General features: G+C 36.3%; 1 protein-coding gene across 2 annotated transcripts; it reads right to left on the bottom strand.

Annotated features, from left to right (window-relative positions):
- Positions 1–43352: 43352 nt before the first annotated feature.
- Positions 43353–70606, bottom strand: vstm2a (V-set and transmembrane domain containing 2A). Of its 2 annotated transcripts, XM_053635738.1 has the most exons (5): positions 70151–70606; positions 69170–69357; positions 50079–50129; positions 49634–49967; positions 43353–44839 (listed from the first exon to the last, which is right to left on the bottom strand). In XM_053635738.1, the coding sequence occupies exons 1-5, from the start codon at positions 70254–70256 to the stop codon at positions 44763–44765; spliced, it is 756 nt and encodes a 251-aa protein (XP_053491713.1). In that variant the 5' UTR covers positions 70257–70606; the 3' UTR covers positions 43353–44762. The 2 variants fall into 2 exon arrangements, with proteins under 2 accessions (XP_053491713.1, XP_053491705.1); XM_053635730.1 differs by lacking the exon at positions 43353–44839 and having other exon boundaries at positions 48919–49967.
- Positions 70607–72089: the final 1483 nt, after the last annotated feature.

The following is a 72089-nucleotide window of genomic DNA, read 5'->3' as shown; positions in this document are numbered from 1 at the left end:
CCTCACCGAACAGGCTACACAACTACTAGTCCAGGCTTTTGTTATCTGAAAACTGGACTACTGCAACTCACTACTCTCGGGCCTCCCAGCCAGCTCCATCAAATCGCTTCAGATGATTCAGAATGCAGCAGCATGCCTCATCTTCAATCAACCCAAGAGAACCCATGTCCCACCCCTCTTCATCTCCCTCCACTGGCTTCCTGTAGCTGCCTGTATCAAATTCAAGGCCTTGATGCCCACCTACAAGACCTTGTCTGGAACAGCACCCTCCTACCTCAACTCTCTCCTGAAAGCTTATGTTCCCTCACACAATCTGCGATCAATCAACGACCGACGGTTAGTAGTACCTATTCAGCTTGGCTCAAGGTCCCTTTCAAGAACCTTCAAACTAAATGTTTCTCAGTGGTGGAATGAACTTCCAACCTCAATTTGGACCACAGAATCTGTCACCATCTTCAAGAAAACAGCTAAAGACCCACCTCTTCTGTGAACACCTAACCAACCCCTAAACAACAACAACAACAACAACAAAAAACTTACTCTGGCACTTACACCTCTACTCTGCACACTTTGCTTCTTATGGAACTCAATTAATGGATCTTGTATGGTAGCACTACTTTTTGTCTTGTTCTCTGCTTGATATATCGCTTTGCTTGTATTTTCACATTTGTAAGTCGCTTTGTAAAAAAGCGTCTGCTAAATGACTAAAAGTAAATGTAAATGTATGATCCCATCCATGAGTCATGTTTTCCAGGTACGCAAGAACTTGACAAGATACTGACTATTAGCTTTGGAAACAGCTAAGTACATTCCAAAAGCCATTCATGTTTTGTGATATAAGCCAGTGTGTGTAATGAAGGCAGGTAGGTTCCTAGTGTCTGGATGAAGTGACAAGTGTAAGTAGCCCTGCTTTATATCAAGATTGGAAAACACCTGATCCCTATGAAAATGGCCAGTGAGTTTCTCCATGGTCAGAAGTGGGTAGTGGTTGGGTAGCACTGCTTTGTTGCTCTTAGATCAATGCACCTCTGACCCCACTTAAAGCCCCAGATATTTATGTGCAATTATTAGATTAGACACCCAGGGAGATGCATTCCTTCTGGAGGTGTTGGAGCACAGCGATCACCTCTTTACGCAGGGCCAGTGGAATCAGTATCTGAATTGCTTGAAGTAACTTTGGGATCCAAAAGCAGATTATGTGAAAATACTGTACAAGACCCAAGTCCACTGAACAGAGCTGGCCATTGTTTATACTATAGTGAAGACAGATTTAAAATGGGAGTTATGTACTTGTCTTGCACAGAGAATCCCAGACTGTGGAAAATTTCCTACCCAATGTTGACCATTTTATATGATGTGGAATAGGAAAGAGGCTATAGATCTGCAGTGTGGTTGTTGGATGATGCAATGGTATAGACGTAAAGAATAACTGTACTTAGAATAAGTACTTACATCCAGTACCAAGCAGCAGGAGCACACAGCATTTGTGTGGGGCTCCACTGTATTAATACCAGTGTGTGGTGTAAGACTTGAAGTGGCACCATTTGGCAAAGTGAATTAGTTGTTGATGTCATCTGAATTATCGTCAGTCTGTAGCTGTCATGTCATGGCCAACTAGCAACTCCATTTCTCAGAATGCACTGCAAACTACAAACATGGCCGATGACTACAACTCCCAAACAATACTCAGACATTTTCACCTTCGCCTGCAGATTAATCACACACACCTGTTCCCAATTACACTTGCAATTACACTACACTATTTAAGAGACTCTCTCACACACACTGTCCTTCGTGAAGTTATATGTGCAGGTGATTTTTTTTCTCTGGTATGCACCAAGCCTTGTGCTAGTGTTTGTTAGCCTGGTCTTTGACTTTGTTTACTCCTTTGACCTAGATTCTTTGTGTTGCATGTTTGTACTGTTTTCCTGATCATGTGACAATTGCCTGTCTTTGTTTGTCTTTTGCCTTGCCCCCTGGATATTATACTTTTCATTAAAGCTCTTAACTGCAATTGCATTCATCCTAACCCTCATTACTTGACAGGAGCACTATGTGACATGCATGGTGGACTTACAATTCCCAAAATGTTATCACAGTATCTGTGGCTGTATGTCACCAACCTATTCTAACATCTCATCAGGGCAACATAGGTTGCTCTTTTTGGAAAAGAGTAGCTGGACATTGGGTTTTTGCTATCTTTCCTGTACATTCTCTGGCAGATTCAACTTGACCAGTGAATGTTAGTGCATCCTCTAGCAATAGAGTTCTGAGTTCCTGCCCTTTAGGGTTCTCTAAATAGTCTTATATATGTTCATATTGTATAGTGATGAAATTGTATGCTTATATTACAGCATTTAAGTCACTGATAAATTTAAGTCACTGTCTTTCTCTTCACTACGGCCAGTTTCTGAACTGAGGTTGTGGGAGCAAGTGTTTTTTTTTTTTTTTATTTTTTATTTTTACTTTTTTTGCAGGTTGTCAGATTTGAAGCTTGTGGAACAAAAATGGGGGCATAATGGTGGCTTGTGCAGTGCTGTGCCACATGTTAACAGCGTTTTTTGATCTTTAGTAACTGAATTATCCTGGTTATTAGTGTCACTGTGGCTTAAATTCAAAATTAGTTTATATTTTGGGAACATAATTTTCATTTGAAAATATAAAGGGGTACAAACAAAAAGAACAACTGCAGAAATTGGTAAACATGTCTGTTTGAGCAGGTGTAACTGGTCATTAGTGTCTGTAGGAGTGGGCAAGGTTTTTTTTAACCTTCTCCCCCCCCAAGCATTGTAGGAGGAGGATATATTTCTGTCTATATATTAAGTCTGACTACTAGCATGTATGTTTCAAACAAAGGTTGCAATAGTTCACATAGGATGACACACAGAATTGGTCTCTTCATTGTAGTACAAATGGCTCTGGAGGTGACATGAAAAAAGCTGAGGAAATAGCATCAACCATCCTCATGTTGCCTCTGTAAACTAAAAAGAGAACAAGACGGTAGTGGTTATGAAAGCTTGAATTTGTTTATTTGCTTCCCATTCCTCTGCCTTATTTTCCTTTTATTCTGCCCAAAACTGCAGTGGATCTTGTCTACCAAACTGTGACAGTAACATTTAACATAGATTGTCATATTGCATCAGTGCAGATGTAACATCAAGTCGGTTTGTAGCGTTTTTGCTTTTGTATAAGACAGCAGAAAGTTTACCTTACGGTATAGCTTTCTGCATGCTCTTTGAAATGCCTTTATGTCTGTATTTTTGGAAAAAAAATTCCTGGAAAAGACACAACAAGAAATAAAGGAGCCATGATGCAAGCTATTGGACTGCAGTATCATATCACTCTCTGTTTGCAAAATTATACCAGAAATCAGTACAGCAAACTTTAATATTTCCCAACAACTGGACTGAGGATAAGCACGAATATTTTAAGAGATTTGAGCAGTAGATCACAGGAGAAACAATGTCTGAGGGATTTCAAAAACTTCAATAACATGCTGCAATTATTAGGGAAATATTTTACATTTGAGCACACAATGAAAAAGTAATTTAAATTGAAATGTAAATGATTTAACAATATACTCTATGTTGATTTCTACAGCTATACCAAAACAAAGAAAACTAGGAGCTATTAGACCATTTAGCAAACTGACACTGCATGAATGAGAGATACTATGCAACTCATTAGACCCATTAGAGACCCACTGAACCATTAGAAATTACTGAACAATAAAAAGCTTATTTTCTGATATTGTATGCCATTAGTAGCATGAACCCCAGCAACATATAATTTTAAACCTGGCGAGTGTCATAAACATTATGTAAAACATGAGATGTGGGAGCTGGTTCATTGCTTTAAAGGATACGATCAGTGCTGCAATATTTCAAATGATTGTTCATTCAGTAGACTCATTTATTTTTGATTTTCATGCCATATCGATTTCATGCTTACATGGGCATCTTCACTGAATAACATTTGAACTCGTCCAAATTAATTATCCTGTTTGAGATTTGAATGATCGGTGACATTTTTGTTCATCTTAAACGCAAATATGGTAATTTTAAAAGCACTTGTAATCAAATTAAAAAGAGAAGCAAGCCATTTCAGTCACAAGCCATTTGACCCTTAAAAGGAGGCAAAGGACAACACACAGGTTTGTGCAATGTCTAATAATTATTTTTGACATACTATTACATAAGTGGTGTGGAACTAATTGCTAGTGACAGTATTTCATGCTGAAATTCAAAGACAAAAAGTACTAAAAGAAATACTGATGAAAAGTTCAGTAAAATGCCATTAGTGCATGCTCTGGATCAGTGTGCATACTGCAGCATCAAAGTTATTATACTGAGCTTTGTTTTTCCAGTTTTTTCATCTTGTCTAGAACCTGGAACTATGGCAGAACCTGGAACAATGGTTTTATTTTTTTTTTTCCATGATAGGTATAAATGAAACAGTGTCTTTCATTTTGACATGTGAGGAAAAGCATTTTCGAAGTACCTTTAATCAAACACTTGCATTTTCTTGACATTGCAGAGACCCTCCATTTGTTTGAATGTTAAGGTAATATACCATTTTTTGTCAAGTCTGAAAGTTGTGATCAAAACTAGTTATAAAAAACTTTAATGTGAGTATAGATAAGGGATTGTGGACAATATCATTAATATGTAGCATAATCCAGGTAAATCCTTCTGAAATTAATTAATTATTCTTTTTAACATCATGACACTTGTTGATACACTGGCAAGGCACAAGCCTTAGACCCATTACTCTGCTCAGCTATGCAGCTACAGGTTGGGCCAAGTATTAATTTCTCTTTGAAGTAGGGCAGCTTCCCCTATGGTTTTTCACAGGACATGTGTTGTCTGTCATTTTTCACCTGGCAGCAGATGGATGGCTACAGGGGTCCTTGCGAGGTCCACTTGTCTTCCTTAAGTGCCCTGCATTACCAGCAGGACAAATTATGATATTGCTGCCCTGAGGCAGAGACACGTTTATCCTGCCTGGGGTGTTATGTCAAGCTGCGATTTGCCCCTCTTTCATCTAACAGTTTTTGCTGTACTTGTTCCCACAACCCCATTAGCAATATCTGCTTTAAAGACTCAGGAAAAGCTGACTCGGGTAGTTTAACATTAGCTGAGGGGAATTTAATGTCAAATCTTTATAGTTTATTGAGCCTCACACATACCTGATAGGCTTGCTGTTACCATGATACCACGAGACTGGTAATTTGTATTAATTAAAAGTATTAATGTACAGAGTACTGGTTGTTGTAACATCATATATGTAGCATGAAAGTGTTGGGAAGTGCTTTTTTAATGTGTGGATAATTAAAGTGTTTAAATCTTAAATACACTGTAAAAACACTGGCTGCAAAAAGTTTGCCAGTAAATTCCATAAAGGTTCCATAAAAATTTACAGTAAACAACTGTAAAGCATATTTACACTAAAGTATCATTATATCTTAAATACTGTAAAATAACACAGTTGGCCGAAGCTTTAGAAAAAAAACAACGACAAAAAAACAAAACAGCAACTTACAATTGGTGCAGGATACAGCTGAGCTGAAGGTTAAGGGTCTTGCTTAAGGACCCAACCATGGCTGTGCAGGGACTTGAACCTGCTATTTTTAAACTGCAACTCAAAGCCTTAACCACTGAGCCACAACTAGTTTGGCTAGAATGCATTGATTCAACCACTTTTACCACTGAATTAACTTGCACTAAAAGATTACATTGAATCAATACAATGTAGTTGTACTAGTTGTGTTGCCTCAGTGGTTAAGGCTCTACAGAGTTACAGTGCAGAAACATATTCATGATTGTTCATATCCCAACCCCATGTTTGGGTCCTTGCACAAGATCCTTAACCTTCAGCTCAGTTGAATCCTGCATCAGTTGTAAGTCTCTGTCTTTTAAGGCATCAGCCAACTGAGGAAATATATTGTATTATGTGTTATTTTATACTATGTAACATATTGCAGTACTTTACTGTAAAGATGTTTTATAATTGTTTACTGTAAATTTTTACATAACCCTTTTGCCAGTGACTTACTATAAAATTGACAGTAACTTATTTTTTACAGTGTATGCAGGTGCTTATTTTATTATTATTTAAAAATTTAAATGTATTGATTATATAATAGTAAAATAAAAATAAATAAATAAAAGACTTTGAGTTACTGATTTCTGAGTAAGGTTTGATTGTTTGACTTTGGCTGTTTAATCACAAAATATGGGTGGTTGTTCATCTACATATTCTTAAATATTAACATGCTTGCAAGAGTTTGTTTGTACCATTATAATCAGGTACCACAAAAGTTATTCAGTTCTTGTTTCTCAGTGAGTTGAGTACAAACCATGGTTTGAGTGAATCTATTATCATATTGATGGACTGATGATGTATTCCATGCGCTGATGGCACTGATATAATTCACAGCATGGAAATACACCCTTAGATTAAAACTTCTTGCTCCTTGGAAAAAAAAGGAAATACACCCACGACTGTATTCGTGTGGGACAAATCTCTCTTGATAGCCCAGCATTTCTTTGATAAAATAATAAATTATGTAGAAATTTCATAGTTATATATGGAGGATCATGATAAAAATCAGTCCTCATTTCCTTAGATCTATAGCACTACTTTAAGATATATAACTTTTTGGAGGCATCAACTCAAGAGTGCCACTTCTTTTCAGAATGGGGAGGAGGGGAGATGATGAAAAGCCCACTTCAGAGCTTATCCTGAGCAGAAAAAGGATGACTTATCTTTTCAGTTAGATTTCAATTTTTGAAAGGCTTAACCTCACTTCCAGATACTGCTCGACTTTCATCAAGCCCCTGTTATATTTGCTTGGGTTTATCTATTGCCAGAAACGTGCAATGTGACAGAAATACATTTTACAACTGTAATGACAGCTGAAATAAATGAACCTCCAGTGACACTGAGTCACTAATGCTGTACTATAGATTTACACATTATGAATTTGGAGCTTAAAATAATGGCCTTTTGAAAAGCTGTTTAAAATTGACCTATTAAACCATTAGCCGCCATTTTAATGCCTAATCTCAAAGCTATTTAACATTTGCACCTTGTTTTAGAAGAGTGTCACAGTATTACAATTAAAAATCTTTGGGGAATTTAGACTTATAGTTTGTTGTCCTGAAATCATATTATTGCCTCCCAATGTACTGGGACAAATGTAGAATAAGTAAGGAATAATGCAAAATGTGGTATGCTATTATAAGAAAATAGTCAATAATTGGTGGTGTGATGCAGCTGGACATTATAGTTACTTCTGTGGAGCTGTTTATTTTTCTATAACAGCATGTCCCAAAGTGTTTCATTCCTGTTATGCCATAGCAATTACAGTTTTTAAACACAGCCTTCTCTGTCCTTAAGACTTTCTGGTACTGACTATTACAAAGTGATGAAAACCTTCCATAAATGTTAAATAAATGTCTCTTCACAGAAAGAGTTACGATATGTTTGTTTTTCTTTGTTAATTAACATTTAGTATCTGTCTATTATTAGCTCCACTCCCTGTGAATGAGTTGTTACTATAGAAACAATAGAATGAGCACATTCATATAAACTGGGATTTGAATGAAATCTCACTATTGTCAGAGATGTTGTTGTAGAAAAATAATCAATACCTTCTGATCAATCAGATTTAAGAATTAAACAGAGCTGTGCTACAAAAGGTATTACTTGTACACAACACTGTTAGTATATTACTTATCTTGCTGAATTCAATTGCTATAACTTCTATGATAAAAAGCAAATGTTCTAAAGAAAAGCAATCAGTTTAGAATTTTGAAATAATTCAGTCAGAACCATAGCCCAGATACTGTACTGTGCTGTGCTGTGCTGTGCTCTGATGAGTTCAGCCTATTAGAAATGAAAGAAATGTTTGCAGGGCACTTTAATGCATACATTTTATTCTGCCAGATATAAACATCTGATTATCAACAGCAGCAGCAAAATATGCTGAACATATAAGCCTGTGAAATCATATGATCAGATCAAAAGAAGATACATCTCTACTTGTGTTAAAATGTTAAAAATGGTAAAAGTGAGGGCAAAAAAACATCAGGCACGTGATTAAATTCAATACTGTATAAATGATATAGTATATTGCCTCACCTCATCTCTAAAATACAACAGAAGTGGTGTAATGGTTAGTCATGCATGACAGCAGGCTCAGTTATCAGTAACGATAAATCTAAATATAAAAGCCAGGCTAGACAAGGTCACATCAGGCACTTCTACAGAAATATCTCAGCTGTTATTTTTCCTTGTACCTCCACTACAAAAACAAAAATGATGCTGCTTGTGTGTGTGTATATATATATATATATATATATATATATATATATATATATATATATATATATATATATATATATATTATTATTATTATTATTATTATTATTATTATTATTATTATTATTATTATTATTAAATAAACACCTATTGAAAGAATTGTGTTAATATTTGGACATCTGGATTGATGACAAGCTTACTATATTACTAATGCTAGATATGGGAGGATAGGTCAACCTGATGGCTGGCTGATTAAGTAGTTATAAGCAGTTGGCTAGTAGAAGGCAATGGAACTGAAGCAAGTTATAAAGGCAAAAGAGGGTAGCACTTTTTGTGTGCAAAATGTACCTCGCTATTTTCATTTACTGTAAACGATATCGCCAAAAGTATGTGGACACCTGACGATTATACCCACATTTGGGCCTTCCTCAAACTGTTGCCACAAAGTTGGAAGCACACAACTGTATGAAATGCCTTTGTCCACTGTAGCATTACAATTTCCCTTGAGTGGAACTAAGGGGCCAAGGCCAAACATTGCAAAGAGAGAGTCCATGAAGGCATGGTTTGGGAAGGTTGGAGTGGAAGAACTTGAGAGCCCTGACCTCAAACCCACTGAACACATTTGGGATACTCTGGAACACTGACTGTGCGCCAGGTCTTCTAGCCTATTGCAGTGCCTGATCTCACTAATGCTCTTGTGGCTGAATGAGCAAATTGCCACAGCCATGTCTCAAAATATAGTGGAAAGCCTTCCCAGGAGAGTTAAGGGGGCTAAATCTGGAATGGGAACATTTGGTTGTGATGGTCAGGTGTCCACAAACATTTGGCCATATGGGTAGCTTCAGAGTCCTATGTTCAATCCTGACCTCAGTTACTCTTTATGTCTGTATGTGTTTTCTCCTGTGTCTCTGGGTTCCTCCTAAAATTTCCCAAAAGCATGCCAGTAGGTGGACTGACTACTCAAAAATGCCCCTAGATGTGAACGCAAGTGTGTCATGTTTTGCAATAGACCTCACATCAAGGTGTATTCCTGCCTCACTCCCAGCGTTATCAGGATCCACTGAAACCCTGACCAGGATAAAGCCTTTACTAAAGAAGAATAAATGAATTTTATATCATACATGACCAGGCTAATATAGATAATATATATTATCCTATGTTCTCTGTGTAATGATTTATGACAGTATTCATTATATTCTCTCAGCATGCCCAGAAATAACCAAGCATAAAATGTGACATTCTACATTTTCCATCTGACATTAATGTTTGATTAGGTTCCTAGTTCCACATTGTATCATTTCTACTATGATCACACAACATAGAATGTGTGCTTTCTCTCTTAGTAATCGGTAACATGGTGGTACATTATCACAACAGGTATGCATGAAGAGTCTATGACTATATTTTTATGCATCTACATTCTTTATATTGCTCTATTAATGTTTTATGTCAGCACGGCACATTCAACTTCATATACTTTGCAAGGTCAAGAGATGTCAGAACTGCTTCCTCACTGCTGAGTTTTAAGGAGCCAATTGTAGGAGTAAAAAAATATTTTTTAAAAAAGCAAAAAAAAAATTATGTGGAATAGAATAAAAGATGAAAGGTGGAGTAATTGAGAGTGGAGAGGCTCATAAACTCAGCAAAAAAAGGAACATCCTCTCACATTCGACTGCTTTTATTTCCAGCAAATTTCTTAACTTGTGTAAATATTTGTATTAACATAAAAAGATTCAACAACTGAGATATAAATTGAACAAGATTCACAGACATTTAATGAACCAAAATGGAACAATGAGTCCCTGAAAAAAGAAGGGGTCAATATCAAATGTAACAGTCAGTATCTGGTGGCCACCAGCTGCTTTAAGTACAACAGTACATCTCATCCTCATGGACTGCACCAGATTTGTCAGTCCTTGCTGTGAGCTGTTACTCCACTCTTCCACCAAGGCATTTGCAAGTTCTCGATCACATCTGGGGAGACACATGATTACACGTGGTTTGCTGCTGCATGGACTATCCGCTGTCCTTCCTGCATCCCTGTAGCACTGTCTTAGGTGTCTTACGTTACAGACATTGCAGTTTATTGCTCTGGCCACATCTGCAGTCCTCATGAAACCCTAGGCATCTTTCTTCTGGTGTTTTTCAGAGTCAGTAGAAATGTTTCTTTAGTGTCTTAAGTTATTATAACTGTGACCTTAATTGCCTACCGCCTATAAACTGTTCATGTCTTAAGGACTGTTCCACAGGTGCATGTGCAATAACTGTTTATGGCTCGTTGAACAAGTATGGAAAACACTGAAGATCTGTAAAGACTATTTGGATTTTACAAAATTATCCTTATAAAAGGACGTTTCTTTTTTTTTGGCTGAGTTTATGTACACGCACACACTTGGTATCTCTTGCTCCTTAGCTTCCTGCATTACATGTTCATTCTAATTTTACTTCTGCTGCAGAGACATGGTTTGTACTTCCTCATAAACTTAATGTCTTTCTCTTATACCTCATCTTCATGGTGTAATCTTTTCTTTAGCCCGCACAACTGCCCACGTGTCTACACTTAGTTCAGCAAAGTTCGGCCTCTGTGTGCATTCTCTGTGCCTGACCTTTCCAAAAAATCATTCATATGAAATGATATTTCTCCCCAGTACAAAGTATGTACTGACATTAGTGAGCTGATTTTAGTAATCTGTGTTTACATTTAAAAAATTACAAGTGTACATTTGTACACTATTTATTTATTAAATATACACTGTTTATTTATTTGCCAAAGATTTCTCCTTACAAAGAGGTTGAAAATACACCACAATATCTGATTATGATTGCACTCCTAGGCTTATCAATGGTTCCATATATTTTCAGATATGTTTGTGTGGATTAATTGTCATGATGAGCAACTGAATTGTTTCAATTGTCTCATAGCAATATCATACACAGAAAATAGCTTCATTGAGATCATACAATTTTCCCCCCAGAGCTTCAAAGAACGAGTTCACAGCAATGTTGGCTGAACTGAAACAAGTCTATGGATAAACTCATGCATGCATTGCCCTTAATGTCAACCAGTGTGCAAACAAAATAAGCATACAGTGAAAGTAAGAGTGATGTAAGCTGATGCTGAATTATGACCCTGCTTCTTTAAAAGCTAGGGTTTGTGAAGAAAGGAATTTTGTTATACATATTTGTTTCTTGTCCCAGGGATCATTATACTTAAATAATTTACAATTGTATTTCACATTGCATATAAAGTAAGTATAGAGTAGTTAATTCCATTCCATACTTGTGAGTGTGTGTATTCCCCATATACACCATTCTCCATTCTCCATTTAAACATCTGACAAGTAAAACATATAGAATGAATAGAAGGAAAGAAAAAAAAAGATTGCAGATTGCAGCTACACATACAAAACATAGAGAGGCAGACAGACAAGGAGAGAGGAAATGAGAGAGCAGACATTCAAAATGTGTGCTTATTAATCTTGTGTCATAAATATAATGTGTTTCTTATATATTTCTCCTTACATGGATATGTTAAAAGTTTTGAGTTTCCTGTTTGATGAGCATCAATTATAGATGTGTGTATAATTTTGATGTATGTGTCTATAGTTACAGTAACATAACTATTAAACCTGTACTTAATAGGCTTCACAAGAACCTCTTGCATGTTATTGATTAATTGCTATGGCAGCTCAAAATTGAGAGTTGTTTGAGTAGAGTTGCTTTTCTTCTTCTGCAGAATCATCATGCAGAATTTATCAGACTGTCAAACAGCACAGAGAAAATTAACTATTTCAGTGTGAGGTATTCTTGTATATAGACCGAAACAAGGTTGTGAGTGATATTAGTAATTAGAAGTTGTGTAATAAAATGATGAAAAAGCTTTTCATTTGTAGATATTTATTCGTTATAGATAATCATGGGGTCTGCATTTCATTTGTACATGGGATACAGAATAAATTACCTCTTTCTCATAGCTTAAAAAATACCAAGGCCTGATTTCCCAAAGGAATTGTAGCAATTGTAGCACAAATGTCATCATACAGTGGTTGAGCAAGGAGAAAATTAAGTGCTCTCTTGAAATGTCAAGATGATTTTACAGGGCTGACTCTATCTCCAAAGGAAAAAAAAACCTAATGCTTTAAGCCTGCATATGTGAACTAAACTGAATAAATTCTGCATGAAAAGATGATATTTAGGAGCACAGGGAATAATAATTCAATAATTTTGATATTAGCAGCAAAGCAACCTTGGGTGTTTTTACTCTTATTTATGATGAGTCCCACAGCACCAGCACCACAAATTCAGGGCCAATACAACTTGGTGTGACTGCAAAATGTGCTCGCAATGCATGTGAAATTAACTTTCAATTAACTAAGGCTGTAGCTCATCATGGACACGCTCTGCATGAGGTGCAAATTGCACTTTAAAAGCCAATGTGAAGTGGTGGAAATGATCAACTGTCAAAAAAGCTCTGGACTAAACAGGAAATGTAAATTTAGTAAAGAAGAAATGTGGTAATAAATGAAGTGCTTATTAAATAAACAGTCTCTTGTTGGAGCAAGTAAATGGTGCGGAGGGCATTAATATAGTTAATATGCCATTTGATAACTAAGTGGTTTTATTAGGAAAGGCTGTTTTATAGAGAACATGCTACAGTACTTCATATAAAAGTGTATTTCAAATATAAGCTGATATCTTTTTACATGCATTCAACTGTGGTGTTAAAATCATTCCAGTGGAAATTTGAATATAAATGCAAAAGTCAGAATTTGTTATCATTTTGAATTTGTATCATATTATCTGGAAATGAATTTTGTGGTTTGTAAAAGAGAAATCTAAAATCTGAAACTGAATTTCATGCTTAAGGGAGTATGATTGAACATTTGAAATTCAAAATAAATTACACATATAATCAATTTCTTAAACATTCATTCTCTCTATTAATTCACATTTTTAGGGCCACTTTCTAAAATAACATCTGGTTAATTTGCAGGCAAAAGCAGTCAAGTCGAACAGTCGATCCCTCTCTCCTCACACACAAACGGCAGGATATTGCAGGGATTACTTTGTTATCTTCTATATTAAAAGAGGGGATAAATGTTTTTCATACCATAAATCTTGGCTTAGAATATCCCATGTCCATGGACTCAATCGCATTTACTTCTAGCATTGCCACTGCCTACTGTGCTGTAATATTCTGCAGTCAGCAAAACATAAACGATATAAAATCTGAAAAATGTATGTATGGTTCTTTAAAATGCCTTTTAAAAGCATTCATCATAAATTGAGAGATATGACCTCAAGCTAACCTTAGCTATTGTAAAAACATCAAAATATTACCATAAATGGTGCTCAGTTGCAAATTTATTCACAAAACTAATCTTTCTAAACTGCACACACTACAAAATTATAAACATTAACTAAGAACCAATGTTGACTTAAAGAGAAACTAATCAAACAGTAATAAAATAGAAATGAGAATCATAATAATAATCCTAAGTTAATTAGTAGTAATAAGTATAATTATATACTATTAAATAATAATATTAAATACTTTAAAGAATAATAGTAAAAAACATACCTAGCCAACACCTATAACTGTGTCCTAATTCCAACATAAATTAAGTTGCTGGGAAACGTTTTGTAAACCAGTGTCACGTTTGGTAAAAAAAAATAAATAAAATAATAATAATAATAATGTTAATGTTCAATTGAGCGTAATGAAATGAACCTACAGTCATACCATTGATAGGTCTGTACTAGCTTAATAAGGCATATTCATTTTTCATATCTATGAGTAAAATAAATTCTCCATGCTGATATGAATACACCTACACACTAATGGGGATTAGTTGAACAGTTGAACTCCATGCTGAACAGTTAAAAAAGAGAAACATAAAAGAGTTGCTAACCACACAGCCAAATCTCTAGTGGTGAATGAACACCTACAATCTTAACAAAGGTTCATCTGTATACAAATGCACACTATAATGTTTAATTCAGAACTGGAGGATTTGTTTCGGAGCTTTTGGATAGAAAATCACTGAAAATATGGAAAGAATATAAACACTTTTAAAAACCTTGTTATACAACTCTAAATCAAACAAAGGTAACCATCCATGGGACACAACATTTTCCATATTTCTGATTTGATGTTTGGTTGGATGAGAAATGCACATATACCTTTTAAGATGTGAACCATGTCACATAAACACACTTCTTGAACTATTTCTGAATTGTGCTGCCAAAACAGCTCTGACTCCTTGAGGCATGGACTCCACAAGACCTCTCAAGGTATGCTGTGGTATCTGGCATCAACAGGTTAGCAGCAGGTCCTTTAAGTCCTGTAAGTTGCAAGGTGGGTTCAAGGTGGGTTCAAGGTGCCATTTTGGAGATCCAGTCATCTAGCCAACACAGTTTGGCCCTTGTCAAAGTCACTCAGATCCTAACGCTTGCCTATTTTTTCTGCTTCCAACAACTAACTTTGAGAACTGACTGTTCACATGCTGCCTAATATAGCCCACCCCTTGACAGGTGCCATTGTAGAGAGATAATCAATGTTATTCACTTCACCTGTCATTGGTTTTAATGTTATGGATGATCGGTGTATATTATACAAAGTCAGGTCCATAGGTTTTTGGACAGTTACACAATTTTTGTAATTTTGCCTCTGTACACCACCACAATGGATCCAAAATGAAGCAATCAAGATGTGACTGAAGTGTAGACTTTCAGCGATAATTCAAGGGGTTTAACAAAATTATTGCATTAACTGTTTAGGAATTATAGCCATTTTTACATAGTCCCTGCATTTTCACAGGCTCAAAAGTAATTGGATAACTGACTGATAAGCAGTTTTTTTTTTAACTATGTAAAAAATGGCTAAAATTCTTAAATGGTTAATGCAATATTTTTGTTAGAACCCCTTGAATTAAAGCTGAACGTCTACACATCAATCACATCTTGATTGCTTCAATTCAAATCCATCGTGGTGGTGTACAGTGGCAAAATTACGAGAATTGTTTCATTTTCCAAATACGTATAGGCCTGACTATATGTATTTGGTTACATCCCTGGTGTGTATATGTAAATGGCATGTGATAATATATGTACAATGATTGGAGATAATTTTTTAAAACACATTTTATTTTACCAACTCCCTGCCTTGTTGTTTAGAAGTGATCCATTATTTACTGACTAAATGTTGTCAACAGATGGCTAAAACCATTCAAGCACATTGTGTTGTTCTGTAGGGATGTGTGACTGCAGTATTCACTTCTCATTATAGCACTGAAGAAAGGAAGAGTCATATATTCTCAGCTATTTACCAATAAATGTCTAATCAAAAAGTTTGTTCAATGGTATAACTATTATTACAGTCATGACATATAATACTACATAAGTATTTTTCCCCAAAAAATATTATGTCAATTTTAAACAGCTTTCAGGTATTTCTGATTGTGAGATTCTAATAAGCCTTTACATGGCATTTAGTAATTGGACAGGCTGAAGAAGTATGAGATTGACTAGCTCCATGTCTGCTCTCACTGCAATTACCCAGCAGAAGAATTCCCAAGTTTTCTGCTCTCTCATAACATTAATATTGGTCAATATGGGAGGAGAAGGATATGAAGATCAAAGAAATCCACTGGGAAGAAAATCAAATAGCAGTCATGGTGTAGCACTTCTTCTCAGATATCTGTAAAACGAGGTCTCATCAGTGCAATACAACCTACAGTATTAAATGCATTACATTGTCAATATGAACCAACAGGGTGGCAGTTGGCACTAAGATCGTTATCCTTACGAAGCAGCTTAACTGACAGAACTAACTAACTAAGCATCGATCAGTAGATAGTCATGAAAGACAGAAAGTGGGGGGATCACCTGTCGTTATAGTCTTAAATTATAGCACTCAAGCAGGACATCAAAGCACCCATTTCCAAACAAAAAAAAAAAAGATCACCCTTACTGTGTTTACATTTAGCTTGTAGTTTATGTAATGAAGCTTATGCAACCCAGGATTTGCAATGTCTCTGTAAAGGTGAGGTCGCATTACATCATTTCCCCATCAGGCTTAGAAAATGATCAAGAGTGACATGCCTTGTGCCTGCCTGTATCTCTTCACACCTGTGGCCCCAGTGTTTCGGCCCAACAGCAATTTTCCTTTCTCCTTTGTTAGCATAGCTTTCTCCCTTACAATGATCTCTGCATTTCATGCCAGGACAGCTTTTGGAAATGTACAGATTATTCTAAACTTCTTTCTGCCTTCCTCAAAAAGAACAATTATTCAGTACTTGCTTCCTCCAGAATCCGGTTGCATCAGTCTGTCTCAAACATTGTCTACATTTTTGTCCAAAATCTTTGACATTGCAACAAGTTTTTCTACTGGGAAATAAATCTGAGAAAGTTACTATTGTTCATACTTACCCTTTCTGTTTCAGGTAAAAAATAAAAACAAAAATGGAAGTCTTAACAAAAGTGGAGTAGTATTAGATGATTAATTGATGAGTAAAGGACTTTTCAAGTATTAAACTCAATATGGTTGGGGGAATGGTGGCTGAATAGTTAGCACCTCTAGGGTTGGGGGCTTGATTCCTACCTCTGCCCTGTGTGTGTGGAGTTTGCATGTTCTCCCCATGCTTTTGAGGTTTCTTCTAGATACTCCAGTTTCCTCCCCCAGTCCAAAGACATGCTGTAAATTGTCCATAGTGTGTGAATGAGTGTGTCTGTGGTTGTGCTCTGCAATGGGTTGGCACCACATTCAGGGTGTCCCCCACCCTGTGCCTCAAGTCCCCTGGGAAAGGCTCCAGGCTTCCCGGGACCCTGTGTGGGATAAGCAGTACAGAAAATGGATGGAAAGATAGAGTGGACAGAGTGGTACATTAAAAAAATTAAACCAATGGGAGTTCTCACACATGGGATATCCCAATCAATACCTGTTTTTTATTGTGGTGGCACGGTGGCATAGTGGGTATCATTTCTGCCTCAATGCTCTGGAGTCCCTGGATCTTGAGCTCAAGTTATATACTGTCTGTGTAGAGCTACTGTGCATGTTTTCTTCCTGTTCAGATGGGTTCACGCCAAGGTTCCCTGGTGTCCGTTCACTGTTCAAAAACATGCAGCTAGACTGATTGGTGAGGCTAAATGTAAATGAGTGTGTGAACTGGCTTCCCATCCAGGGTGAATTCTCCCAGCTTGTTCCCAGTGTTATCTGGATTGGCTGCGGAGCCACCAAGTCCTCAACAGGATAAAATGGCACTGAAGATGAATGAATATGTAATGTGTATGATAAAATTGAAATTTGTATTGCTGTCAAAGCAGAATGGATGACATGGAACACTCTCAAAAAGGGTAAGATGTAAATACCTTAAGGGTTTGTCAGTTATCCCTCAGTTGTTGTTTTTTTTATTATTATTTAGAGCCATACAACAGAGTTTCCCTATCGAACGATTTAAAAGAAAATTCATAAGAAATCTAAGAAACATTAAATATATAAAGAACAATCAAAGAAATGCTTGAATAACCATTTATGATGAACAGAAAAGGTTAAACTTCCAGCTTACTTCCAGCCAGGTTGCTGTGCAAATAATTGATTTCAGCTACTAAAATATCATACAACCCCATTTCCAAAAAAGTTGGGACAGTACGGAAAATGCATTTTTGTAAAACTATTTCGTACTCTATTGAAAACATTATTAATTCATTATTTGATGTTTTACTTTGTGAATTTAATTTATTTTTGAAAATATACACTCACTTCAAATCTGATGACTGCAACACACTCCAAAAAAGTTGGGACAGCCGATTGTTTACCACTGTGTAACATAAACTTTTATTTTAATAACACTTATTAAGCATTGGGGCACTGTGTGAAGACATCTATTGATGAAGTTTAGCAAGTGGAATTTTCCCCCATTCCTTGGACCTTTGTTGCTTTATTTTGCACTTCATAATCCGCCACACATTCTCAATTGGAGAGAGGTCAGGACTGCAGGCAAGCCACGCTAGCACCCGCACTCTCTGCTTACGCAACCATGTGCTTGTAATCTGGGCAGAATGTGGTTTGGTGTTGTCCTGCTCTGGATGGCAGCATATGTTGCACCAAAATGTGTACATATCTTTTTGTGTTAATGGTGCCCTCACAGATGTGCAAGTTACCCACTCCACGGGCACTGACACAGCCCCATATCATAACAGATGTTGGGTTTTGGACCTGACACTGCTACCAGGTTGGATGATCCTTTTCCTTTTTGGCCTGGAGAACACAATGGCTGTTTTGTCCAAAAACTATTTGAAATGTTGACTCGTTGGACCACAAAACATGATTCCACTGTGCTCCTGTCCATCTCAGATGAGACCGAGCCCACAGAAGTCAGCGGTGCTTCTGGACAGTGTTGATGTATGGCTTCTGCTTTGCATAGTAAAGCATCTGTGGATGCAGCGGTGAATGGTGTTGACTGACAAAGGTTTACCAAAGTATTCCCGAGCCCATGTCAGGATCTCCATTACAGACTCGTGACAGTTTTTTACACAGTGATGTCTGAGGGATTGGAGATCACGCACATTCAGAAGTAGTTTTTGGCCTTGCCCTATACACACTGAGATTTGACCGGATTCCTTGAATCTTTTAATTATATTGTGTACTGTAGAAGGTGAAATGCCCAAAATCCCACCGATTTGTCTTCGGGGAATGTTGTTCTCAAAGTGTTGGATTATTCACTGACCCATCTGTTGGCAGATTGGCGAGCCTAGACCCATCCTTGCTCTTGAAGGACTAGGCCTTTTTTGGAGGTTCCATATATACTATGATTAGATGATTGGCTCACCTGTTTCACATCACCTTCTTATTTAAACTTGTCACATCGCTATTAGTCCTAAATTTTCCTTGTCCCAACTTTTTTGGAATGTGTTGCATGCATCAATTTCAAAATAAACGTTTATCGTCAAAAGACTATGCAGTTGATTAGGTAAAACATCAAATACCTTGTCTTTATGCATTTTTGTTGTTGTTGTTGTTGTTGTTTAAATACTAGTTAAAGTACATTTACAAATCACTCCTCTTTGTTTTTATTAGCATTTTCCATACTGTCCCAACATTTTCAGAATTGTGGTTGTACAAATGTATAATATATTGCATTAATATTGTAGTGCATTGTTACTGCATTATTATTCCCACCTCTCAAGAACATGTGAGTGTGTGTATAGTCCCATGCAATGGACTTGAATCCCATTCATTGTGTATTTCTGCCTTGTGCCCAGTGCTCCTGGATAGGTTTCAGATCCACAGTGCCCCTGACCAGGATAAAATGGTTACTAAGATAGGTCTTAGTTAAAGATCCTTAATCTTGAAGCTTAAGTCAAATTGTACATGCTTATGTATACCCTGTCTGAAGCTGAGTTGTAGATAAAAATCAGGACCATTTATCCAAGCTCTGGTACCACTGTATTGTGCTAGATTTACAGCAGTTATTACATGGTGCATTATAAAGGAGAGCCCCAAGGTATTTACGAAATAATATAACAACATAATATATCCAGCATTGAGGGGGAAAAAACTACCGCAGTTTCCTCAATCATGGAGGAAGAAAAAGAAGAAAAAAGCGTCAATGAATTAGTATTTCTATTATTTGTGTACAACCCCAATTCTGAAAACGTTGGGACAGAGGACTGGAGGCCTGGTCTCCGCAGCAAGCTGAGATCGCGTAGCTTCTCCAGCAAATCATCACGCAGGTTGGTTGTTGCATGATTTCTGTATATTAACAGTGTCTGGCAATGGTAAACACGAACACCGTTTTTTCTGATGTCCATGTGCTGTAAAAAAAAATGGGCTATGAGACAAAAATAGCACCACTTTGGATCTGGAGAGGCCGCTGCGTGCTACTGCCACACCGCCATCTTGGATCTGTGTTGCAGTCATCAGATTTGAAATGAGCGTATATTTTCAAAAATAAATTAAAATCACAAAGTAAAACATCAAATAATATGTTAATAATGTGTTTTCAATATAGTACAGGGTGAATTGAATTTTCAAATGACTTTTTTTCCCCTTCATTTTCCATACTGTCCCAACTTTTTTGGAATTTGGGTTGTAATATAAGATGCTTAATTTCCTTAATTTTCCTTAAAATTCCTTAAGGTTTCCTTAATTTGCTGTAACATTTCTTTTTCTTTTTTTTTTTTGTGTTCACACAAAATCTATGTACAGGAATATCACATAATACTATATTTAAGATGCATATATTATGTAAATATGAATGTGATTTCATGTGATTTGCTGGCTTTTTAACTAGTGCATATAAGTGATGTGTTTCCATTTGAAAAACATTAAACTTAGCAGCCAGTTTTCAGACAACATTAACCCTAACACTAGACTAAGGTTTTCATTACAGTATCCCCATTCTCAGTGTGATTTAGACATGTTGTGATCAAAGTATTTTAGTGAAGACTATCTCTATTACAGAAAGGGAGCAAAAAAAGGCGCTTTTAGGAAACTGAATACAGCTAGGCAACTCACAACATTAAACCATAATGACTGCAATCTCTCCAGGGGTGCAAACTCCTGGCATAAGTGATATTCATATTTGTATCTCTAAATGATACATTACAAAAACACATGGCGGATGAATATCTTATTATACTAGAGAACTTCCATCTGGTTTTTGAATAGGACGGATTAGTGCAAGTGCCGGAGGATTGAAATGCACATATGGGATTTTTAAAAAACGGTTGAATAAAAATAGCTCAGGGCTCATAAAACATATGTAGGGTTTATAGACAGATATTCTAGTTATAATGTATTCAAATTACTGATTAAAAATGAAAACCATTATATTAATTGAATTTATTTTGTAATAATTTTATTATAAAATAAAATTCATAAAAAATATTTAAAAGAAAATGTAAATATTATAATTCCAATAATTGACAAGAAAATTTTATACCGTTTTATTGATTTTAGATTTTTATATAAGTATCACTGACATACTGTATCACTGATGAATAATCACACCATGAAGTCCAATGATTCTTGCATATTCAGGTCTACTGAATTTTTTGTCATACTGTACATATAGTACATAATTCATGTGGTATAGTACACATTTCCTTTCATCCTTGTTTTCTCCAGATGCACATATTCACAAATCACTTCCTACAAGTGGTACAAGTGGTATTATTATTATACGATCAATAACAACAACAAAAACAACAACAACTATAATAATAATAACAATAATAATAATAATTATTATTATTATTAGTAGTAGTAGTAGTAGTAGTAGTATCACCTCCATAATAATAATAATAATAATAATTATTATTATTATTATTATTATTATTATTATTATTATTATTATTATTATTATTAAGGCTTCTTTCTGGCAATCAGTTTGGAGCTCTATTGAGTATAGACACTTTAATCATTAAAGCTGTAAATACATGTGGGTGCAAGAGATTTGGTGCAAGAACAGCAATTTATGTACCGATGTGGGCAATTATACATTTATGTATGCATGTTGTACATGTTGGTTGGTTGGTTGGTTGGTTATTTAGTCAGTCAGTTAGTTAGACACAGGGTAGACGGAAATGCGGAAATTGGAGGCAGGTTTGGGACAACTCAAGAAGGAGCACTTGGTTTTCCTTTTTCAGTGATTTAATTTCCCTATGCATATAGATATATACACACACGTGCACATACATGGCTCTGTGCTGCTCAGTATTCTCTTTCTTATGCCTCTCATCTCTCCCCTCTTTACCATTGCCACTGCTCACTGAAACACAGAAAACCCATTAGAAAAATACTGTATAGGTGTAGATCCTTACCACTCACTTTTCCCAGTTCTGCCCTCCATTCACAAACTGCCGTTCGATCACACTGCACCTCCACAGACAGATAGATGCATTTTTGCAGCAGTACAATAAATAAAAAATTACAAGGACACATACCATACACAGAGAACACAGATTACAAAGACAGTAAACTTATTAAATAAGAATAAAATAAGATGAAAATTAAATGCTAAGTGGCACCAAAATTAAGTAAAGTGGTAGCAGTGCAGGTGATCATAAAGTGACTACCATTAGAATGTGTGCATAGGAAAAATAATAAATAATAATAAACATGCAGAGGAATGTGAAAAAATGTCGCATTATCGCACAGTTAATGAGTTCTACAATCTCATAGCAGTGGGTATGAAGTACAATATGAAGTAAGTGGACACCTGACATTCACATCCATATGTGCTTGTTAAACATCCCAGATTTAGTTGCCGCTTTGCTGCTATAACAGCTTCCATTCTTCTGGGAAGGCTTTCCGCTAGATTTTGGAGCATGGCTGTGGGTGTTTGTGCTCATTCAGCCACAACAGCATTAGTAATTTTGGGCAGTGATGTCAGGCAAGGAGGCCTATTTCCTCAGTTGGCGTTCCAGTTCATCCCAGAAGTGTAATATAGGGTTGAGGTCAGGGTGGACTGTGTCTTCATGGATCTCGATTTGTGCACAGGGACACTGTCATGCTGGAACAGGTTTGGGCCTCTTAGTTCCAATGAAGGGAAATATTAATGCTACAACATACAAATATATTCTAGACAATTGTGTGTTTCCACCTTTGAAGCAACAGTTTGAGGAAGGCCCGCATGTTGGTGTGATTGTCAGGTGTCCACATATGTTTAGCCATATAGTGTATACAGTATACCATGTACTGTGAAACATAAATATGAATATACATTCATACACAAAAGGTAGATGTGTTTAGATTTCATAAGAAGGCCAGGTAATGCTTTATATAAAAAGCATTAAGGTCCATTATGCATTAGTTAACCTCAACAAACCCTAAACTTCATCACTAATACACAATAAATAACATTAAAACAGTAACCTACACTTGCATTAATTGAGGTTTTTAAGGTCTTTTGTAAAGGGCAAATACCACAATACAAGCAGAGAACCAACAACTTGCCAAAAAGAGGCAAACCAGAGAGCAAAAACCAAAAGGTGAGACTGAAAATAATACATGTGCAAGCAGACCAGAATGCAAAAATATAAAGTTATGTAAAAGTTATGCTTAGTAGCGGGAGATGATCTACCACAAACAAGATTTAGTAATTAACTATGGGAACTAAGGTGTATGTAAGGGGTGAATGAGGAACAGGTGAGGGCATTAGAATCCTGATGAACTTGAGTTATTATAGTTTGAGGACAGTGGTGATGTGGGTGAGGTTATGGACTGTGGATTCTGGGAATTGGAAATGTTGTTGTTCATTTTGCATTACCTCTTCCTTATCAAACCGAAAGAGGAATACTACAACAACCTGCAGGGATTCTGATCCATTTCAGAAAATGACTTTTGATGTCAGCATACTGAAAGTTACTTCATTTAGACTGCTAGTTTTTTTTTCTAAACATCTAAGAGAAAACAAACACACACACACATACACACACACACACACACACACACACACACACACACACCGAACTAGGGAGTAGACAAATCAGTGATCGGAAACTGCACTTTGGAGCCGCGCTCGAAAAACAGTGAGGTTAATCTGCTCGTGTCAGCCAACCTGCCTGATGCATCACCCCAGCCTAATGATCTTAAGTGTTCTAAGACACTATTTGCTGTGTCTATTCTCAAGAAGCAATTTACTGATCTCGCTAAAAGTGAAGATCCTCTGGTGTAAACCAGCTGTCAGGTATATTACCTCCAGAGAATAATAAGTAAACAACAGCGACTGGAGAACAGGTAGTTGAAACGCTGGTGCACTCCTAGGAATAATATCCAATGTGAGTTGCCAGTGGATCCCCTTTTTACATTGAAAGGCCTCCATAAAAGGTGTCTCAGATGTGGCTGTGCCTTTACAGTTTGTTCACTACCTGAATACAATATTCTCTGAGTATCTCTTTTCAAATATGTTATTTTGAAGAATCTTACATCTGACACTGTATATTTTATAAATTTGCAGTGTTTTGAATACAGTTTGGATTTGAATGAGAAAAGAATATATACTGCAATCTGCCCCGGTGAAATTAAATCTTACCTGTAAATGAATGGATTGAGAAATACTAGCAGCAAAAAGCAAATGACAATAGTAAAAAAATAGTAAGGTGCAACATATCCGTGTTATCTGATCTCATCTTATTTCCTCATCTTGTCTTTTCATTCCAAAGAGTGGATAGCTAAGGAAGAAAGAAAAAAATAAATAAATAAAGCAAGAGACAAAGAAAGCAAGATAGATAGATAGAAAGAAACAAACAAAGAAAGAAACTCAGTCCATCAGTCCCTCTGTCCGTCTATCCTTCCTACCATTTTAAACAGTGTCCAGTGACCTCCTTCAGTCATTTAACTGTATTCTTAAAAGGGAGATAGGTTGATCACAAAAATAAATTAAGTTATGTATGTTTAAATAATAATCCTTAATTGTGGCATCCAAGCAAAATGGTGTTAAAAAAAAAATCATAAAATTTTTCTGATTGATTCATTGTCATAGCCATAGTAATTATGAGTACTGAAATTGAGAAAGACAATTTAATGCATGTAGATCATTTAATGCTATTTTATTTTAATTGGTTAATTGATTATAAAAACAACAACAACAACTATTATTATTATTATTATTATTATTATTATTATTATTATTATTATTATTATTATTATTATAGTAGTAGTAGTAGTAGTAGCAAGAAGAAGAAGATACAGTTTTGTCATTTGAGATGGAATAGACAGTTCCCAAAGAAAGCACATTAAATCCTCTTAATTTAGTAGCTACTATAAATTGTTGATTAACTACTGTGTGTGTGTGTGTGTGTGTGTGTGTGTGTGTGTGTGTGTGTGTAAAATTGTGGACCCAGTGTCAGGTGCTGAAATTTTACAGAATTATACAATAATATAATATTCTGTATGTAACTTTGTGACAGCAGGCAGTAATGGGACAGGGTCATCTTAAATGATTCCCAGGATGACTTTCAGAAGGCCTTCTGTTGGGAATACACCACTTAATAACTTCTCATGCACTTTCTCCCCAAAGACTCAGAGCTTCACAACTTCTTTGTGCATGATAATTAATAAATGTATCTCTTCTAGAGATGCACAGATACTAAATTTCTTGGCCGATAACGATAACTGATACAGATAGTTCTGCCTTTTATGCCTTCTTATGAATTAATTATAATTACTTCCACAATTCTGAAAAAAATGCAAATAAAAACTTTATTCTCTCCATTTCAACAAGTTGTTTCACAGTCACTGGTCTCATAAACAGAAAACACATTACTCACATTAACATTAACACTTTAACTAAATTCTGAAGATTAAAGTAAGATTTCTTAACTTGTTGAATGTTATTAATTCATATTAACACTGACTGAATTCTAAAGTGTGTGAGTGTGTATGTGAGTATGCCCTACGATGGATTGGCACCCTGTACAGGGTGTACCCCGCCTTGTGCCCGATGCTCCCTGGGATAGGCTCCAGATTCCCCGTGACCCTGAAAAGGATAAGCGGTATAGAAGATGGATGGATGGATGGATGAATTCTAAAAAAAAAATCACACAAGCATTTCAACTTCAACACTGACATCAAACTGGTAATATATAACATAAACTTTTTTATATATATTAACATTAACTGGATATGAAATGCACTACTTTACAAATATATTTTTCTGTGCAATACATACTTTTTTCTCAACTCATCTTCATTTAAATCTTTCAATAGTGAACTGGCACTTTAATTCAGCGCGAGCAGCTCGAGCACCGTGGCAAAAAAATAAGAAATTAGACTCGACGCCGAAACTCCCGCTTCACTGCTGCTCACTTCCGATGTAAAATTTTAGTAGTGCGGCGCTTACAGAGCTTGCAAACTGCAGTTTTGTTGTCATTCCACACAAGAGACATCTTCTTTACACACAGCACGAAATCAATGTGTTTTCCCACCCTCTTTTGATTGACAGGATATAATCTGCCCTGATCATCTGATGTTTTTAAACTATCAGCCGATGGCCAATAGCGTGAAAGATAGCCTTTATTGGCTGATACATCTGTGCATCTTTAATCTCTTCATATTATTGCAGCTGCCCAGTTGTTTGTGTTTGCCCTTGATAGTACTCACTCAAATTATCTTAAGAACTAATTAAAGAAATTTAAGTTTGCATTTATATTTGACTGTATTATACATGATCTTTCAGATCTTAATGCTTCCATCTGGGGAATTCGTAATTATTCATTATACCACAGTGTTATGTAATTCTCAAATCTGATTGATGAGATGTTGATTAAGAGCAGCTATGACAGTAATACCGACTGCATGCCAGCTCACAAGTATACATTAAGGTGCTGCTATATGTTATCATTTGTAAAGTAACAGCAAATTCATAGGGAATTTTATGGCGACTAATTAAAAAAATAATTAAAAATGTATTTAACAAAGTAAAATGCATAATAATTTCAAGATAACTTGAAGTTATCTCTAAAGAGATGGCTATTTAACATGGAAGTTCTCCCGTGTGAATTTTTATTCTTCAGGACAAAGCACTTTAGTAACATGAAAAGCTGCATTTTTTAAATTTATTTTTATTTATTTTTTTTTTGTAACTTATTAACTTCAAGTGAGAAAAATTTTTTTTTCACTGATCTATATTTTTATACACTGATCTATACTGATCTATATTTTTGTGGACATTCCACACCATTAAATATAGTTATTAATGGATACAATCTACATTGTCTTGCTTTAATACATTTTATTATATAATTTCTGTAAAAAAAAAAATAAATTAACTTTTGGGGTGGTATCAGTAACTCTGCTTCCTGTCAGGCCATATGACCCCCCATTCTTGATTATTTTCCTATAAGAGAGCCCTGTAATATTTTATTTAATTGCTTAATTAAGGTTCTATTAATGTTGAAATTATTACCATTGATGAAATCGGATTAAAGGAATGCAGAAATAGAAAACAATTTCCAACTACATGCTTCACTGTAGCGGAAATTTCATCTATAAGCTTTGGCTCAATACAGGGCTTTCTTAATGCACTGAATCATGTCATTTATTTATGAAGATAGACTTTCCTGTAGACATTGTGCATAGATGATCTTCAGTGAGCTGGTTGAATGGATATTTTATTGAGCAAACGCTCTCATGGTTCCAGTAATTCTTGGCAGCATAACGATGGCTTAGATGCTCCACATGGTGTAGGAGACCCAGCAGTAGGCAGAAATAATTAGAGTGTTAAAGCAAACCTTCTTTATCAGACACATGGCAGTACAGACAGGGTTTGTGTGAAGGACAGTGAAGACAATATTCTACTGATGTCACTTTCACTGTAGACATACTGCTGCCATATGTACAAGTTCACAAGTTAAGTGACAGTTAAATAAGACAGTTACTACAGTGTTCAAATATTTTGTAATAGGAAAATTTAACGAGCTATAAATTGGCAGCATTTTCTAGAAATCCTCTATATGTAATGCATGTATAAGGTGCTATGTGACATGAACAATGTCTTATAACAGATAGCATAATGTATTATAAGTATTTATATTCATATACATATATATAACTATATCAGATCTTGTATCAGACCATCCAATATTTAGGTGAGCAAAAGTATAGGAACAAATAAGTCTTGACATAGACTAAATTAAATGGTTCTCTTCAGGAGTCACCCTTTTCAGGAGGTGAAATGTTGCTCAATTGGTTTAAGGTCTAGTAGTCGACTTGGCCAGTCTAAAATCTTTCACTTTCCCCCCTGATGAAGTCATTTGTTGTGTTGGCAGTGCTTTTTGGGTCATTGTCTTGCTGCATGATAAAGTTCTTCCCAATTAATTTGGATGCATTTCTCTGTAAATTGGAGAAATACATCCAAAATGTTCCTGTAAACTTCTGAATTCATTCTGCTGCCACCATATGCTGCTGTTACATCATCAATAAAGATTAGTGAGCTTGTTCCAGAAGCAGCCATGCAAGCCCAAGCCATGACAATACCTCCCCCATGTTTCACAGATGAGCTTCTACATTTTGGATCATGAACAGATCCTTTCTTTCTCAGCATTTTGTTTTTATGTTGTTTAACAGATATACATATACATACCAGGAAATAAAAGCTAAAATTCTTAACTCTCTTCCCAGATTTATCTTTGATCTCAACCCCAAATGTCTTCATTCTACAGCAAAAAAAAAATAATAATAATAAATTTGATCTTGCCGTTCCAATAGTTTTGGAGGTGATATACAAAGCTTCTCTCCTGTTGGTTTGTATGAATGTATACAAACAGTAAGAAGAGCTGAATACTGGTAATATAATTTGATGGTGAGATCTATTTAACTGTTCACTGTGATAAACCATGCTGACAGACAACCGTTAAGTAAACTGATGCACATAATTCACTTTAAATGTTCAGATGTTCCATCTATGACCCCCCCCCCCCCCCCCCTGCTGAATGTTTATACGGTTTTATGAAGTGGCAAATCCTCCTCCTCTCATTCTGCTTTTTTATGCATCCTGCTGTTTCATGGTGTTTGGTTTGCTTCATTTACATCAACCGTTAATTGGCCCAGATTATTGTGGTTATGATTTTCAAGCTGTAGCCTTAGAGATGAAGTAATTCCAAAGCATTCTTTCTTACTGGGGGAAAAAAAAAAAAAAAAAAAACACTTAAATTAAATCCCTTTAACATATTTGAACATATTTTTATTAAACTGGATAGTCAACTTCATTAATTATGATGGTTACTGTTGTTTGCTAATTATGATGTTTACTAACTGTGCTCAAAAGAACACTAAGACCTAACTAGCAAACCATTTTTGGGGCTTGCTAGCCACAGTATCAATAAAATAATATACAAATTGGACAATATTGTGGAAACAGTAATGGCAACCATGAAAGAAGTCATCTCTAGACTGAATCTTACATTTTATTTAACCCCTGATTATAATATATGATCTAAGCATTTAAGTGAATGTTCTTTGATGTGTATTGTTTTCACTTCTCTTATACTGAATAAGGGTATCTCTCAAATGCTTTAAATGTAAATCTAAAATGTAATCACAACTTTATTAGATAAGATCCTATTCAATATTATTGGCTTTTAAGCAAGTTCCATATTTTGTCACCCTTCAAGCAAATGCAATACACAAAATATAATGGTGATGTGAACTACTACCTGCCTGACAGTCCTCAAACTGGACTACTACCAAAGCCACTACCTTGCTCTGTCTCACTTTACCTGCTGCACTCAGCTGTTCCACACACCTTTATTACACTGTTTATTATGCACATAGATTGCACTTAAATGTTATCTGCTTCTGATAAAGGGTTTACAAACAAAGATGAACATTGCGGAAATGATTTCTATAAAGCCAATATACATAAATCATTATAACTATGCTTATAGTTCTTTGTGAATTGGTAATGACTCCTTGTAAGTATCTAATAATGTCTAATAATGCTTCATAAAGCCTTAATAATGTTCTATAAATTATCCATCATAACTTATAGTCATATACTCAAGCATCACAATTCATCACAACATTTACATATAAATAATAACCTGTGAATAATTATAGAGCAACTGTAATATCTATGAAATATGATTAAAAACATTAGAAACATTTAAAATGTCATCACTGGATAATTTTTTTTTTCATTATATTTTGTAACACACTATTAACTTTATTTTTGGAACATGATATGGTAACAATTAATTCTGGATTAAATACAAAAACCGACAAAGATATATACTTGCATCAAAAAATGGCAAGAACACAAACACACACAGGAGTTCGTCCGTCGATTTCGACGAAGACCGAAGTTTCCATTTATGCCTCCATTATAGAGAAGTTTGAAGTGGAGCGGCGCTTCTATGTACAACAAGCCCTATGCGGGCACGAAATGTGTGACCACAATGTGGGCAGACTGGTTGATTCCTGTGTTGTGGTATGGGCCTTTGGCTTCCGGCTTGTTTTCTGCCTTGGCGCTTCCTTCTTGCTTCGTCGATTCTTTTTTCTTCGTAGGCTGTATAGTTCCTTGTTTCACTTATCTAAGCCAGGCATTTCGATCTTGTGCAATAATTTCCCAGTTGTTATGATCAATGTTGAGGTCCTTCATGTTCATTTTCAGTGTATCCTTGAAGCATTTCTTCTGTCCACAGCGAGATCGTAATCCAGCTACAAGTTCGCAGTATAGGATACGTTTGGGAAGGCGCGCATCCGACATTCTGCTGATGTGACCGGCCCAGCGCAGTTGAATTTGTTTCAGCATTGTGAAAATGCTGGGTAGTTTTGTTTGCTCCAGAACTTCAGTATGGGATTCTGTCCTGCCATTTGATGCCGAGTATACATAGAAGGCAATTGAGGTGAAAGTGGTTCAATTTCCTGGCGTGCCATTGGTAAATGGTCCAGGTTTCCGAGCCATAGTTCATGGAGGACAGGACGATGGCCTTGTACATACAGAGCTTCACCGAGAGGTTAACTCCACGTTGATTCCAAACTGATGACCTTAGACTTCCGAAAGCGCAGCTGGCTTTTGAAATCCGGGAGATCACTTCATCATTAATTAGCACATGCCGAGAAACAGTGCTTCCGAGATAGGTGAACTTGTCAACGGTAGATAGAAGTCGATTGTTGACCCGCAACACAGGTTCTTTGTAGGGCGTGCCAGGAGCAGGTTGATGCATAACGACTGTTTTGTCGGTGCTGATGGTGAGTCCGAAGTTGTCGTAGGTTGCGGAGAACAAGTCCAGGCTCCTTTTCATGTCCATCGCGGTGGTGGCATTGAGGGCACAGTCGTCGCTCTTTGCGGAAACCGCATTGTGTTTCCGGCAGGAAAAAGTGTTTGCGGAAACAAACACTGCCGGAAACAAACACACACACACACACACACACACATATGCACACAGTGTCTACTTCACTGAAAACTTTCTTAGGTGCTACTTTTGTGTCTCCTTGTGATAAATGATATGTTATATGTTATCAAGGAATCATTTTCAGGAATCAGAGAATTATTAGAGCTTTTTTTTTTTTAAAAAAAAAAAGCTAATAAAAATTCTTGCAATGAATAATTATTAGTATACATTTACAATTCATAGAAAAAAGCACAGTTATAAAAATAATAATAATAATAAGAAGAAGAAGAAGAAGAAGAAGAAGAATATGGGCTTCATAGAAAGTGTTACTGTCATTCCTTATAGGAGTTGTTGCATTATACTGCATATTATATTGTCTAACAAATAGACGATGAAACATCATCCTAATTTGTACTGTACTGTTGTTCTGTTCTTGTTGTTGGCAGAGTTTACTGTATAGTGTAACAAATACCTTGATTTATTCCTGACACTTGAAATAAATGAATGTCGAATGAATGCATGCATTTATTGTATTTATTAAATTTTGTTGCTGTCTACTCTTCTCTGCTGCTGCCCTGTGTAAAATGTAGCTGCAGGTAACCTGTATTTCATTCCTGACTGTCTGTGATGAGAAGAAATGACAGAAAAGCTCGACTTGTCTTGAATATAACTGATGAGGCCCCATCGGATCAGTGAAAAAAATGCCTTTGAGATTCAAAAGTCCAGATGTCTACGCTTACTATATCAAGAAATAGAAAATTGCATGTCTTTTTGAATCAGCAGTTATATATGACAAGCTGACAATCAACCTAAAGAATGACAAGGGCATTTACAGCTCACATGAATGCTTTACCTGTAAAGCGCTTTTCACATTCAAATAACTTCACTTGATTTTGCTTTGACAGATTTCTTTACAAACCAAAAGAATAATTAATTATAATGCAGTATATGCCCACCTTCATACCACTACCAGTGCATTGAATGGTAAAAACAGAAAATGTATACAATATAAATGCATTTATAATGCATTATGTATACAAGATTAAAAGAAAATGTAATCAAATGAGGCCTAAACAGATGAAGGATAGAGGGAGGAATGTGGTAATGGGCCATTATCAAGCAATAAAGTGTTAATACTCAAAAATTATTTGCACAGTACAGCTTTCACATGTATGTTTTTTCTTTTTCTTTTTTTTTTTTTGCATCTAATGATTTTGAAATTGTTCTTTCATTACAGTTTGGTATATTACAGTAGTTAATTATATTAAACATTACTTACTGTCTTTTTATATTGAAGTTTTGAAACTGTCTAAACACTATATCTGATAGGAGGAATTGATCTGATTGTTTGCTCCAAAGTTGTGTATCTCCTTATTCTTACTTTTTGACATAGCAGAAACATGTTATATAAAAAAGTGACTTAAAACATATACAGTATGACTGTCAGTGATTCTTCCCATACTCACACTCACACATTGCATGGTCATGTATAAACCTAATTTGGATAAAATGATTTTACCAGTCACAGAAATATAATATAATATACAGAAAGTATGTGACTCTAATTAGCAGATTGTAGCTGCTGTTCTTCGTGAATGCTGAATAATTCATTTCTTCTTATTTTCCACCTCCTAATGTAATTCTCTCTGTTCACTGTGTTCTGTGCCACATTTGAAATCTGGCAATAAAAAAGAGCATGCTGCATTTGCAGACATTGTGTTCTTTCCAAGACCGTCTTTTTATGTTGACATATCCGGGCATCCTAAAATACCATGTGTTCTGCAGGTCCTTCTTTAACAAGTTCAGTAACAAGATGTTCTGGTCTTATCAATGGTGCTTCAAGTCACCCTCTCAGCTGGAGCTCAACAAAATCAGGTGTTAAATTAATACCTCTAGTGTACAGTGAAGCAATATTGGTTTCACAGGAACGCTTTAGGTGTTAATTTAACATTGGTACATTTGTTGTTGGAGGTGGTTGTTAATGGTGTTGGTGAAGTGTGCACAAGCCCACTCAAGTGCCTAATAACGTGCATCCACACCTTGTAATGAGCAGCTATGACTCCTTGAGATTTTAGCACTCAGAGGTACTTCACTTTGCATCTCTTGCATCAATAGCAATGATTTCCAATGAGTGACATTTATAGATTCCTCTAGAATGTTTGTAAAACTAATAATTGCACCAGCAACAATCATTTTCAGCAATCAACTACACTGAGGGGTCTCTACTTTGCTTAAGTTGCTTAAGTCAAAGATGTACATAAATAAAATAATTGCAATTATAAATAATAAATGCACATCGGTGTGCAATTGGACAGTAGTTCTGGTTGTAAAATGAATGATACGTTTATATTAATGCACTCAATCTAATGCATTATTGTTTCTATAGTAACAGATCATACAGGTCATACAGGTCAAAGGTCAGTGTTCATGACTCCACTATCAGAAAGACACTGGGCAGAAATGGTATCCATGGAAGAGTGGCGAGGCGAACACCACTGCTAACCCAGAAGAACATTAAGGCTCGTCTGAATTTTGTCAAAGCATACCTTGATGATAATCAAACCTTTTTGGAGAATGCTCTGTGAATTGATGAGTTGAAAGTGGAACTGTTTGGAAGTCAGGGATCCTGTTACATCTGGCATAAGCCAACCACAGAATTCCATAAAAATATCATCATATGTACAGTCAAGCATGGTGGTGGAAGTCTGATGGTGTGCGGATACTTTGCTGCTTCAGGACCTGGGCAACCTGCAATAATCCAGTTATTGGAAGTGTTTGGTTGCAGTTACTGCTGCTAAAGGTGGCACAACCAGATTTTAAGTTTAAGGGGGGCAATTAGTTTTTCATTTTGGTGATATTTGCTGGATATTTTTTTTGCTTCCTTTAAAAAAAATAAAGATTTAATCCCACTTATTCCTTTAACTTCCACTTTTGTAGGAAGGCTTTCCACTAGCTTTTGGCACATAGATGTGGGGATTTGTGTTCATTCAGCCATTGTGTTCATTCAGCCACAAGAGCATTAGTGAGGTCAGGCACTGTTGTTGGGTGAGGAGGCCTGGGGTGCAGTCGGCATTCCAGTTGATCCCAAAGGTGTTCAGTGGGGTTGAGGTCAGGGCTCAGTGCAGGACACTCGAGTTCTTCCACTCCAACCTTGGCAAACCATGTTTTCATGGACATTTATTTGTGCATAGGGCCTTCGTCATGCTGGAAAGATGATAAAGACATCCTATACAATTGTGTGCTTTCAACTTTTGTAGCAACAGTTTGGGAAAGAACCACATATAGGTCAAATTTTGGCCATATAGTGTACTTGTAGGGCTGATGCTCCACATAATCTAATACTAATAATGAATGGATTTACAACAATATGCTGCTGTTTAACAAAGAAAAATGTATAATTGTTTATGCAGTGAAGTTTTTTTTTTTGTTAGGCAATGGAATGGATGGATGGATTGGGTATGGCAGATACTCCACATAACTAAAGTGAATAATTATACAGATTAAAAATGTGTTGAAATTTAACAAAGCAAAAATTGTTTACATGATGATGAAGGAGTCACCAATGGCAGTGCTTGTAACAGAGGTACAGTTTTCTGGCACAGACATAAATTTGTAACCTGTTTTCATAAGCCTCTAAGACACTACAGGATATCTGTGTGCAAACCTCCATTAAATTTTGCCCTGTCTCGATGTTTCCTTAACTTACATTGTCCTGACAATTATGTTGCTTATTTTTGTGGACAGTAAGTACTTTGTTCTGTGTTGCATATGACATTGTTCTATGTAACCTTTATGTTTTTATAAATTAATACTATAAATAAAAACACTGGACTTTGTTTCCACTTTGTTTCTCTGTAACAAAATGCCCTTTTTTCTGCCTTATTAATTTAGGGATGTAGGGGGGTAACAGTTTATAGCTGCTATAACATAAATTATAATAGGAACTAATTTGTCTAGCAGATGTTCTACAACATCAAATGTAACTATATATGGATATGAAATGTGGTGTAGCATACTACTCTTTAATAAATTGAAAATTGTAGCCGAAGCATTGACCAATTGCAATAGTATAAGAGAAATAAACAATCTGGGACTATAATGGCATCACACCACCCTCTTTTTGATTGTCCTATAAAAGCACATCTTATTGTGTTTTATTTATTATGTGTGATACCTTTATAAAAGTATTTCAACCTAATCATTGCATATATAAACTATTTGTGCATATCTTTAGCTAGTTTCTGACATGAATTTTCTTACAGTCTTCCTTTAAAATGATCCAAGAATACACTGTAGATTTTAATTAATCCCCAACTGAAAATTGCATTGGCCTAAATTATGCAGCTTTTGACATAAAGTAGCCCACTCTGAGTCATTTTTCTGGTTGCCATGGTAAGTGGGCCATCTTGTAGATTAAGTAGAAAAAATTGTTCAAAATGGAGATGTTTTCTGTTTTTTTTTTTTTTTTGCACAGAGTCATCTGCAGTTGCACGTCTGTTTCTCTGTTTGGAAAATAAATTCCATATATCATAATGGTGTGGGTGATGACATTTATCTCTCTGTATGTTTTTTTCCCTCCTTCTTCCTCTTAATAATCACTTTGTAGGCCAGTTGATTAGGGCGAACACCGCATTAATTAATCTGTTTGAGTAGAGACTCGGAAAATGGCTGAGAGTTTTATTTTGTGAGCAATATTTTGTGTTAATTAAAATGTTAATCAGCCAGGATCCCTGAAGCCAGAGTCTGAGTCAGAGACCTTTTTTTTTTTAGGTCAAAATGAGCTTGTCTTCCTTGGACACTGCCAACACTAATAAACCGGCAGAATCAAAACTTTGAAAGTCATGGCATGCTAATTTCTTTTTCCTGAGGAAGTCTTAGACATTTACAATTATCAATATAAACAAATTCTAAAGGTTAATTAATAGTTAAAAACGACCTGCTCCATGCCATTTGTAACGCACATGATTTGTGCTACATTCCTAACAGTGGCATTAATGAATCTGTCAGCACAAGCAAACAAATATGTAATTCCCCAATTAAATTTATTATAATAGCACCAAATTAATAATTCAGAATAAAATGCTGCTAAAGAACATAATACCAGAAAGAATTTAGGAAAATCCAGGAAAATTTAGATTAATAGATTCAGCTACTTACTTTCTCAAGCATTATGCTTAACGACACCTGCTCATTTATCATTTTACTCTAGTAATATAGCCATTAATTATCTTCCACTTACAGAGTTATCACCATTAACTGACAATCACTGACAGTGCTCGCATCAATAAATATCAATGAAGTAATAGCCAGTCATTTCATTTTATTAATATGCACAACTTAGGTCTTTATGAGCAGTACTTTAATGCTTAACTCATCCTAAAAGTTAACTAAAAGGAAGGGCTTGCTCCAAATTGCTTCATAATGCCTCAGATAAGTCACTCTGCACTGAGACATGAATGAAGAGATGACAATATATTACATTCCTTCCTCATCCTTTCATCTTGAATGGCTGGGACCTCCTCTGCCTGGCTCGATGACTGACTCTTGACATCTATAATAAAGCTGTTGGCTGGAGTTGGAAGAATAAAAGGGAAAGTTCTTAACGTCAGCAGTGACTGCTTTTGAATGACTAGAGGAAAAGTAAAGAGAGATGGGCAGCAGTTCAGGGAATATATTTTATATACAAGATATCCCTGAGTAGTGCAGACAGCACATTTACAGAGCTGAGTTTAAATCCCAGTTGCATCATGTGCTATCCATAACCAGCATTCTCAAAACCTTTGTGAAGGTGTGATAACCCCAAAAATCCAATAAAACACTGCATTTGCAGCAAAAATGACACCAGGAATTTAGTTATTTTTACGATGTTAAGTGTTCATGAAGCTCTTTGTGTTTCCTATCATTGGCTGTGTTTGTGTGTGTTGTGTAGGAGGCATGTTTTTACATCTTAGTGGGGACCAAATATCCTCACAAGGATATAAATATCTGACATGTTTAACTCGTGTGGAGATTTGTCTGGTCCCCATAAGGAAAAGCTAAAAAAAATCCAGTGTGATGGAAGGTAGTGGAGCCATATTTGTAATATGTGGTGATGAGATGCCTTGCTCTTTAACACACACTACATGTTTAAAATTATTGACATCAGTAGTGCTTATTCATTTCATAAATAAATCCAATGTTGTTATATTTCATGATGACTCACTGACATTATAGTTCAGCTCTCTGCATGCATTTTCAAATGGTAGCTTTCACTGCACTGTCATTTCCATTGTAGTGTCAGTGCTAGCTTTAATGAGCAGAGGACCAGGCCTTTAATTCTCTATCAATCATGTGTCATGTTAATCCTCTCTACATTCACTGCCTCTCTTCTATTTTCCATCTAAAGGCACAAATATGTTTGGATGCATTATCCCTGCATTGTTGAGTGCTTCTCCCATTTCCCAAAGCCTCCATATATATCTCTTCATTCTTCTCTCTCTCTCTCTCTCTCTCTCTCTCTCACTCTGTCTCTCTCATAACTAACACCCACTCATGACTTGCAGCTGTTCCAATTCCCTATTCTCCCTGCCACTGCATCAGACTCACAGGGACAAAAACTGGCCTACTTGCTCTTGTGTGTTGCTCTTATTTAACACAGCAAGGTCATTACTTTATTGCTAAAACAATTTGAAAACACTGTATCATTCTTTATTAAGATGCCAAGGGAGAAATGAAAATAGCCGATTTTTGTCGGTTTTCATCCCCTTCACCTTACTTCGCTCCTTCTGGCTTTGTTTTATGGGGAAGAGAACCATTACATCAGTGGTGACAGATAGGGCCACAGTTCATTAATGTTAAAGGTTCTGAGGTGCCATTAAGGGACCTTACACCAATGTCAGTTGCAGTTGATTGCAATTACAGATAACAAATAAATAATTCAAGTCTTTTTTTGTATGTTTGTGAGAATGTAACCATGTAGGTAGTTGAGAGATATTTTATTTTGCATTGCACTTCATCAAGAGCACAGTTCACATCTCTAAACAGTCATTAAAATATTATCATAGAATGTTATTTAATGTAACATCAGTATGGCATGTTGAAAATATCATGTCAATGCACTGTCTATCCCTTATAGGGTTACTGTTTGTCCCTCTGGGGGAAGTTTTATGTTGAACCCTACAGCAGAACGGTTTTCAAGTAGAACCCTGTAATGAAGCTAAGAAGCTGTAACTATCCAAGGAACCCCTTAAAACCCCTTGCTAATTTGTTTTGGCATTTACCCTGTTTTTTCCCCACTGTCTCCCAAATTTGGTCACCTGCCAATTCCCACCTCCCAGCCAGTTCTCCCCATCATACGGCAGTTACCAGAGAGGGTGAAGGCTAATACATGCTTCCTCCAAGACACATGAGGTCAGACAACCACATCATTTAAAAACTGCTGCTCATGCTGCATTATAAGACAGCATAACACACTCAGAGGAAAACACTATCGCCCCTTTTCTGTATGCTGTACACAGGTACCCATGATTGACTAGTATCACTGTGATTTATACAGGAGATAGAATATGCCATCCCTTACACCCAGACAGCTCCCGTCCATGGATGGCTGTGGCATCAGTGGATTTTGAATTCACTTTTCTGTTACACCAGTTTTTTTTTTTTTTTAATTTCCAGGGCAATGGTATTTTCAAGCCTACTTTGGTTCAAAATTGTGTTCACTTTATGGCCACATGGGACTATTGCACAGTCACAAAATGCCAGAATGGTATTTCCCTGACATCAGATGTGCTATTTCAGTGGATGTTTTTATGTCACCACACTTCAGCAAATATTCTACTTCACCCAGTTACTAACTAAAAACATCTTGTGTATTTATTTTATCTGAAAAAATAAAAGAAAAAATACAAGCAAGGACACTACATAGATTTAATGGAATCAATGAAATATCTTTAAAAAAAAACAAAACAAAACAAAAAAAAACACCCAACCACATACAAATATATTTTCCTCATAAAAATATGTTATTAGTCAGTATAAATTCTCTGTCGTCGAGGCTCAAACAAGTGAGAGACCCTGGCACAAAATAAGACAAAAAAACAAAAAAAACAAAACCACACACACATTTTTATAAACTTTGTTATACAGTGGGTTATATCTACCAGTAAAATATCAATGGGAAATATATAAGTAAAATCTAATAGATTATTATCATGAAAATGTCACTGTGTTTCACAGAGTAGCCTAAAAGGACCTTGTTACCATTGTCATAAAAATACCAAAAAAATATAGGTGCCACACCCATACTTGCCAACACTGTGATATTGTGGCTATTTGTCTATGAATGTGACATTATCATGAACATAGAAACTTTTTTCTACTTGCTTGTGCTTTAGGATGTCTAATCTAAATAAAGAGAATGACTTGGAATGTGTAGAAAAAGTTAAACCTCAAAAAATATCAAATCAACTTCCTTCAACAGAAAGATCTAGATGGGATATCTAATCTTGGCTGTAGATTATATAGGCTGCATTATGGTTGCATAGTCATGACTTCTGGCAGTCCACAATATCATTTCAAATATATAGAAAAGCTAATATCTGGGGGTTTAAACTGCAGAAATACCATAAAACCCTACGACAGATTAAAAAGCTTTTTTTAAAGGGAAAAAAATATTGTGCATACTGTGCTGATTTATTCATGCTGCAATATCTCACCAGCTCATATCTGCAGAGAGCTGAAGAAGAGCCAGAACCTCAGTGAAAGTGCCAGGGGAAAGGGGCTGCTCATTTCCACACAAATAACCATGCGATGTTGACCAAATTAACAAACAGAGACCCTGGAAATCACTCGCCACTCAGACCCCCCCCACCTCCCCGGCCTAACCACCAACTACCCCCCCACCCCCCCAGTCCTGTTTCACACTCTGCCAATCTCCCTTCGCCCTCGTTTTCCCAGTCCCACTGATTACACAAACCCAATGACACCACCGCTTGCAAATATCAAATATGAATTTCAAGTGGCTTTTTATCTTGTTCCCTTCCACTAAAATAAAGATCGGATGAAAAGTGACAGGCTCATTTCTTCAGGACTTCCACTGAATAACAAAATCTCTGTCAAAATGAAGTCTGCATAATTGGTTGAGATGTTGGACAAGTGACGACTGCCTCTCCCATTGTAAAATAAATAAATAAATAAATATAAAAAAATAAATAAGTATTGTGAACTGTTGTCACAAAATGTCTGCCACAAGCTCAATTAACAATGTGTGGGGTCAGATGGAGTGTTTCTTTTTAATACAGATTGGTTTTTACTCAAGGGTAATGTGTACACTCTTAGTAAGGCTTTGCTGTATGAGTATTTGAGAGTGGATGAGTGTGGAAAAGTCCAGAGCAGTACGTAAGGGATGTGAAATTGGTAATATGGAAAACTTGTTGCAGGAGACAGTCAAAGCTGGTTTCATTTAAAATGGCTAAGAAAGATCTGGAGACAGTTTTAATATACAAGTAGTAAACTTACAACTGAATCTAGAACGCTTACATTTTATACAACAGCTAATAGTTTTCGGATAATTCTGGTAACTGTATTCTGCTACTTGTTCATTTTTTTTTAGCATTTGTGTGTGCTTCATCCATTCATGTGAATAATTGCATTCTGCAATGTGATAAGACCCCAATACCAAGTGGAGCCCTAATGGACAAGATAAGCGTGATATTTGATCATCTGTTTCTGAATTAAAAGCCTGTTTATAGAGAGATTTGAAATCTCAGCACTGATTACTTCCTGACATACTTGAAGCATGTGATAAATTGTCTTGCATCTTGTCATATTTGTGCAATATACCCTTTCCGTAGCTCATGCTGATTCAACATCAGTCTTTTAGCTAATTGTGTTTTCTTCATGTCAAATGTACAGAAAAATTAAATTACACATTTTCCTGAATTCAAAGTTAACCCTTTTTGGAGGCTTTGTACAGAAATATTTAACACAGCTGCCCAAATACTCGCTAAACAAAATTGGCATGGCCATATTTGTACATGCTGCAAATCATGCAACTCCTATTTTGTATCAAAGATTTCTTTTTTAAAAAAAGGTCCTAAAATGTTGATAAATGTCAAATGAATCTGTCAGCCAGTAATGATTAATTACATATTACATTTTTATTGACACTGCAGTACAAACTGCCTCAATGCTTTTCAGAGTGTCAATAAAAATATCATAATATCTCTACTCTCTGGCAAATGAACCATTATGATTCACAAGAAAGAACCAAATTAATATAAAAAGTGGATGAAAAAGCTAAAAACACCTACATTTTCTCCACTACAACTGTTTTTTTTGGTGGGAGAAAATTTTCAATACAACCCACAAATGTTCCAGTGTACCACTTCTTTTTCAACTATCTGTATAAATCATGGACAGCATTCTAGAGAACACACTTTAATGTTGCTGAAATAAATGAAGACAATCATGCTGTTTACTTAATTTACTATGGCTTTTACAAAGACACTAAACAGATGTAGATGCCAGTTGTACAAGTCTGAATCTCATTCAAAATACCTTCTCATAGGCATTTACAAAAGAATTGGTTTGTTTTTGTAAGCTACATGGGAGCCTTTGCTTCATAAACTGAAGTGTTCCAAAAGACAATGATGTGGCATTTATTGTATGAACTGAGTGCAGAATGTACACGGGGGTACACTGCATAATGATGATGGTTGGAAAGGTCATGTCCAGATGCATTTATGAAGTTTATTCAGAGGTGTCATCTTGTCTTAATGATTTGTTTACAAATCTTAACTTCCTCATGATCTCAATTTTAAATATTTTAATATGCCAGGAGCTTAGTAGATGGTAAATTGGTTTAGTGCTTGATATATATGATGTTTAATGATCTTACTAATAAGCATGTTACATGTACTGAGCTTCCAAATAAAAAAAAAATATTTTAAAAGTAAACCATGTACACCCCCAATTCCAAAAAAAGACGGGACACTGTGTAAAATGTAAATAAATGTAAATAAAAACAAAATGCAATGATTTGCAAATTGTATAAACCTGGATATTATTCACAATAGAACAGAGAAAACATATCAAATATTTGAACTGAGTAAATGTATCATTTTAAGAAAAAAAGAAGGTAATTGTCAATTTCATGGTTGCAACACGTGTCAAAAAACGTTGGGACGGGGTAACAAAAGGCTGGAAAAGTAAATGTTACTAAAAAGAAACAGCTGGAGGTTAATTGGCAACAGGTCAGTAACATGATTGGGTATAAAAAGAGTACCTTAGAGAGTCAGAGTCTTTCAGAAGTAAAGATGGGCAGAGGTTCACCAATCTGCAAAAAACTGCGTCTACAATTTGTGGAACAATTTCAGAATAATGTTCCTCAATGTAAAATTGTGAAGACTATAAATATCTCATCAGCTACAGTATATATCAACATAATATCATCAACAGATTCAGAGAATCTGGAGAAATCTCTGCGTGCAAGGGACAAGGGTGAAAATCAATATCGCATGCCCGTGATTTTCGGGCCCTTAGGCGGCACTGCATTAAAAACGGACATGATTCTGTAATGGAAATCACTGCATGGTCTGAGAAACACCTCCAGAACTCATTGTCTGTAAACACAGTCTGCCGTGCCATCCACAAATGCTGGTTAAAGCTCTATCACGGAAAGAAGAAGTCATATGTGAACATGATCCAGAAACGCCACCGTCTTCTCTGGGCCAAAGCTCATTTAAAATGGACTGAGGCAAAGTGGAAAACTGTTCTGTGGTCAGACAAAGCGAAATTTGACATTATTTTTGGAAACCATGGACGCCACGTCTACTAAACTAAGGAGGACTAAAGAGGAGAGGGACCATCCAGCTTTTTATCAGTGTTCAGTTCAAAGCTTGCATCTCTGATGGTATAGGGGTGTATTAGTGTCTATGGAATGGGCAGCTTGCACATCTGGAAAGTCACCATCAATGCTGAAAAAAAAACTCTCTAAGATACTCTTTTTAACCCAATCATGTTACTGACCTGTTGTCAGTTAACAGAATTAGTTGCAAAATGTTCCTCTAGTTGTTTCTTTTTAGAAACACTTACTTTTCCAGCCTCTTGTTGCCCCAGTCCCAGCTTTTTTGAAATGTGTTGTGGCCATGAAATTAAAAATTACCTTATTTTTTTCTTAAAATGTTGTATTAACTCAGTTTAAACAGTTGATATGTTTTCTATGTTCTATTGTGAATAACATATGGGTTTATGAGATTTGCAAATCATTGCATTCTGTTTTCATTTACATTTATTTACATTTTACACAGCATCCCAACTTTTTTGGAATTGGGGTTGTATTTTGATACACTGATAGGGAAAAAGTAAATGAGCTAATGTATGAGTAATGGATGCGCTAAAAATTAAAAGAGAGTGACATTCTTGATACACCATGGTTTTACTGTTTTTCCTTCCAATGGTGCAGTATGATTTAGACATTTTTCTGGTATATCAAATATCAACTGGATAGCCATGGTGGAAATTCAATGATCGAGTGTAATGGAGTTTGAAGCAGGAAGGCAGATGGTCAAGACTTTGTGGAAATGAGGGTATGCTTAGAATATCAAAAAGAATATCACCATATCACACTCCATTTGGTGGAAATAGGATGAAATACCAAAACACACATGCACTTAAGCATCTTTAGTCAATAAAACAATAAGATATTCATAGGTCCACAGACGTTGACTTGAGTATTTCCCGTCACATATTTTCTCCTTCCTGAAAATAAAGAAAACTTTCATGCAATATAGAAAGAGGTCTGTATTTTCTGAGTTAATTATCAGCTAATTAGTACATGTCCTGGCATTATTTTTTTTAGACATGCACATGTCTAAAAGAGTTTTGTTGTCCTTGAAGACAAACCAAGACTAACAGGTTGATAACAGAAATAAGCTCACATTTATTATGCAAAATAAAAAAAAAAGAAAAGAAAAACAACAAAATAAAAACCCTACAACAACAAAGGAATAGCATGTGCATTTGAGCACAAACAATCTGCATAAAGCAAAATCAGGAAACTTCAAAGCAGATTAAACAGCGCAGAACATCACATAGTTAAGCAGAACTCCGATCCAGCCACAATATTTACTTAAAAGTCAGTGCTGCTATATTCACATTTACTTCAGTGTCCTTGAACACATAATATTCCAGGATGGATGCAGGCTGTACACAGTCCAAGAAGGTTCAAAATCATATTATTATATATGTATCTGTATTTATATTTATATAATACACAAATATAAATTCTGTCCGGGCTTAAGAGCATCTTATATTAAATTCACAGCTGGATATGAACAGAAAGAAAATACAACCAAATTATTCATAATATCTGGATGAGAAATAAGTCCATAATTAGTTCATGTCCATCCAATTTTAATATCAGGGTCACCAAATACATGTCCAAGATTACAGTCTTATGCTCTAGGCCTTATATTTTTGACCAAAAGTGATTCTGGTATAGATAATTATAACATTGGGTGCAGAAAACTGGGGCAACGGTGGTGTCTGTGCTATGGAAATAGCAGATGATTTTTCTCTTGGCTTTAAAAGAACAGTGAAAGGGGAAAAAGTGTCCCAGACTATAGCAAAGCTCCCCTCACACAAACACTAGCAAAAAGCAGCAGAGTGAGTCCATAGCTCGTATCTATCCTGGTACCTGGAGAAGAAATTACAAGCACATTTGTTATCCTAAAGCTGACAGAGCAAACAGTAAACAGTGAATCTTAGGTATCAATTACATCCAAGTCAGCATTCATAACTTATCATGAAGCACATGCATTTTGCCAGGTATTGATCTTGTTATCTCTATAAACCAGTAAATTTTCTGCAAATAAACATGTTGTGGAATCCTGGAAAGGCCTGAATTCTGATACCTATTTCCACAGCTAGTTACACAAAAGAAGACATAGTTATGGGTTGGGAACTCAGCTCTATCTGAATATCTAGCAATCCTGAAATTCTGGTAGTGCTATAGTACAGAGGCTTTATCTAACAGTCTAATCTAACATGTGTCACTTTGGAGTCCTGTATTTTTTTCCCCTCAGAGAATAGAAAATTGTATCAGCAGGTTAGGAAATGTGCCCATATTTTATTTCAAGTTAGCAAGGTCAAAGACAGAGAATTATAGTTTTTCAGCTATACAATTTAAAAAAAAAAAAAAAGTCTCAGTTTCTCATTGTCAGTTTTGAGCGTGTGTGTCTTTCTGCGTGTCACTTTCCAAGGGCAGTAAGTGAATGTAAAAGACCCCCCCCCCTTCATTCTATTTTTTTTTTTTTTTTACTAAATCCCTGTGAGGGCTTTAATGTCAGAATTAAGGGAGTATATCCGGATTTATCAAATACATAACTGTTCTCCTGAAGTATGCTTGCAATTCTATTAACATATTATGCAAAGAGATGATTTATTAATGAGAATTTTGCATAAGAGGGAGTGAATTAATGGATATTGTAATGGGACTCATAAACTAGAGGATCCATTCATGTATTTCCATCAGAGGCATCACAACTTGAAGTAGAGGCAATTAAAATGTATGCATTTATTAAAAGATAAACTGATTGACTGACAATAAGGAACTAATTTAATTATCAAAATTATGGTAAAAATATAAGGGGAGATGCAATACAAACAGCTACAAAAGAGAAGGTAAAAGTTAGCAAGAGAGAGAGAGAGAGAGAGAGAGAGAGAGAGAGAGAGCTGTATATGTAACCATAAAACCCCTAATAAAAAGGCAACATTGAGGAAATGGAAAATGAAATTTTCTGTAAATCACTGTGACATTTACGGGATTCTTCCTATAAACCAAGCACTTTGAGAGGAGGAGTGTCTAGGGAGTTTCTCTCAGCAAGGAACAGAGAATAGAAGGAAGAGAAGAGGGAGATACAAGCTTGTGACCTCATGCTCCTCCCTGCCAGATTTCATTTGGCCCATGGTGATCAACTGAGCAGGAGCTTTGCTGCGTAGAAGCAATCACAGTTGGCTGAAGCATCCCATGGTTTCCTCCTCCTCTTTATAGAGAATAATTAATCATTTGTCTCTAAATCTCCACCCTAGGATACTCTGTGACAAGAATAATGTAACCTAATGTTACATCATTCCTGCAGGCTGTCTGAGTCTGCCGATTACATCTGCACTTTTATATGATGTTGCATCTGCACTTTTATAACCAGTTCTGTCCAATTAGCTATAACTAGAGTCAAGAGTCATGTCAGAATATCACGGCCTGTAATTAGAGCTTGCTGATCTTTTAGATGGCTTACTGTGGAGGTGTAGTTAGGTAAACATGCCTGAAGCATTCCAGCACTGCAATGAAGTTAGTGATAATTAAGAATCCAGTATATAGGAATTTCAAATTCAGCATTCTTTCATCTTAGCAAGTAAACGTATATTGAATATTGTCAAATTTATCTAGTATTTCACATTATACGCTTGCAATAAACCAAATATAAGATTATTAAGCCGATTTCCAGACATTTTTACTCATTTCAATCTTAAAATTGTGCTATTCTACTGGGAGATCATTTTGTTCTCTTTCTAGATTATACATGTTAAACATTAGCAAAATGTTCTTCCCATAGAACATTTCAAGCTTGAAATGTGTAAAAATGTATAGTATATACCATGCTGTGAAAAAGTATTTGTCCCATCCTGATTTCTTCTGTTTTTGTGTATATCTCATACTAAATAGTTCTATATCTTCAAACGAAATACAACATTAAACAAAGACAACCTGAGTGACCACACAATACAGTTTATTTATTTATTTGTTTGTTTGTTTATTTATTTTATTGAAGCAAAAAAGGTTATCCAACACCTATCACTCACGTGAAAAGCTAATTGCCCTTTAAACTTAAAATCTGGTTGTGCCACCTTTAGCAGCAATAACTGCAACCAAACGCTTCCAATAACTGGAGATCAGTCTTTCACTTACTACTAGGACTTACTCCTATGCTTTGGATCATTGTCTTGCTGCATAATCCAGCAAGGATTAAGTTGAGTTTCAATTTATGGACTGAGAACTGGACATTCTCCTTTAGGATTTTCTGGTAGAGAGCAAAATTCATGTTTCCCTCAATTACTGCAAGTTGCCCAGGCCCTGAAGCAGCAAAGCATCCCCACACCATCACACTTCCACCACCATGCTTGACCGTAGGTATGATGTTCTTCTTGTGGAATTCTGTGTTTGGTTCATGCCAGATAACGGGACCCCTGTCTTCCAAACAGTTCCACTTTTGACTCATCAAACCAGAGTTCTCCCAAAAGGTTTGAGGATCATTAGAATTCAGATGAGCATTAATGCTCTTCTGGATTAGCAGTGGTTTTTGCCTCTCCACTCTTCCATGGATGGCATTTTTGCTCAATGTTTTTCTGATAGTCATGAACAGTGACCTTTTTGATGCAAGAGAGGCCTGTAGGTCCTTTGATGTTGTCCTTGGCTCTTTTGTGACTACATGGATGAGTAGTTGCTGTGCTCCTGGAGGAATTTTGGAAGGTCGGCCTCTTCTGGGAAGGTTCACTACTGTGCCAAGTTTTTCCATTTAATGAGATATTGGCTCTAACTGTGGTCCTCTGGAGTCCCAGAGCCTTTGAAATAGCTTTGTGACCCTTCTCAGACTGATGTATTTCAATTACCTTCTTCCCCATCATTTCTGGAATTTCTTTCAATTTTGGCATAATGTGTTACTGGATAAGATCTTTTAACCAAATTCATGCTGTTGAAAAAGTTCTATTTAAGTGTTGATTTCATTGAACAGGGTTTGCGGTAATCAGGTCTGGTTGCGTCTAGTCCAGCTGAACCCCATTATGAATGCAGTTTCGTAGATTAGGGGAATTAGTAACTATGGAGGCAAATACATTTTCACACAGGCCCTGTTGGTATTGGATAACTTTTTTACTTCAATAAATAACCAGTATCATTTAAAAACTGCATTTTGTGTTTCCTCAGGTTGCCTTTGTTTTATCATACATTTTGTTTTAATTTTTGAAACAATTTAGTATGAGATATACACAGAAACAGAATAAATCAGGATGGAGAAAATACTTTTTTCATAGCACTGTATAAATTTTGCAGTGTGCAGGTATGTATAAATGTACTATACAGTATACAGCCATTTTCTTCTCTCTCTGGATCTGTAGATGATGTGTGTGTGTGTGTGTGTGTGTGTGTGTGCCTGCATGCATGTGTGTGTGTATGACAGACAGCGTGTGAAGCTTGTCTGCCATCCCCATGCGAGATTGAGGTGAATATCAGATATTCTCTTAGAGCAGAGCTGTTCACCATGTTGAACTGCCCTTCCAACCTTTCAGCCATCTCTGACACAATGCACAACTGGCCTTTCACCAGGGCTTGTCAGCTTGCAGGATCCTTACTAACATAGCGCTGAAACACATGGTGTACGATTTTAATCTACATTATTGTCAATCTAATTGTGGATCAATATAAAAGGCACTTAAAGGTTCATATTTATTAAAAGATAAAAGTTGTCTAATAAAACAGGCCTATAACAACCTACTTTTACTTTTACAGTCTTGTGTGAAGCAACCGTTTCAAAAGGAGTCAAATAAATTTTCTATTACGATCAGCACTATTCCCCTTATGCAATATCTACTTTATCAAATTGATGAGGAGAGGTATGGCTTTTACTGGCAGGTGAAATGGCCTATAAAGTTCTTTACAGGAGCTCCAATAAATTCCATTATAAGTTGCAGCAGTTCGTATGAAGCAAATTACAAAACCTATTAAGTTTTTAAAGTTACTTTTAGAATTTGAATTTATGAATGAATCTAGTATTTAATGGTTTTTTCAGTAGTTCCAGATGAGAGCTTTTGTGCCTGATACATTCAGTAAATTGTGTATCAAACTTAATTATCACTACACAAGGTTAAAGTTTCGGCTCTGCTTGATCATCCCTCAAGATAAATGGAAGACATGCATCATGACTTTTCTCTGGCCTGGCATCCAGGTGGTGGAATAAACTTCCTCTTGCTGTCTGAATAGCTGAGTCACTGTCTGTTTTCACACAAAGAATGAAAACCTCTTCAGTAAGCACTTAAAAAGCACTAAATTAAAATTATTAACTCTCCAACAAAGTTTTAACTGACAGTATTATTTAGCTGTCAGAAATCTGACCTATTTATACTAGCATGATGTGCTTTTTAATGGCGATAATAAAGCACTTCTGTAAGTGTGGATAAGGATGTCTGCCAAATGCTGTAAATGTTACTGTAATAAAATGTAACTTTAATAACAGCTTAAACAGACTTTTAATACCTGAATATTCAGAGTTGGACAATAGTGAAATGGCTGCCAAGTTATGATTTCTTGAGGTTTAAGGAAGCCAAAAGAAATTAAATTCTCCTTTATACTTGCCTCTATAACCCTTCAGTAGTAAAAAATAAATAAATAAATAAAAAATCTTGTGAATGCAAACTCCCTGCCAGGAGGCACTCTTACCTGATCCAGCACTGTGTTTGACTGTTTTGGACTGTGAGGCCTGCGAGGTAGAGGAGGACTCGGAGTGCTGGTCTGAGTTCACACCGTTGCTGTCTTGGCCTAAAGCCGAGCTGCTCTTACGAGGCTTCTTATTGGTCAGGTGCAGTGGTGAAGTCTTCTTGATGAGTCCTCTACGGACTGTTGCATTGACCTTTAAGTAGGCTTGGGCCTTGTACTCCTTCAGTTCTCCATAGTTGGCGTCAGTGACTCGGCACTCATATAGGCCCTCATCACTCTTGCTCACCCGTGCAATTTGAAGCTTGTGGGAAATGTCATTGCCTTGGACTTTGACTGTCTGTGAGAGGAACAGGTAGGTTTAAATAGCATCCAATCTGTCAATCATTCGTTTTAATTTCCAATTTGATTTGCATTTTGCAATGAATACCCATGAAAAACATCAGCTTACACTTATTTTAGTTCCTTCATCATCTGGGTCAGGCTCTGGTATCAGCTTCATCTAGAATTTAACAGAAGCAACAAAAACATGAAAGGCTGCCTTCAGGTTTTCATAATTTTAATCCACCTTAACAGTTATTCATACACATCTTACATCAACACCCTTCACCCTTCACGTTCAGCCCACGTCATCTCTTAATATTCATGCTCTGAAATACTCATTTGCAAGTCATAGTACCAATACAGCCTATAAATGTTTCAAAGACTCTGTAGCTTTTTCTGTTCAAGGGAGAGGAAAAGACATCATGCAGTTTCTACAAGGCATTTCTTTCTTGACAGCTAAAGGGAACGCTGGTTCATTAGAACAGTCACAGCGACAGATGGCAGCTCAAAAACCTTTTTTTCTGCTATTTAGGAAGTTTAAAATATTCAAAAAGTACTACATCAAGGAAACAACATCAGGAAAAAAAAGCCTGTCACACAGAAGAGGTACAAAGGACAATGGAGCTGAAGAATTTCTGGTATTATCCCCGCACTGATGCAGAACTTGTGCTGCAGGTTTTTAGGTGCTCTTCCTTTGACTATTGCTACCAGGCTCTTGAGGAAATCCCATAATGCTGTGCTGCTCAAGAGATGCTGCAACAAGACATCCATATTGCCTTTACCCCTCACTCAGTGTTTCCCTAGGATAGACTCCTGATCCCATCACCCTGACGAGGATAAAGTGGTTACTGAAGATGAGCCAATAAATGATCAGTGAAAAAAGAGGTTCTTGTAAAATTACTTTAGTATTTCTGAAAGAATTAAGAAAAGAGAATTGAGAATAAAGTAAAACCTATAAAGTCACATGGAAGTTGTCATATCACAGGAAACTAGTGACTACATTTCCCATCCTGCACTGCGGCCTACAAATATGGCCGCCATGCACCGCGATTCCCAGAATACTCACCTTCATTCTAATCACGCACACCTGCATCCAATATCACACACAATCACACCACACATAATAAAAGAGACTGTTCGAACACTAAGTCTTTGTGAAGTATTACGTGAGTTTTACGTATACCAAGCGTTTGTTTCTTGGTTCATGTGTTATTGTTTTGATCTTGTTCTCGCCTTTGTTCTCAATTCCTGTATTGCCTTGTTTATGCCTGTTTGCCGATCGCCTGACCTTGCTTGTTTATGACCACGTCTATGTTTCACAGTTTGGATTTGTCTGCCTGTCTCTCATATAATAAAGCTCTTATCCTCTTATCTGCATTTGCACCTACCTCCTTTACTTTTAATTATGTGACAGAAGGACATATATTCAAGCTATAATCTCTAACCCTTCTTCTAAAATGTTGTATTTTATCACAATTACCTTTATACAATTTACCATGAACAATAAATTGGACCTCCAATACATTTCCATTCACATAAACACAACAAACACAAGCTAATTGTGATCTAATGGATTTCTAATTGCAGCCCTGATGCATAACATCCAATAGGGAGTACAACAACTTGCTTTAAGAGTGTTAATTTACTGCTAAGTTGAATCACTAGCTTCTGTCCCTGCAGGACTGAAATTGATGACATCCGATTTACCAAATACAATTTAGTGTAGATATATACAAAATTACTTTCAAACTAATTTCTTAACCACTCAAATACAATACAGTAGTTTTGGGAACTGCAAGGCAACCCTATCTCTATACACAACAACAAAATATTTTTTACCATTCATATGTAAATGCATCACTGTCTATGGAGCCACCAGTCTCAGAATGTTCTTGATGGACCACTTCTGATTGTTGGCCCTTTACAATAGGCTACTTCATTCAGAAGACTATGTCTTGCCTTGTGTTCAGCGAGATTAGCTTCTTTTAAAAGGTGCCCCATGATCACTTTGCATAATGCATGAGGCTCTGAAGTCTGAGTGCTAAATTAATGTCAGAAAAGGAGAATAGTATCAATTCTGGTATAAAAAAAAGGCATAGTGCCTATGAATGGCTGTGGTTGTGCAGCATTTGTACTTCATTACAATGAAATTAAGGCTACGAGTCTCCTCATTCTCTGCTATATTTATGAATCCTTGCCCCTCTTTTAGCAAGGATATAATGCAATCTCAAAGACTGTTAAATAGCATAGATGAAAAGAGAAATACCAAATAAACGTTACATAGCTTTTATTGTTGTGGTTTGCCCTATTTATGCAAAATGTAGCACAGATACATTATAATGGCAGCGCCAGGGCTTTAGCAACCACTGGACCAGATGAACCACAGCTGAGTAGACATATGCTAAACATACTCTCGTTCACACATAATGACCTCAGGGCACCGTGGAATAAAACAAATGTGTGTGCATCTGCAAATTTCACATCATGGCCTCGACTAATTCGAGGCGAACAAGCTCTGGACTTGCACTTTTAAGAGCAGGGACATAAGAGCTAATTATGCTCTCGTATGCACTTAAGCAGTTTTCTTAATAATCACACATCAGGATGTACATTTAATGACATTTAACTATGCTGATTCCGATCTAATTATCTCTCGTCATCAGGAGTGGCCTGATAGTCTCCTTTTATCAATCATGTTAATACATCAAGATTTGTTAAGTTTTAATGTTTTTCACCCTAATGGAGAATATCAATACAAATGGTTTGCTTAAATATATGTTAAGTATATCATTGTCTTTGCAATGAGGAACTACAACCCACAGTATGCTTTAGAATAGCCATGCTATTTCTTTTCTGTTCTTTTTCACTGCATGATACTGCACAACATGTTCACTGGTAAATGTTGAGAGTCTTCCCAAATGATCCATGAATCAGAAGCGTTGCACAAAGAACAGGTACAGCCCTGAACTTTTCTACCCTTGTCAATATTTTCATCATTGGAAATCTTCTCCTGTAGTCTACTTCCAATGTTCAATGTGTCTTCAAGCCATCAAAAGTATGGTATTTTTTCCACTGACAGTCCTTCATAACACTGGCAACACATCCACAGAAATCTCAGACATATAACTTACTCCTTGGCGGCTCCTGACAGCTATGAACTTAATGAATTTTGGTAGCTTGCAGACATGTGTGTGTGTGTGCGTGTGTGCGTGTGTGTGTATACATATTTCACTTGCACTTTGGTGTTGATGTTCTGTTGATTCAAGTAATAAATCTCTAAGCTACAGAGAATTGCTGTACATATGTAGACATCTTGTAGGAAATAACTTGTTAACTTCACTGAGTCTGAGAAGAGACAGATGTTGGTGATTGATTTTATCTCAGGTATAGAACAAGGGAATACTTGTCACATTTGTTCATGACTTCAGGGTATAACATGGCTTACAAATCTTGCATGCTTGGTTCAATTTACTGAGGCTTTGAGCGCTAAAATGCACCTTGCTTTGGGAGTACAGGGAGAAATCATAGCTTTAATAAAACGAATCGTAGAATGTTGTGCTTTAAATATAGTTGTGGATGCATATTGCACTGTTTAGATACATAGACATAGTGGGGAGTGGAACTGCAGTTAAGGATCTCTGCTAAAAAGGTCTTTTGATTAACCTTAACCTCAAAAAACTCCACCCTTACAAACAGTAATTATGCTTATATTGAAATATTTGTGATGTGTTTAATGATTCTGGTGCTAATTTGTTGGTTGGTGCAGTATTTGTCATTATTCCTGTGACAAGTTATTGGTTGATGTGTGGATGTTACAAGGGGACATTGCTAGCAAAGATACATTGATATTTAATAGTGAAAAAAATAACATAGCACGTTAGCACGTTTGCCTCACACCTCCAGGATTGGGGGTTCGATTCCTGCCGCGGCACTGTGTGTGCAGAGTTTGCATGTTCTCCCTGTTCTGCGGGTACTCCGGTTTCCTCTCCCAGTCCAAAGACATGCATTGTTGTCTGATTGGCATGTCCAAAGTGTCTGTAGTGTATGAATGGGTGTGTGAATGTGTACGTGATTGTGCCCTGCAATGGATTGGCACCCCGTCCAGGGTGTACCCCGCCTTGAGATAGGCTCCAGGTTCCCCGTGATGCTATAGGATAAGCGGTAAGGTAAATGGATGGATTGGAAAAAAAAAAAAAAAAACATTCAGCAATCTCAAAATAAACGATAATGGTCAGGTTTCACTGTTAGCTCCTAAAACCAAAGGAGCAAAAGCTTCTCTTCTGACTCAGAATTTTCCAGAAATGGTCAGTGTCATATTAATATTAATGCAAATTCAATATAGATTTGGTGGAGACCTTGATCCAAACGTTGGACTCAAAGTTCCAAAACACAAGGCGTATGGAACATAGTTGTTATGAGTTACAGCAAAGACCCACTCGGCTAGTTAGTGATCTATGTACAAGATGACAAGATTGATGGTGTTGACGTTGGTATTAGCATGAAGGCTGAAGCTTTGTAAGCTGAATTGTTTGAGAATAGTGTACGATGAGAAAGTGAAAGAGCTGGACCAAAGGACAAAAGCACTGCTGTATCGCTCTTTTAAGGTAGAGAGAACGCAAAGGCTAATTCTCACAGGCAGACAGCAGGCTGTCGAACAGCATTGTGGGTAATGTAGGAATCAATTAGTGGCAAGTTTGGTCGCACCTCCGGGGTTGGGGGTTCGATTCCCACCTCCACCCCGTTTACATATTTTCCCCGTGATTTGGGGGTTTCCTCCGGGTACTCCAGCTTCCTCTTCCAGTCCAAAAACATACATTGTAGGCTGATTGGCATTTCTAAATTGTCCATAGTGTGTGAATGTATGTGATTGTGCCCTGCAATGAGTTGGTACCCCTTTCAGGGTGTGCCCTGCCGTGTGCCCTGAGTCGCCTGATATAGGCTGTATAGTATGCTCCCTGTGACCCAGTGGAGGATAAACAATACAGAAAATGGATGGATAGATTCAGGGTGGATTTTTTTTATTTATTTAACCCTTAACTGCTCAGCTATATGCTTGTATTCTGTCAAATTAATAAACATAATAAAAAAATTAAACACACTTGATGAATTTAGCACTTACATTTATCATGAATTTTTAAATTGAGAGATCACAGAAAGCTAAAACTAAGTTCACATAAACACTAGAATGTCCACAGGCTTTATGATTGCACAAATAAATCAAATACCACACTGGAGCACTTCCTTTTTGCTGTCTGTCAGCACTGTGCTGAATGAAACGATGGTGCTTTTCTTTGTTCTTTTAACTTGATATTCTAAGAAAGTGCATGTGTTGCATTATTTAAAAGCTGGACTTCACTTTATGGATTGAGTCTAAATATAAATTTTTTTCCATAGGTTATGAAGAGTTCACATACAAGAAGGAAAGCCATGAATGCATATTCTCAGAATTTTAGGGAGACTATAATAAGCTGCAGAGGAAAGTTTCATCCTGTGGATTTTTAATTGAGTGGTACACTCACTCACTCTCATTTTGTGTTAAGAGCTAAAGCAAGAAAATACATTTAAATACATACCTAATTACACATGCAATCACATTTCAGTGTACCCCTAGCTAGTCTATATACTGTAAGTCAGCACTGATATAATATTTGTTGGCATGTAGATCAAACATACCTGGAAATACTGTTGAAATGCAATTGTATTCACAAGGAATCATCAAGATACTTTGTTCTCAAAGCGTCTCACGAGTGCTTTAACATTTTTAAATGCCCCAAATGCAATACCCATTTCTCAGTCAATCATGCATTTATCAAAGTAATATCCATGTTGAATTAAAGTTCAATGTGTGCCATGGGATAAGGTGCTGAATCTTTATGTGGGCAAAACAAAAGTATTAAAATGAAGAATATGTTCTGTTATGTTTTTCATGTAGATCAGAGGTTGCGTAAGTGTGGGCTGCAGATTGGCTCAGAGTAGATAAATACAAAATATAGTTAGCAATAAATAAATAAAATCTCTATACTGTAAAAGGATAAAGATATTAGATATGATATCTCTATCATACGCTATCATAACTAAATATCACATATTAGATAGCTGGTCATTTAACTCACATCTAAATACTCACACCTAATTTTCCTGCTAATTCTAAAATTATAGTCATTGTTATGCTCACATAGGGTAGACCATATAATCATTTGGTGCTTAAAAGACAAATGAGGTTAGTCAGTGGAGTCCAGATGAAATAAACTTTTTCAATCTGTTGGGAGACACCTTCAAAAAACCTTCAGAAACAACACTGTCTACAAAGACATTTCTCAGGCCATGGCAGAGCAAAGAAACAGTCAGTCCTGACTTCAATGCCACCGTAAAATTAAAGGCTTTGAGGAAAATACAAAGAAGCTAAAGACCACAGTAATCAAAGTGGATATAACAAAATCACTTGTCCTTTTTCTGAACAAATAGATGTAATCCTGGTTTATATACCCAGTGGCCATCCACCCACAGTACTTGACAGCTCTGTGGAAGACGTAACAATGGTGTCCAAAGATTGTATTTATTTTAAATGTTAAAAAGTCATATGTGGAGCAAAATATGGGTGTGAAGGGCAGGTGTTCACATACCTTTGGCCATAGCACTATATGGCCAAAGGTATGTGAACACCTGACCTTCACACACACATGTGCTTGCTTCTATAATAGTGTCCACTCTTCTGGGAAGGCTTTTCACTAGCTTTTGGAACATGGCTAGGGGATTTGTGCTCATTCAGCACTGATGTTGGGCAAGGAGGCCATGGATGCAGTTGATGTTTCACTTTATCCCAAAGGTGCTCAGTAGGGTTGATGTCAGGGCTCTGTGCAGGACACTCAAGTTCTTCCACACCAATCTTGGTAAAGGGGCATTGTCATGCTGGAACATGCCTGAGCCTCTTAATTCCAGTGAATGGAAATTGTAATGCTATAGTATGCAAAGACATTCTAGGCAATCTTTGCTTTAAACTTTTTGGCATCAGTTTGGGGAAGGTCCACATATGGGTGTGATGGTCAGATGTCCACATTCAATTGCCCATGTAGTGTATCATGTCAAGGTTCTGGCATTTTGGTCTAAAATTACCTTATAAATAAAAATCGGATATGGGTCAAATCTTACATATATGGAAACAGGTGGGACAAAATATCAGATCTGTGTCAAAATATCAGAATGCACATCAAGGCCCATAATGTAAATGAAGCCAGTATCTTTTGGAAGAATGGTGTTAATCTCTCCAGTATAGTTTCAGAGACTTGTAGAATCTATGACAAGGAGCATCGAAGCTGCTCTGGAAACTCGTAGTGGCCCAAAACCTTACTAACACATTTTATACTGGCTACTCAGCAGATGCCTCAGCAGGTGCAATTAACATTGCCCGGTATGAGGTCATTTAGGATCTGCAGATGTGACTCACTATGACGGGAGAGACACCCAATATGATTGATGGCTTTTGCCTTGAACTAGACATTCTATCTGCCCATGACTGACAGCCTGGAATGAATTATTTCACTTGGATTTGGAGTGGTTTCGCTCCACATCCTTCCCTGAAGCACAATTTTTTTTTGTCTGAGCTCTATATATGTCTTATGTCTTTGCTGTCCCCTGACCTTCTGTCTGGTCCACAAAACACAAAACAATACTTCACAAATCCGAGTTTTTGCTGCCCAATGCAAAATAAGCACTCTTTTTCATTTTATAAGAAAGTTGACATCTCTACTGCAGGTATTTTCATGTTGAAAATCTTCAGATGGATGATTTCATCGGGGCTTATTCATTAGTACAGTACCATTCTTTTTCTATTAGATGGTGATATTTTATGCTGAAGAATTCTGGCACTTGATCAGTTTTCTTTTGTATAGGGATTTAAATATGCAAACTTTTAACCTTGTTTTATGACTTAAAATCACTATGTCTACATGTTGGATGAGACTGAAAAGGAATATTTCACTCTCATGCTAATATTTCTGTTCAATACATGTGATGCTTGCTGAAACATTTAATTCCCTATATAATGCCTGTAGAATCAACTGTCAATAACAAAGATGTGAAGCTGCTCTGACATGGAGAGAACCAAAATCTCTCTTGAGTGTTTGTGAATACCATATGATTTTGGTATAGCTATACTGTATGGAAGCAACTACATTTCTACAATGTTGTGGCCATGATACTAATCAAACAAAGTGAGCTAACAACAACCAACACAAATTGAGAGAGCTGAGCTAAAAAAAAAAAAAAAAAAAAAAAAAAAAAATTGTGTTTTTTTTGGGTCCCCTGGTGCTAATCATTTCACCATTATTCTTGTTCATGTGTAACTAGCTAATCCACTGTGCAAACACACATACACAAAGACACAGAAGCTTGACAGAATTAATGGGGGCAAATGTTAGCTTGTGCCACATCACTGTTAAATTCTTGATTCTGATTAGTAAGAAGATGTTCATTAACTTTCTATATACAGTAACATCACAGTTCTGACAGGAGTGCCGGTTGAAATTCAAATCACATGTTTATAATGTTGTGCTTGTTTACTACGTTATCATTTCTATAAAAGGTTAAAATGTACAATGGACCATGCTTTAATTAAAAAAAAAAATGCAATCATTGGCAAATTGCTGCTTGGGACATGCTTCATGTTGGGCTGCCATTGTTTATTTTCCAATAACAGCACTTCTAATTGTGTTTTATTCCATAATAAAAGAACAGCAAATTGAGACCTTGGAATTATAAGGTTCTATATGACAATTTTGTTTAGTTTAAAATATTAAGCCATAAAGTTGTAGCCCTCAATAAGGCCTTAGCATAGACAAACTTTCAATTTTATTATTATTTTTCATAATTTTCAGCAATAAATTTGTGCATAAATTCTATACTTACTGTATTGGAATAAAATAACACCTTTATAACATTTTTTTTTGCAACAAAAATGTTTGACATAACCCTATAATAATCTAACTCTACATAATAATAATAACTCTGCATAATTATGATAAGTCTACATTATCTTAATGCTAGGTCAAATTTCCTATTTTCCTTTTTTAATTTCCTAAATCTCTCCAAAATATCTACTAAATCACCAAATACCATGTTTTTATGTGAAATCCATGATTCAGATTGTGTTCCACATTGTGAACATTAAAGCCAATTAATATTAAATGTTATGATTGCATGATTGCATAGCACTATAATATAACAGGTTTTTGTCCATGCAGTAAAAACCTTTGTGTACTGATTTTTTTTTTGTATCTTTTAAGACTATTATTTACATGGTACTTATAAAGCACAGCTGTGAAAAGCCCACAAATACACACAATGCCATTTAATCAGTGCTCATCGGTTGCTGCGCAATACAATATGCTTTTCCTACCCTCTGCAAACGACTTTCACACAATGAGGCGCAGTGGCAATTACAGCTTCAAATCGACATCCTTAATCAAAACAGTGTGGCAGTTCCATTTGAGCAGGCTGCATGAGCCGAAGCCCTCCTGAGTGAATGCATTTTATTTGGTGGCAGGAATGAGAGGCAAGAGGCCCATTGGCAGAGCAGAGGGCAAGAGGCTAAACCCAGAAGGGGGTCAAAGTCATCCCACACATCAAACTGAGCCGTCTGTGTTTAATCTAATCTGCCACTTTTATGTGTGGGCACTCATCTCCTTTACGGCTGCAGGCAGACGTCCACAGGCTTCTCTTCCAAAGAGTCACAATTGGCTCTTAATTCATCCCATTATAGAAAATGGCTGAGGGGTATTTAGATAGGGACTGTGTTATAGTTTAGCATAGGAGACTGAGAAGACACATATGCTGTACAGTATTTGCCCAGAACATGGGGCATATCAGGTAATAGATTGAATTCTATAATAGTCCTAAAAGCTATGGCAAAAAACTTAAACACTACAGCTACACAAAATGAATACACGAACATCTATAACTTATATAATTTGGCCTTTTTTTCAATAATAAAATGTAAAATAAAATTGTGAGGAACAATTTAACATTTAACATCTTTTGCCTCTACCGACTTTCTCCTCTAGGGCGAATCTAATGATTATTCCCTGATACAATAACAACAACCAATTTAAATTACAAATAAGGAATTTGATAGGGAATATGTTATAAACAAAAAAACACAAGAAACACAAACTTTGTGGATTTAAATGGATCTTTCTCCTTACCTCTTTATCCAATTTTTATCATCATTAATCTCACCAAGCCAAAATTAAAGAAGATAAATTTAAATGGCCTCATTAATAATAATAATAATAATAATAATAATAATAAAGCGCCTTTCAAAGCGGCTTCTCAAAGCGCTGTACACAAAATAAGCAGTACACAAAAAATAAAACATATAAAAGTTAATAAGAACAACAACAACATTAATAATAATTATTATTATAAAATAATCATAAAAAAGACATCAGCAGTCAAATGCAACTTTAAAAAAGTGTGTCTTGAGTAGACCTTTAAAAATGCCAAAAGTCTGAGCTTCCCTGAGTTCAGGAGGAAGAGAGTTCCAAAGTGAAGGAGCATAGACAGAAAAAGCTCTGTCAACCATAGATTTTAGGTGGGTTTGTGGAACAGTTAACAAATCATTAAACTTTGAAACTGCTGAACAAATTTTACTACTTACATTGAAAAATATCAAGCTTCTACCATGAAAGGTAATATGATGCTATAACATCAGCATGAGCTTGTGAGTGCGTTATTTTTTAATGTTTGTATATCAATGATGAACTGATACTGTATGTGATATGAGATTCATTTCATGGTGTTGCAGGTGTGCATGGAAAGAAGAGAGCATGGTTCACTCTTGTGATTTCTATCGTTCACGCTTTTAATTCATTCATGCATGAATTTGCGATAAAGTTCACATGAACATGGCACAAAATGGCAGTAAACCTTTTTTCTGAATTTGGTCTGATGCCTTTATTGAAAGTATAAATTGGCAAGTAATAAGAAGGAGAATGTACTGCTGCTTTTCTTAAATATGAACATGAACGAGATCTCATTTTATAGCCTTTCAGTTCAGAATTTTACAAAAGACAAAGAATTCCTTCCTCACTTTAGAGCTTGTGACATTTGCATGCTTACCACACTGACTTCCTCTAATCCTATGCAATCGAATGCTGATTATCTTGAGATTCTAATCAATATAACTCCATGAGTAATTTCCAACTAAGCTTTGGATTCTAGTCTGGTGCTAATTTCACAATTGAACAAAACAGCAGTATCTTCCACTTCCTTTCCACAAGTGACACATGAACAGTGGGAGGCAGAGCAGGATGACTGAACACAGATTTGCTGACACAATACAATCAACACAACCGGGTCCAGAGAAGCGCATGCAAAAGTTGGTCATATTTATTTTACTTATTTTAAAACAATGCAATATAACCCAAAGTTGAATACAATAGTTTGGCATCACAAGCAGTTCTGTAAAGCATAATGCAGGCATGCACATTTGTGCATGTGGCAAGAACAGCTCTATCCATGTTCTTGCAAGGGGCTGAGACAGATCAAATGCAAGTCATTCACTAATTGGATGCCCTCGTGCCCACTGTCTTCAAAGAGAACAACATTTGTTTTGATCTAGTAAATTGAATTGGACCACGCTGCTGGCATCTTCACTGCATAGTGCATGTTCACTGAATCCCCATCCTCCTCCCCCTCCATCCTTCTGTCCACTCATTTTCTTTCTCTCTCTCCCCATCTCTTCCTCCATGCACCACACACACACACTCTCTCTAGCTTCTTGTAGTATCCTTTGTCCATGGTTATTGTGAGAAAATCACTTTTGTGGAGTCATTATAATTTAAGACCGCACATACACCACACGTACACTGCAGATGCACTCATTAAACACTAAAGTCACACCAATTCTTATTTGTCTGCTTTCAGGAAAAATTGACTTTTCACCCATGATATATGAGCACGGTCACTGAAATGGCTTCTAAAACAAATCTTAGCCTTTCGGCAGAGTAAGGGCATCCCTGAAGATAATTTCACCTCATAGGGTTTTCTTCTACAGTTCATTGGTGGTTTTCTCAATCTATTCCCCTCAAGTGGCATTCCATAGTTCTTTTGGGTGTATTTGCAGTCCAAACCGTAATTCCAGTCCAGATGCGAGATATTTTGTGATTTTATTTAATTGTCAGAAGTTTGTAGTTATGTCTGAAGTCAGAAGTCAACTCTGAATATGGTCCTAACACTTTATTCCCAGTATTATTCTTTTTTATTATTATTTTAAAAATATTTTGTTTTGCTATGTATAACACTTTTAATGCCAGTCCTCTTGTTGAAGTTCAACCCACACCAGCATGCATTCCACATGGAGGACAAACATTTGCTCTGTCATGCTGCTGCACTCACAGATTATTAAGGTCAAATGTCATGACATTTAAAAGCAATCAAACCTAATCAGCCATGCCAAATGTTGTACCACTGCAGAACAAAATTTGAGGAAAAATATTTATATTTCAACCACTACGGTAATCTATTCCTGTCATCTAAATGAGGAAATTGTACTGTACTAATGTTTAATTATGCTCTCAGATAGATTTACTGAGAACATCATGAACATCTCCCAATTATAATCTAATTGGTGCACATATACAAAATAGGAAATGTAGGATCTATTGTTTAATTAATGAAATCATGTATTGCATTTTAAACTCCACAATATTTTTTTTTACCCAGGTCTTAAAGGTCAAATGTACTGTGTGTTCTTAAATCAAGCCAGCTATATATCACATAGACGGGCTCCAATAAACTTTTCAAAGAAGTTCTAATGAAATTATGTACACTAACAATGAAAACAAACAAAAAGGCCCTGATCAATGACTTCTTGTTCTCTTTTTGCTGTTCCTACACTTTCTTTTGTAGTGCACAGCAGTATTGTAAACTATGTCTACGTGTGCAAATACAGTTCCCTCTTGGATCAGTTCTTAGTTGAAATTCTATTAACTGCCATTTGCAAAGACTATGACATCCATTCCATTACAAATGTCCACTGGGAAGTGTTTATAAGTAATGGGAACAGAGATAAAACCAATCATTTCAGTTCCCATTTCCAGCCATGTATTCTCCAGTCAGTTAGTCATTATATATATATATATATATATATATATATATATATATATATATATATATATATATATATATATATATATATATATATTGCCATTATCAAATGTTAACATTTTCATTGTATGAACTTTAAGGTAAGCATGCTGTCTTTGCTTTGCCAGTTTCATTGTAATTGTGCACTATTTGCACAGATCCATTTCCTGATAATGCAAGTAAAACAGTAACATGATTTTATTACAAACCCAAATCGGTTTAGTGGTTTCTAATATGATGCTTTAAATGACTTGCTTAGAGAGAGGACCTGGCCATAGATCAGCATAAAAAGTCTCTTTTTTTTAGACCCAAAACCCATCTGCAGGTAACAAAATGATCAGGACAATGACAACACCGATTGTCAATGTGTCTCCTTAATGAGGAGCTGGTCGATGGGAGCAGTTATCAGAGCCAAGCATTTTCATTGAGCTACCATCCTTATTGTCATCAACCATTGGGGTTAGGGAGCTTGCTAGAAAATTGACTGGAGACCAGGCTGAATGAGAGAGCCTGAAAGATGGATTTTGTATTTACATGTAGCTGTGAAGGGTATGCTCTCTAAATCAAAATTCATGTTTCCATAGAAATTAATGTTGTCTGTTAAGCAGACTGTCTCTGCAAATATGCCTCCGATTCTTGTTGGGTTCATTAGTGTTATCAAATCACTGAACTATCATAGTTTAATCATTATTCTGAAATTATTTGACCTATGCAACATTTCTAAATGTTTTCTGTCACCTAACAGTAATTTAGTGTATTTGTAAGTTTTGCTAACAGTAAATGGCTTGTTTTTCCATAATACTTTATTTATGTACAGAAGGTTTCTATGGCACATTGTTTATGTAACTGTATATTCAGTAGCCACAGGGTTTTAATTATTATTTTAGCTTATTTGTTTCATGGTTCTCTTTGCAGTTTTTGAATAAATGCTTGACTGAAAGCAACCTTACTTACATTTTCAGTGTTGATAAATGGCTCTACTTCAGATCTGTGTCCATTTTTATACCACCATTACCATTACACCTATATTACTGGCAAAAAAAAAAAAAAAAAAAAAAGTATAATAGTCAATTAAATCACAATTATTTGTATGAAAATTCATCATCAGCCGAAATGTAATAAGCAAGGCATAATATTCAATACAATTTTGACAATTATACACATGCTTGGCAACTCAAGGCCCACACAGTGTTCCTATTTGAGTACTTGCAAAAGGTAATAGCAAATTTATCATATGACTGAAAATTAGCAACAAAACAAATAGTAACTTTGTAATTCATGTTTTGCTGCATCACACAGAGCATCATTTGTACATTATGGATTCATAGATGCTGATGTTTTTGTAACACATTAGTCCACCACATTTTCTACAAATATTGGTGGACTGTTTAGCTAGAGTATGTTTGATGCATTTTTAGTCACAAACAATTCCCAATGATGCAGGCTGTCCTATACTCTCATTGAAAGATATCGACATTGATGCTTATGAAACCTGCCAGTACATCATTTTAAATGCTTACCCTCATGGCTTTGTCAAGTGTTTGAACATGTTCGGTAGGCATCCCTGAATAACTGCCACACAACCACATATTGGAAATGCACAACTTGATGGTGTGTCACTTGACCCCTGCCCATGTTACTTTTCAGGAATTCCAAACGAATTTTTGGTGATCTAGTACCACAGATGCCGTGTGAATCCCAGCTGTCCGGGTCATGGCCTTGACTACTAGGCACATGTTTGATCTACCAGTCAGAAGCACCATAATGCCTAATTAAACCATTGACGTAGGATTGGTGAGGGTCAAAGTAATCAAATGAAACTGCTCTCAAGATCTGAACATGCCAATACTGCAGATGAGTCAATCTGTATGAGTAATCTGCTGGTGACTCAGCCTGGTTCACTAAGCTCACTTTTGTTTTGTAGTCTAATCTTTGGTTTTAATGTATATTAATGCATGACATGACTACACTAATATACATTTTATGCAAGAAATTTGGGGGACTGAGTGGAAAGTAAAAATAAAGCATACTTTATCTGGTTTAATGGTTTAAAATGAATATGCAGTGTATTATGCATGGTATTCTCTTTATCCAGAAATGTAAAATCTCAATTCACCCTCTGGTGAATATGGTTTCCCTAAAGCATAGTTGCAAAAGATCATAAGAAGACGTGAGAAAAACGTACACATGTAGGACTGTCATTTTGTGTAAGCAAAAGAACAGCTGATGTGTCCCTGTTGTGGTACTAACAGCTATGAACTGCTCTCAGAATTAGGATACAAGGATATTTTCAGGACTAGCGAACATGATTTCTTCAAGTAGGACTTGTCTGTGGACCAACATTCCTTTCAAACAATTATTGTGAACTGTTATTATTAGTGTGCACATTCTACTTCTGCCCTCTTAGCAGGCTAGATAGTTACCAATACTGAGTACTAAGAGCCTTGATTTAAATTAATGATGAAAGAGATGCTGAATAAATTAGGGTTCAACTCACAAGCAGAATAGTGATTAATTAATTGATTGACGCAACATGTGGTCAGTGTTTTCAACAAATAAATTAAATGCAGAGCCGTGCAAAAGTTTTCTTGTCCGGAAGCTGACTGGTGATTTTCAAGTGGCTCAAGAAAGGTGCTGTAAGAGGTACACACTGATGACATCAAATGGCCGTAATTAACAGAAAGGAATGTTACCCCAGGAATGACATTTTTTTAAAATCCTGCACAAGCAGGGCCTTTCTCATTTTCAAGGAAAAAAATACATTAACACCATACAAAAACACATATTTTCATTACCACATCATCTGATTTACTGTTGACTGTTGCTTTTGCTGAAGTGTATTATTATTATTATTATTATTATTATTAGATTATTTTTTGTTTTCATTTGTGGAACAAATACAATAACATCGCCAATGATGCTAAGCAGAAATATACAGAATGGTGTGAGGTAGGGACTGGAGCTGATTTCTTTCTAACCCAGACCGTAGATTCATGAAGGGTATCAAGGTGAAACACTCCCTTGATTTGGTGTCCACTGAGATTTATTTAAATCTGCTTTGCTCAGACTTTCAAAACTTATCACCAGCAATAATTGAGAAGCAGCATTCATAAATACTGTACACTCACAGGTGTCATAAACATGAAACAGGTGGATTACTTTCTCAATAATTCATTTTTAAAATTGCCTTGGGAGGAAATACTAGAAGCAAATATACTAAGCATACATTTTTTAGTCAAAGTACAAATTATACAAAGGGGCAAATGGCTAAAACATATGTTTTGTGCTCCTTGTTCTGAATGAAAGAACTGTCTAATGGCAAGTGAAGCTTTTCTGTTTACCAAGGTTGCTGTTTGGAAGAGACATAGCATGAACATTTGACTTAAAAAAAGAAAGCAATTAATCTGTAGGTTCTTATGTGTATGCACAAAGGTTTTATGTCTACGATGACACCCTATTCTATATGGCATTCAATTTCATCACCAGCTATCACTGATTATACTTGAGAACATCAGATTCACCCATTAGGATTTTGACAGCAAAGATCAGAGCAAACAAAATCCCACCACAAGCTGGTGTGAAATATTAAGTACACCATTACAAATATTTAAATGAGTATTTCTTCGTTAATTTTTAGTAAGAGTTTAAGATATCAAATGGCTCTTCACCTGTAATGTTCAGACCCATGCACAACATCAGCTTTATATTATGCTTAACACAGCATCACTGCTGCAGTCCACATCGCCAGTACGCTCAACACAAATTCATATTCATATTCTTAATGGATACCCTTCATAGGTGAGCGCTTTTAGTGTAACATCTCCGAGCACATTTGCAGTAGTGACCCATCTTATTACTCTGACTTGTCAATAACATATTTTTACAGAATACCTCTTCAATCCATGTTTTTTTCAAAGCCCCTGCTCAGCAGAGACCCAGCTGCCTGTCATATGAAGCATGCTGCTCTGGAAAGAATGAGTTTCTATGAACAATGCCACATACGGCACAGCAGCTATTGTCATTCCAGATCTGAAATTGATAGAAATCGTGGATCAAAGCCTCAGCAATATGTGCATGATGAGTGACAACAATAGTGCAGTAATAGCGGTATTAAACCCAAGCAGATTTTTCTGGGGAGAGAAAAAAAGCCACCTTCGCCTCATTGTGCAAACCAGGTGAAGGGAGAACCCTTATGAAAGGAAGCAAGCCTGCTCTTGGTGTCAGTGATGACAAACTGTAAAATGCCCCAAAATACACAGTGACTGAGTGAAGGCTTAACACAAGCAAGCAGTGGTATTACTGCAGTGCCACTGACTGCAATTCCACTGTAATAAAAAACTGCTCTGATGACTTAATGGAATGTCACAACAAGTCATGGCATTCGCTCAAAGTGATTATGAAGCACTGAGACAAGGTTAAGTATATCTGTGCCTTTCTAAAATGTGAGCCACAAAGCAGTCTTAGACATGATAAGGTGTAACACAGATTACAATTTGCTTTATAAATAAGCACAGAACATGTCACACACTACAAATGGGTGTCACAGTGCTTTTGTAATGCTGTCACAAATGTTTCAGAATCAGCTCCTTTTAGAAACATCACAGACGCAGACTGTCACACACAGACTTGTTGTCATTCAAGCAATGCCATTACTAATAAGCCTGCTGGAAGCCTAAGATGCCATCTCCAGATATGCCTCAGTCCTACATCCTGTCCTTCAAAATGAGTCCAGTTGCCTCATGGCGAGTATGTCACACAAATCTATGGGGATCTCAAGAAAGGTGAGACTTAAATTTAGTGGGACCCATGCTGGTGGAATCTCAGTGACATTGAATCACACTGACAGCTTTGAGTATTTTATATAAACAGCAAATTATATAAAGACCATATGTATATGTATATGCATATGATGTTTTTTTTTGTTTGTTTGTTTTGGGTTTTTTTACCAGCAAAGAAAGCAGTTCAGTTTGTGGTCTATACAAATTTGTGCAGCTAACTAAATAAATAAACACAAAATACAGACTCACTTTACATTAAAAAAAAAACTGAGATTAAACACCACAAAATGCAGCAGGTATCTGAGCTCTGTCAACCAGGAGGAAGAAAAGGCATAAGAACTGGTTCTGCAGTAGAGAGAAAATTGATGGTTTTGCATTTCAGAGCATTTCTGCACAGTAGGTATACATGTGGTAACTTTACAAAGCAAGGCTTTTCCAGTCGCCCAAGTCAAGCAAATCAGTGGATGAACATAATTAAGCTATATATGTGAAGACACACCTACTCCACCTGATCGATTAACTTATCCATATTTATCAGCAGGCTAATATTCAGTGAATGCCGTAAGATCACTTTATTTCAGCATTGGCCTATTGATATGAGCAAATTGCTTTATTAAGTGAAATATGTTCTTAGAGCAGAAAGCATCATGATCAGTTTCGTTAGACAGCACAAATGCATACTCACTGAAGCCACCGGTGTTGACATACCTTTTAAATTGTTCGTTTGTGTTAAGCTTATAGACAAATGATGTATTATATATATATATATATATATATATATATATATATATATATATATATATATACATATATATATACACACATATATATATATACATATATATATATACACACACATATATATATATATATATATATATATATATATATATGTATATATATATAGTGTTCATAGATGGTGTTTTTTGCGGAATATTAGCTGAATGATAACACAAGGAAAATTAGTACATTATATACATGAACATATGCATCTATCAATCTATCTGTCTATCAGTGAGCTCTCTGTTCATCTTTTGTATTTGAAAAAACTCGTACAGTTGTTATCCTCCTAACTGATGAGCCTGCTGAATTGTTAAAATATCACCTCCAAATATAACATAATCCAAAATCCTTTGAAAATGAGACAAAGTGGGGATCTGAACAAGCATGTGTGTGTGTATATATATATATATATATATATATATATATATATATATATATATATATATAGCACACCATTCACCATTCACAGATTTTTTTCCCCCCATCATCTTGTACCGCCATATCGCGTGATTACCTCGGTCTCCTCCTCCTCCTCGTCCTCCTCCTCATCCTCCTCGCTGGTTCTCGGCTCCTCAGGAGCGCGGATGAACCACCACTGGATCTCCAAGTAAACGGAGGAGGTGCCGCTCTGGAAAGCGCACGCCATCTCAATGTTCTGGCCCTCCCTGGCAGTGATGTTTGATGGCAGATCGGTGAATCTGCCTGCGAATCAAATGCGCCCATACATGAGCCATCGCAAATGCGCAATAGAAAAGCACAGTCTGTTGCGCTGTTACTCTTTAAGGTTAGTTAAAATGCAGTCGAATCATATTATTCATCATACAGTAAAAACTGCTCAGTAACGCTCGAGATTAATACAGATTCCAGTTGCGGACGAGTATGGGTTAATTTACGGGGGGACATATTTCATATGATCCTTTTTTTTATAATTATTTCCCACCAGCAATAAATACATAAATAAATACATAAATAATCAGTTTAGATTGATGTCTATACAAATTAATAGGCGTCCACATGGTAAATACTGAATTTTGCATCCACGAATCGTGTTTGTTTTTTTGTTTTGGCTGTATGTGAGAAACCGAAGCCCAAAATCAAGCTTAGCTGCTGCACATCCGACAACTTGAGATGCAGCTCGCGCTTGACGCCCCTTCAAAGTTTATTCCCTTACGTTTAACGGCAAGAGAGAGCATCACGAGCTCTGGCAGAAACAGCAGCATGCATGGTCACTAACGGGGCACGAAAAGGCACGTTATTCAGTTATCCGAAATCAACAGTTGTTACTAATAACAGGTTACATGCCCTAAAAAATCATCATTCTACCAGTTAATCTGCGAATCACATCAACTGAGTTTAACAATCTGATCGATTTAAGAGCATCCTCCATGACCACCAAAGAAAACATCATTCTGATTAAAATGTGGTCTCAGAAATATTATCTATCTCGTTATTTTTTTTTTATTTATATTTATTATTATTTTTTTTAATCGCTTACCTTGAAGAGAAAATCCGATCTGGATCGACAAACAGGAAAAGAAAACCAATCCAACAGAGTCGTGTAAGGTCCACATCGTTTCCATATGACGGAGAAGGTCTCGCATCAACCGGGGGGGGGGGACAAAAAAACAAAAAAAAAACAACAACAACAATGTGTTCCGAAGAAAAATAAAGAAAGAAACTGTCGTTTTGTGGGTGTTAAAAATAATTCGATGAAATGTGGTTCGAGTTTAAATGACGACCGTGTTGCATCGCTCTAACTTCAGGCTCGGATGCGACTCCCGGTGAAGTTGTCCGCTGGTGCTGCTGGGCTCTGTGTGCGCGAGCCGCTCAGATGGATGTGAGAAGAGGCGCGATGCCTTCCCTCTCGGCGCGCGTGGTCGCTGCTGCTGCTGAGACGTCAGCGCGCGCAGCTCCCGCCAACGGCGCCAAACTACTGACTGCTCGTCAGACTGCAGACCGATTTAATGTTTGAAACAAAATACATTTGGTAAGAGTTTTAGTTTTTAGTAAAGTATAAGCTAGTTTAGCGGGGGTGGATATCATACTTGAAAATTGCAGCACTCAAACTGAATTAAAAAAATAAATAAAAATTCAGCAATGTTTTTTTGTCGTTCGATTTGGTCAAAAAGCCATCAAAGCATTGAAGTGGAGTTTATGTGAGGTGCCATTTGCTTCTAGGGTTTTAAAATCGGGTAGTTACGTCACAGCTGGCCTCTCACTGCATGCTAAATGACTCCAAGATAAATGTGAGCATGAAAATGCACATCCTGGGCTTCTGTTTACTGAAATACCAACTAGGGATATGACGCATTTATGAATTAAAGACTGCATGAGCGGATGGACACTGAATGGGCATGTGGATGTATTTGGGAATCAGATATTGAATGGGTACATGGATGTATTTGGGAATCGGACATTGAATGAGTACGTGGATGTGTTTGGGAATCGGATATTGAATGAGTACGTGGATGTGTTTGGGAATCGGATATTGAATGGGCACGTGGATGTGTTTGGGAATCGGATATTGAATGGCACGTGGATTTGTTTGGGAATCGGATATTGAATGGGCACGTGGATGTGTTTGGGAATCGGATATTGAATGGGCACGTGGATGTGTTTAGGAATCGGATATTGAATGGCACGTAGATGTGTTTGGGAATCGGATATTGAATGGGCACGTGGATGTGTTTGGGAATCGGATATTGAATGGGCACGTGGATGTGTTTGGGAATCGGATATTGAATGGGCACGTGGATGTGTTTGGGAATCGGATATTGAATGGGCACGTGGATGTGTTTGGGAATCGGATATTGAATGGGCATGGCATATTGAATGGATGTACAGTGCTGTGAAAAATATATTTGCCCCATCCTGATTTCTTCTTTTTTTGTGTCGCTATATCTCATGCTAAATTGTTTTAGATCTTCCAACAGCTTCTAAGATAAAACAAAGGCAACCTGAGTAAACACTAAATACAGTTTTTAAATGATAATGTTATTTATTGAAGCAAAAAAGTTATCCAATACCAACTGGGCCTGTGTGAAAATGTATTTTCCCCTGTAGTTACTAATTCCCAAAATCTATGAAACTGCATTCATAATGGGATTCAGCTGGACTAGACACAACCAAGCTTGATTACTGCAAACCCTGTTCAATCAAATCAACATTTAAACAGAACTTTTTTAACAGCATGAAGTTGGTTAAAAGGTCTTATCCAGTAACAAACTGTACCAAAATTGAAAGAAATTCCAGAAATGATGAGGAAGTAGGTGATTGAAATCCATCAGTCTGGGAAGTGTTACAAAGCTATTTCAAAAGCTCTGGGAGCACTGAGAGCCATTGTCTCCAAATGGAAAAACTCAGCACAGTAGTGAACCTTCCCAGAAGTGGCCGACCTTCCAAAATTCCTCCAAGAGTACAGCAACTACTCATCC

Source organism: Ictalurus furcatus, chromosome 1 (genome assembly GCF_023375685.1).
Source record: "Ictalurus furcatus strain D&B chromosome 1, Billie_1.0, whole genome shotgun sequence".
NCBI classification, from domain to species: domain Eukaryota; kingdom Metazoa; phylum Chordata; class Actinopteri; order Siluriformes; family Ictaluridae; genus Ictalurus; species Ictalurus furcatus.
Note: the sequence above shows the minus strand (reverse complement) of the source record. Positions and strands in the feature narration are given on the sequence as shown.

Coding starts and splice junctions, on each gene's coding strand:
- vstm2a (XM_053635730.1), bottom strand. CDS start 70,256: ATGCGAGACCTTCTCCGTCATATGGAAACGATGTGGACCTTACACGAC. Junction 50,130..69,169: donor AGGAGGAGGAGGAGACCGAG/GTAATCACGCGA, acceptor GTTAAATTCTAG/ATGAAGCTGATACCAGAGCC. Junction 49,968..50,078: donor ATGAAGGAACTAAAATAAGT/GTAAGCTGATGT, acceptor TTCCTCTCACAG/ACAGTCAAAGTCCAAGGCAA.